General features: G+C 47.0%; 3 protein-coding genes across 4 annotated transcripts in view; 1 reads left to right on the forward strand and 2 right to left on the reverse strand.

Annotated features, from left to right (window-relative positions):
• The window catches only part of LOC143338809 (KAT8 regulatory NSL complex subunit 1-like), a 25,729-nt gene extending 23,032 nt beyond the window's left edge, over nt 1-2,697 (reverse strand). The window contains exons 1-2 of the mRNA XM_076759510.1: nt 2,660-2,697; nt 1,906-1,988 (exon numbers count right to left, since the gene is read on the reverse strand). The gene's annotated coding sequence lies outside the window, so the exon portion shown is untranslated. The remainder of the gene's footprint in view (nt 1-1,905; nt 1,989-2,659) is intronic.
• Nucleotides 2,698-11,687: 8,990 nt separating this feature from the next.
• On the reverse strand, nt 11,688-51,778 carry LOC143339185 (corticotropin-releasing factor receptor 1-like). Of its 2 annotated transcripts, none has more exons than XM_076760280.1 (14): nt 51,289-51,778; nt 47,859-47,946; nt 46,210-46,269; nt 45,722-45,847; nt 31,964-32,049; nt 26,976-27,082; nt 23,280-23,400; nt 21,756-21,909; nt 20,390-20,450; nt 18,935-19,007; nt 16,386-16,471; nt 14,781-14,916; nt 14,492-14,533; nt 11,688-11,981 (listed from the first exon to the last, which is right to left on the reverse strand). In XM_076760280.1, exons 1-14 carry the CDS (start codon nt 51,355-51,357, stop codon nt 11,841-11,843), a joined length of 1,350 nt encoding a protein of 449 aa, XP_076616395.1. In that variant the 5' UTR covers nt 51,358-51,778; the 3' UTR covers nt 11,688-11,840. The 2 variants fall into 2 exon arrangements, with proteins under 2 accessions (XP_076616395.1, XP_076616396.1); XM_076760281.1 differs by lacking the exon at nt 51,289-51,778 and adding an exon at nt 50,623-50,666.
• An 18,076-nt stretch (nt 51,779-69,854) lies between these two features.
• fam171a2b (family with sequence similarity 171 member A2b) overlaps nt 69,855-72,089 on the forward strand; it is a 10,545-nt gene continuing 8,310 nt past the window's right edge. Inside the window, exon 1 of the mRNA XM_076759772.1 lies at nt 69,855-70,103. Within this exon, the coding sequence (XP_076615887.1) occupies nt 70,004-70,103 (100 nt within the window). The 5' untranslated portion in view covers nt 69,855-70,003. The remainder of the gene's footprint in view (nt 70,104-72,089) is intronic.

Below are 72,089 nucleotides of genomic sequence, written 5' to 3' on the forward strand. Positions count from 1 at the left end.
CCAAACAGCTGCGACAACAACAAAACCCACCGCACCTGCACTGACCACTGGACTAGAGGGGCGACCACACAAGCAAACACACCAACATAATGCAGTTTAACACTCCGGCCTTCAACACTAGTTTTGTTGAGCCTGTGTCAGACATGTGAGGCCACAGCTGGCTGTGTTGTAGCGGATTAAGATCATATATAACACAATAACATTTCATAACACAGCACCAGACTGCGCCCTCAGTTACATAAAACATTCACCAGGCCTGGTGTTGTTTTACATGGTGGGTGCTTGTGTTTTTCGTTCTAAGAAACCCGTTTATAATTTAACAAAAGAGGATCAAAGCTCGTGTTAAAGGTCGTCCAGCGACCCCCTTGGCAGTGTGCTCCTGTGTGTTTGAGGCCTTGTATTAGCAGTTAGCTATTGTGCACACTTGTATGCATTGCCTGATAAGAAAACAAATTCCTTAATATTTAAAAGTGTGTAGCTCTGAATCAAGACTGAGAATTCAGTCGATTTAGTTTGAGAATATCAGTCTGTGGTGTTACAGCGTCCAGTTTTACCTGTGACACTGACTTCTGAGGAGCTTCCTCTGTTCTTTGATGTCTCTATGTGCTCATTGCTCATTAGCATGTTAATATAATACAGATGCTGGTGGGACATATGTTATATTACACTGAGTAATTTATAGATCTCTCATGTGTTCAAAGCATTACACTGTTCAGCGTTAAGCATTAGCGTGCCTGAACTCACGGGATGTTTTGTTTTGTCTTTAATCAAAACTATCCATGCAGATAAGTTATTGGTGCATTAAATGCTTTGTGCTTCTCTTCACAAAGATCACTTCAGTGTGTACAGTACTGATATCTCATCTGTTCTTTTTTTTGGTGAGTACATTTTCATTTCCATTTACCTATTTGTTGTTTTTCATGGCTGTTTATCACTTCCTGTTCACTGGAACATTTTCCCAGGAAATACTTATGTTTATAATGTCAGATCCTTTGATGAGTAATAACCACATAACTCTTTATGAAGTTATGCATCATTAATTTACGCCAAGTAAACAGCGGAAATGGGTTACATAATCAGTGTGAATGTCCAGGTTTCAGTGTCTCTGATCAGACAATGCTTGGATTTGTTGTATATCAGTTTTACTGTTAAGTGATGCAAATGAATGCATATCACTTATTTCCTACGTGTCCTGAATGGCCTCTGTGCATTATCAGACTACCAGAGTAGACATGCATAATAAAAAGTAATTATCAGTGTTTGTGTGTGTGTGTGACTGAGAAACGGTCTATCCGCCTGTTATGAAAATTAGATCAAATTTCTATCTAAATAAAAGTCTCAGGAGGCAGATTATAACAGTCAGGATGGAACAGCTGTTATCCAGTAAATCATCCAAGGCGCTGCATTTATCCTCGTCTGCTACACGGGGAGCTGGTGAAAACATCCATCCGTACAGCCGTCTTCTCAGCCTGCTCCGGGTCACGATAGCAACAGGCTACGCAAAGTTGCCAAAACTTCCAGCTCCAAAGCCACATCCTCGCGCTCCTCCCGGGCACTCCTCACAGGCGTTCCCACACTGTAATCCATCCGGCATGTTGTCTGTCTCCTCCCAGTCGGACACGCCTGTTGTCTGAAATACCTCCTCTGGGACGAGCGGGCATCCGAATAAGCTGCACCTCACCTGGCTCCTGCCCAGGTGAAGAGGGCAGCTACTCCTATTGGTTTGAGCCGAAAAAGACAGCTCATGTCTGCCTCAAGTATCCACAGCCTCATGTCTGTTTTACCCACCACTCAGAGCCTCTGACCGCAGGTGAGGACTGATGAAGAGCATCACCCCCAGACTCCGCCAGAAAACACTCAATAATAAAATCTAAAAAAAAAATAATAATTAATATTCAGGAATACCTTTAAATCCATTGTTGTCATACTCCATTCAGTAATCCAAGGGGCCATGATTCCAGTCACCACGGATGGAAATAACATGACTCCTAAAGACAAAAAGGCAGAACAGACAAACGTGAGACGAGTCCTCTTCGAACAGCTCGGCACTGAAGCACACTCACTGAGTAAAGTTGTCAGCTGTCTTCTGATGTCTTTCCTGGCAGCGGCGAGACTCTCAAGGATCTCTACGTTCAAGCTAGCGCTAGCTGGCTCCTGTTAACCACATGAACGTTATCATTGCAAATTTATAATGAAAAAGTTTCAGATGTTGGCTAATTTTAACAGTGAGCCTGGAAATTTAAAAGTAAGTTGTGAAGGGGGGTTTCTTTGTTGACCATCGTGTCAAGGAATGCACTGCCAGTGATTTTTATGGCACAATTAACAGTACTTTCTCTCAACGCTAGTTGAGAAGCTAATGTTAGCCCAGCTAATGTTTGAGACTGAGGTGCACCGACGTAGCGAGCTAACGCCGAGAGGCTGGCCAATAGCAGCCAACGTAGCTAGCAGGCTAAGCTAATGCTCGCTAGCTTGTTTGCTTCCCGATCCCACACTGACTTCTCAATGACTACCGTTTTTTGCACGTTTGGCAGAAAAGTGTGCTAAAAAAATCTAACCTTCTCAAATCGTACACCCGAACGTTAAACCAACTGAGTGATTTTTCCCGAGAAGCGTGCCGTTCTTTAATTTTGAGAGAATAACAAGACAAAATCTTACTTACCTGCTTGTCCTGTTACTAACCGTTTACGACTTGATAACAACCACCCCCCACGTTTCTATTGGTCGATACTTCCATTTGAGGCTTTCTATTGGCTCCCGCAGCCGTCAGTCTGAGCAAATGCCCGTACAGCGGAAATGTGGACGAAAGTTCATAGCACGAAACTTCATTATCCAAAAATATTGTTTTGTTTTGAAAATGTTTCCTTGAGTCTCACAACGTCCCGTTTATTTGTAAAAGGCCGCTTTCTCTGCGCCGTAACACCGCCGCTGTTCGCGCCGCACGCATGCTAGCTACTCACAGTCCAACCTGATGTATTTTCACTCAATGTAACTACAATGTGTGATATTTGTGATGCTCCGTCTTTGGCACTTTGCTCAGAAATGAACGCCTGGTTTTCACAGCACCGTACAAACCACGAGCACGTAGCGCCGACGGCTGCAAACGAGTCTGATCAACACATTTCATTTAATCTTTGTTCTTGCATCAAATGCTACCCAGACTTTGCTGGTGGAGTGAGACTGAAATGGTCTCCCAGTCTTTGTCCTAAAGTGGGCCAGCAGACACAGGAGAAGGTGTGGAGTTTAATGAGGAGCTGCTGGGGCAGGACACAGGTGTGTGCAGGTGACAGAGGATGGGTGGATGTATCAATGAATGAGGCTGGACTGGGCTGTTGCTGTGAACGTCCAGGATCTGAACCATCAGGCCTGCAGTCCCAGTCCTCCGAGGTTCACCTGGATTCAGAGAGTGCCCCTCCTCACAGTCAGAGGCGCTCAGGTCTGAGCCCTCAGTCACGTCCACTGTTAGACACTGAACAGAACGAGCTCATCCCACAACCATGGCGGCTGAGCACGAGGCCTGAGTGACGTTCAGAGCCACAGTCACTGAGAGTATGAAACAGCCTCCATTCACTGTGATGCTTTTAAAGCCTTCATTGTTGGCTTCAGCCGATCACCACTTCTTACCTGCTTCTGCTTCATCTTTAACTCTGTGTGTGTGTTCACCTGTGTGTGTATTCACCTGTGTGTACTGGAGGTGGAGGCTGGGAGAGAGTGATAATTATTGATGTCACTGTTGTAAAAGTAGCAACACGACCAGTGGTGGAATGTAACTAAGTACATTTACTCAAGTACTGTGCTGACTGTGGAGCTTTGGACTGTTGGTTGGACCAAACAAACATGGTGAAGGCGTCACTTTGGGCTCATTGTGACCACATTTCTGACTATTTTCACAATGTTTCCAAAGCAAACGATCGATCGATTGATGGAGGAAATGATCAGCTGATCGATCCAGAATGAAAAGAATCATTAGTTTGAGTTAAAATGAGCTCCACCTCAACCAACTCCAACAGGAACATCCTGCTGAGACATGAATGAGGAGACACACTGATCTAAAGACCAGAGACAAGAGGACAACAGACACAGAGACACAATGATCTAAAGACCAGAGACAAGAGGACAACAGACACAGAGACACAATGATCTAAAGACCAGAGACAAGAGGACAACGGACACAGAGACACAATGATCTAAAGACCAGAGACAAGAGGACAACAGACACAGAGACACAATGATCTAAAGACCAGAGACAAGAGGACAACGGACACAGAGACACAATGATCTAAAGACCAGAGACAAGAGGACAACAGACACAGAGACACAATGATCTAAAGACCAGAGACAAGAGGACAACAGACACAGAGACACAATGATCTAAAGACCAGAGACAAGAGGACAACGGACACAGAGACACAATGATCTAAAGAGACCAGAGACAAGAGGACAACAGACACAGAGACACAATGATCTAAAGACCAGAGACAAGAGGACAACGGACACAGAGACACAGTGATCTAAAGAGACCAGAGACAAGAGGACAACAGACACAGAGACACAATGATCTAAAGAGACCAGAGACAAGAGGACAACAGACACAGAGACACAATGATCTAAAGACCAGAGACAAGAGGACAACAGACACAGAGACACAATGATCTCCAGAGACAAGAGGACAACAGACACAGAGACACAATGATCTCCAGAGACAAGAGGACAACAGACACAGAGACACTTCACTGCACAGGGGACTTTTACTTTAATGCTTCAAGTACATTTTACTGATTATACTCACATGCTCTGATGAAGTAACACTTTCAAATCAGGGCTTTTACTTGGAACAGAGTATTTTAAATATTTCCTCCACTACAATGTAAAAGTACTGAAGTAAAAGTAAAGTCCAGCATTTCAGTTTTATTTATGTAAAGTACAGAAATATTACTATGAAAATGTGCCCGAGGTATCAAAAGTAACTGATTATGCAGGTAGGATACGTCCTCTGTCACTCTTATTGATTTATATATATAGAAAATGTCCCTCTCCCCCTCACGTGGGAGGAGGGGGGACATGTCTTCCTCCCCCTCAGGCCTGGGGTCTGGGGGTTCTGTGCAGTGTCTCAGCCGGTCTACTGCAGTCTTCTGGACAGAGACCTCAGCTGGAATGTACTGGAGTCTCCCACAGTACACGCTTCCACACCTCCTCTCCCCACTTTAAGTACTTCAGTAACTCAGCTACTGTGAAGTACTTTATTTGAATAACTGTACTTTGTTCTGCTCCACGACTGAAGATTCATCAAGTGACAGACTGATGTTTTATATTTGTGAATGTTTTCCAGAATCAGCTTCAGGTGGTTCCTCAGTAAATGGAAATGTTACTGCAGGTAACCACGCTGATAAATAGTTCAGATGAACCCACGGTGTGGACGTGAATCCACGGTGTGGACGTGAATCCACGGTGTGGACGTGAACCCGCGGTGTGGACGTGAACCTGCGGTGTGGACATCAACCCACGGTGTGGACGTGAACCCATGGTGTGGACGTGAACCCACGGTGTGGACGTCAACCCGCGGTGTGGACGTCAACCCACGGTGTGGACATCAACCCACGGTGTGGACGTGAATCCACGGTGTGGACGTGAATCCACGGTGTGGACGTGAACCCGCGGTGTGGACGTGAACCTGCGGTGTGGACATCAACCCACGGTGTGGACGTGAACCCATGGTGTGGACGTGAACCCACGGTGTGGACGTCAACCCGCGGTGTGGACGTCAACCCACGGTGTGGACGTGAACCCACGGTGTGGACGTCAACCCGCGGTGTGGACATCAACCCACGGTGTGGACGTGAACCCACGGTGTGGACGTCAACCCGCGGTGTGGACATCAACCCATGGTGTGGACGTGAATCCACGGTGTGGACGTGAACCCGTGATGTGGACGTGAACCCACGGTGTGGACGTGAACCCACGGTGTGGACGTGAACCCGTGATGTGGACGTGAATCCATGGTGTGGACGTGAATCCACGGTGTGGACGTGAACCCGTGATGTGGACGTGAACCCACGGTGTGGACGTGAACCCGCGGTGTGGACGTGAACCCGCGGTGTGGACGTGAACCCGCGGTGTGGACGTGAACCCACGGTGTGGACGTGAATCCATGGTGTGGACGTCAACCCGCGGTGTGTCTGATCGTTCCTTCTGTTGGACTTTGTGTCACTGAAGCTGAATTTCTTGTGTGATTTGTTGTTGCAGCTCGATGTTGTAGATGAATGTTTCACCTGTGATCATTTGTGAGTTTTCTTCTACAGTAAACAGCTGAGCTGACCACACACACACACACACACACACACACACACACACTGTGCTGCTGGCTGGACTTGTGCTCACTGCATTATTGATGGAGGCTGTGAGGACGTCCACGTCCAGCTGCACTTGGCTCTGTGTATTTAATAATAGCTCCGTCTGGCTTTTTATTCCAAAGCTGAAGCTTTTGCCCGATGACTTCCCTCCATCTTCCTCCTTCCTCTCTGTATCCTCGACTCATCCTTCTTCCTGAGACCCTCCACCTTCCACCTTTCAGCTTCACCCATGAACTTCCAAAGCTTCCTCAGTCAGTTACCATCTGGTTTAAGTACTTTGCAGAGTGAGTATTTGTATGAGAGTGCTGTCAGTATTTCACACCTGACCTGAGCACAGGTGAGCTTCCTCTTCCTCGAGCTCCTCCTCCTCATCACCTCCTCATGCTTGTAGATCTTCTGTTTCGCTCATTTGGTTTGAAAGGTGTGAACTCTCGTTGAAGGGATCAGAACATGGAGGACGTTTCTAAATGTAGTTTCCACAAAACAACACTAGATGGAGCTAAAACATCACGTCCAACAACACCATCAGGACACACGAGCCTCATAAACACAACTTTATTTATTTAATTAATTCAGTTATTGGTCACACACACTCTCAGTCCCTCCTGTTGAGCATTTCTAAGCGAAACACAAACATTTAATAAATGTTTAAGGTCATTTTCAGCCTTTAATGGACAGGATTTGTCAGCAGTTTTAAGTTCTCCTATTAGGACATATTTTACATGAAATATTAAATCTGCTCATAACTACATCATAATGTGATATGAACCCTTTGAGAGCGTCAGTGCTTGTGAATGCTACACTGTGGCTTTAAAGTAGACTCTCACTGTGTTTCCTTTAAATTCCCTTCAGGTGTCTTCAGAGAGGTAATCATGTTTGTCCTACTGGTGAACAACAACATTTGTCACACACTGTGTCAAATATTCCAGAGACACATTCATCACCGTCTGCAGCCGTCTCCATTAGAGCACGTTTTCAGACATTATTTTCCAGGAAAAAGGAGCTGAACATGTTGGGGTTTTTTTTTGTTTTTTTTTAAAGCTGTGTAACCCAAAAGTATTTCCGTCCCTGCTGATGTTAAAACATGTTCGGTCCTCTGTGTGTGTGGATCACAGCCTCCTCTTCATAAAGGCACTCGAACACTGGAGAGCGAGAAAACAAAAACTGCTCCCATCAGCATAACAGCATCGCCGCTCCATGAATGCTGCCTCTTCTCTTCTGCATGTCATCGCTGGTAGATTCAGAAACACTTCGATCTTCACAGGAGCTGAACACGAAGGTCTGTCTCTGAGTTTGTGGTGATGGACCCGTCAAAAAGTCTGGTTCTCTTTAATTGGATGCAGTTGTTAACATCAACTTCCCATTTTCACAAACACACCAGTTATTAATAATGCCTGACTGATTCCTGCCAAACAGACCTCTGCCAAAAATGTAGCTTATTAGCAGGCAAACAGAGACATTTGCATGCAGCAGAAAACCCTTGACTACGAGGCAGAGGCCGACAGGAGGAGCACGAGCCCCTCTGGGTTGTTCTAACACAGTTATATTGTTTGCATGTGGGCTGTTACTCCAGTAACCCCGTCATGAGCTGCACTCGCATGCATATAAATGCAGCACGGAGCGCCTGTTGGCATGACAGCTCCCTCATGGTACAAACCTGCAGAGCAGCAGGACGGCCTTTCATCGCTTAACCTCCTCACATGCAGCTCTGCCCTTTACCCCTTTAGCTTCACGGTTATTAAACTCATCTTATTCCACACTGTCTGACATCATTGACATTCTGGATCAGCGTGTCTTTGACGATGAGGAAAATATTCAGAGCGCTGACTTTGTGCTTTTTATGGCTGCAACACTCAACGGAAATGCTCTCAATGACTTGTGCTTCACCCTCGACATAAACCTCAGTCAGACACGCAGGACACGCCGTGTGTGTGTTTACGGTGGACGTGTCATGTGGTCACTGCTGCAGCCACCTGTCACAGCATCTGGAAGCTCTGGAGACCTCAGTGATGTTTGACTGCACGGCATGAGTCCATTAAATGATCAGCGACGTTCAGAAGGTCAAATCAACACACTGATTTTCCTCCTTTGCTGAATTACATCGCTGTGAAGGCGGAAGCAGTTCGTCATTTGTGCTCTTTACAAATCCAAACCACTGCTGCACCCAGCGAAGACTCTCTGACTGCTAAACTAAGGAGAACATGAAGGAAAGCATCCTGACTGAAGTGTGAACAGGAACTCTCCCACAGCTAAAAACACTGCCTCAGGATGGATGAGCAAGGAGGCAGGAACAGCTGAGCCCAGAGCTGCTCTGCAGGCAGGCTGCTGCTCTCTGCCAGCGTCCACACAGAGCTGCAGTTCAGGGTAAACGCTCTGCAGCTCTTTGCTGGGACATCACAGATTAACAGCGGGGCGGCCTCGTCTCTCCTGGTCCTGGTTTTCATGGAGAAATGGCGGATGTTCAGTTGGGCAGAAGGATCGTGTTTAAAAGCTGAAGCCGAGCTGCGCTCCCCTCTGAGACGCACACACAAAGCTTAAAAGGATCACACGATGCTCCAAATGTACTTCTTTCTAGCTTTTGTCTCGGGGGACGTGGAGACAAATGGCAGTGATATCCTGAGCACAGCCTCTGAAGCCGCCATCGCATTTCAGCCACTGAGTGTGTGTGTGTGTGTGTGTGTGTGTGTGTGTGTGTGTGTGTGTAAAACCACATCCTCTATAAATAAACTTCACATCTCAGCCGTTTGTTCAATTTTTCATTCAGTCAAATGCAACACAAAGTTTATTATCTCTTCACATCTTTTCAAGTATGAAAATAACAATATTGAAAATAAATAGTAATAAATAATGTTGTGAGTTACACTGTGACTTGGATTGACCACCGTATGCACCACACGACCATGAGGACGTCTTCTGTGTTTGACCAAACGCTTTTCACCGTGCTGGAATGAAAACAGGTCACAACATGGTTCAACCTTCGAGCTCTCTGCGCCTGCAGAAACCCACTCTGAGTTCCTCTACGCTGCACAATGCACGGCGGCCACGCGTCCGCTTAAGCTGAGCTGCAGTCTGCTGCTCTGTGGACCGAAAACCCGGTGAAGCAGCTGCACGGCGGCCTCGTGACGAGCCACGACCATCAGAAGAAAACACATCACAGAGGCGTGAAAGTCTTAAATAATCTGACGCTTCATCACGACATCACTGAAAGATTAAAAAAGATTTCAGGGCGACAGAAAGATGAGGTTCATACACAATTACACATCAACAGCAGTTCATAGAAATGCACAGGTGCTAGGCATACTGGTATCGTAGGAATGTGGGCTGTGAACTGTGGATCACATGGAGGATGTGCCCGAACCATTCACAGTGTGTGGTTTGTGTTTTTGGTTTCTATTTGTGACGACTCCACCGGATCGTTGACGCCCTCTCCTGGGTCTATATTTACAATGGATCAGTAAACTCGGTCACTGCGTCGCTCGCTCACGTGTCAGCTGGACACCACAGGAAGTCACCTGACGCCGCTGACTCCTCTCAGCTCCTCATTCTTCTTCTCTGGTAGAGAGGCGACAGGAGTAAGTCTCTTCATTCAGCTGAGGAGTTTTGTTCCAGGACTCGCCTCATTAACAGAAGTCAGATGAAATAATCTTCAATCAAGGTCCAATTAGCAGCGTTTTCTGCTGTAAGTCACGTGTCACACGCAGAGGCTGACAGGAGGAACCTGATTTAAAGCTGCACTGATCATGATCCCTTTTAGCATCTTTCAGCTCGTTGTTTTGCTTGTTGTTTCCAGGATAAACTGACGGCACATGGCTCAACAGTTAGCAGCTAGCTGCTAAACACTTAGCATTTAGCAGCTAAACACACAGATTTCTCTCCGGGGTTAAAAGCTGATAGCAGAGTGAAAACTGAGCGTACATTCATCAGGTGGACTCAGAAACGCTGCGAATGCTCGTGTGAACATCTGTCAGCTCAACATTCTTCATAAAAAACTACAGGATGATAAAATGTTCATGTTCACAGCTGCAAACAATCACTCGATGCAGGTTTAAGATTATTCTGCAAACATCCAGCTCAGATCACGTTTCCGAAAATGAAACATGGATTATGATGCGGACAGAAAATAAGGCTGACGAGGACAATCTGATGAGAAGACTGAGACTACTCTAACCTCTGTGCACGAAGCTGGAGCTGGGAGGCGATTAGCCTAGCTTAGCATAAAGGCTGGAAGAGGGAGTGACACAGACTGAAGGACTCACTGCAGAGTTCAGAGGTTTTAGGGAGAGTTTCGTACCATCATTGTTCCCCCTGCTTCCAGCCTTTATGCTAAGCTAGGCTAATCACCTCCCGCCTGCAGCTCATTTCTTATCACATGACAGCGAAATCAATGTTTTCTGATGCTTCACTACGCGGCACACACGTCTTCAGGGCAGACGTTCTGGAACAAAACTCTTCAGGTAAATTCTGGAATGTGTTAAACTTTGTGGAAAGTTGATGAAATCAGCACGAGAGCTGACGGAGGGCTGACGAGGGGCTGATGGAGAGCTGATGGAGGGTTGACGGAGAGCTGATGGAGGGCTGACGAGGGGCTGATGGAGACCTGATGGAGGGTTGACGGAGAGCTGATGGAGAGCTGACGAGGGGCTGATGGAGAGCTGACGGAGGGCTGACGAGGGGCTGACGGAGAGCTGACGGAGGGCTGACGAGGGACTGACGGAGAGCTGACGGAGACCTGACGGAGAGCTGATGGAGAGTTGATGGAGAGCTGACGGAGAGCTGACGAGGGGCTGATGGAGAGCTGACAGAGGGCTGACGAGGGGCTGATGGAGAGCTGACGGAGAGCTGACGAGGGGCTGATGGAGAGCTGACGGAGGGCTGACGAGGGGCTGATGGAGGGCTGACGGAGAGCTGACGGAGAGCTAAGGAAACAGCACAACACGAACGAAACGAACAGACGACTGACTGAGTGACAGCAACACAAAAAACGGAGCAGATCATGTGAGTTGAGTAACTCAGTCGCTGCCTCTGCAGGATCGGAGTCCAGTGTCCACTGGGTTGGTTCCAGTTCAGTGCAGTTCAGCAGCACCAGACCCTCCTTCGCTCCGATGCAAAAAAAAAAAAAAAGGAAATAACCGAGAGCTCTGTGGCAGGCCGACGTCAGAACATCCACGTCACAGATCCAGAATCAGCTTGGTCTCGTACATCTTTGATCCACTAACCTCTTGTCTCTTTTCCCCCCGTCCCGTCCCGTCCCGTCCCGTCCCGTCCCGTCCCGCCACGTCCCGCCACGTCCCGTCCCGTCCCGTCCCGTCCCGTCCCGTCCCGTCACGTCCCGTCCCGTCCCGTCCCGTCCCGTCCCGTCCGCGCTGTGTCCCTGCTGAGGTGCAGTCCTCCGGCTCTGTCGGCTGGCCTCAGCTCAGAAAGTGTTCTGTGTTTTCGGTGATGTGGCAGAAAACGATGAGGACGACGTTTCCGGGACGAAGCCGGTCTCCTGTCTCATAGCGACGTGGACTGCTTGATGCTGTGAAAGCTGACCCGTGAAGGCGACGTGGGGATGGACATGGCCTGGGTCATCCTGGCTCGGATGGAGTGCTGCTCCTGCCAGCGGTGGAAGCGCTTCCTCACAGCTGAGCGCACCTGTGGACGACAAACAGGAAGACTCAGCTGGTCGGTAACGACTGGTGCGTTCACTGACTCGTCTGTGCTGCTGTTAATAATAAATCATACTGTACATATTTTAATATGTGATGCACACGGACGCTAAGCAACGCACGAAGCTCCTCAGTTCACTTTAATGATGACAATGATTGACATCTGACTCTATGGAGGCCAAATCTTGCCCAGAAAAGAAAGAAATAAAACGAAAAGAATGAGAAAATAAAAATCCTTAAACTGAGATTCTGAGTCTGAAGTGAAAAACAGGAAGATGAAATCTAACTTGAGATTAATTGGAGATATTTTATGTGATGTACTGCGTCAGAATAAAATCACAGTTACGACTTTTAAATAAGAGCTTTAAATTCTCTGAATTCATTTTGTCACATTAGGTTAACGTTTGATTTTCTGCCTAAATCTGACTTTAATCTCATAATTTAACTTAAAATCTCAAAATTCAGACTCAAACTTCGGCTTCTATCTTCTTCATTCTTTAAACTGTCCGTTTAGCTCCTCTTCACTTGTTCCGTATCTTCTCTAAACAGTCTCCGTTAAACGTGCCGTCAATCATTTTAACGATGATTAAAAAAGGTTCGTCCTCTCTCGCTCCCTCTTCCAAAATCAATCGTCCCACGTGTCCCACTTGTGTCCATCCGTCCAGTAAACACGATACAGCCTCAACCTAAAAATGTGACCCACATGAAGCGTCCGATGACGTCTGCCAGCTCGTCTCATCGGGCTCTGTCCTCAGCATCGTTTCACAGCTAAATGTCTTCTCTGTGCTGAGTGTGACCTCGGCTGTCCTTCGTTCATCCGTCTCATTTCTGCCCTCCTGCTTTCCTGCTTCTCTCGGCCTGAAACCGAACGCTGAATCAATATCCTCTGTGAGGTGCTCATGCTGCTTCAGCCCCCCGCCGGAGCGGCGACACGGCTCACGAGCAGATATTCATCCATCATCCAGCCGGCCGACACAGCGAGGGACGGTTACCGGAGGGCGGCTGATATTACACGCTGCTCGAGGAATCACCTGTCAGGTAACGAGGATCCTCTGATTGGACGAGATGGAGCGGCTGAGACGTCCCCTTAATGATTCCCCTAAAGATCTACCTTCATCCCCACCATCACCGTTAAAGGTGACGGTCAGGTGATGTGACAGGTGCCTTTACGCCTTCTCTCCACCTCATCAGGGACTGTTCAGCACCGTCAGGTGGAGCTTGGCAGTCAAAGCCAAAAGGGTATCGATCCAAAGCGCGACGGCGCCTCCTTTAAACCTTTAAAGGCCATAAAATCTATCTCCTCAAACAGCTTCCTGTCTGACTGCGGAGGTCCCACATGAGCCAGCTGCTCGTGTTCATGTGAGAGGTTTTCTGATTTTTGTCTGCTTCTCTGCTCTGTCACATATTTCTGTGCACCAATCAGAAAGCAGAAAGCCATCAATCACAGCGTGACAGCTGCTGGCCCGCGCCGTCACTCAGACCAAACCACATTCACACTTCCTGGACTGTACCATGTGATTTAGTGTCAGCGCTCATTTTGTTTGCATTTGTGTGTGTTGCGTGTTTTCTGTTAGCCACGTTAGCAGTGGGCCGTCACCACCGTGGACGGCTGCTTCCCCCACGATGACTGTGGTGAGTCTCCGACCGCTCCTCTCGTGCAACCGTGAGGTTGACATTCGCGGCTTCGAGCGAAATATCTGGACACATTTTATATGGACGGCCATAAAATATGTCCGTCTCAGCTTGAACTGATTAACTAACTCATTTAGCTCCTCTTTCCCGTCAACCTCGGCTGTATTTCTTAGTGCTCGTTAGCTAATGTTAGCATGCTAACACAGTGAAGGCGGTAAACGTGTCCCTGCTGATCATCACCGCGCCTCTCTGCTCAGAGACGCGCTCTGCTTCACCTCAGCCATCGGTTTGAGCTGTCTGGATATGTAAAAATCTAAACTCTGAAACGACTGTTTGCATTAACACGCTGGTCAGCTGTGAGGAAACATTACAGATAAACTGCAGGAAAAGGAAAAAGATCATTTCTGCAGGAAAGAAGCAACACTTTGTCCGTGTGTGTATGTGAACGCATGTTTGTGTTTCCTTTTTCTAACCTGAGTATTTTTGTCACATTAACTGTGCTGCCGCTACAGTAATACAGTACTACTACTACAAGTATCATTAATAATAATACCATCATGCATTAATGATGAGTAGCATCTCTGCCTGCCTGCATATTAACATTTCTCCGTTCTCAGAGCGGGTTTCACCCCTGATTTCTCCATGGAAGCAAATTAGGGCTGACAGTGTCATAAAGCGTAGAGAGTGATGTCACTTATGTCAGCGGATGACAAGTCTTAATTGTGCCCTAAATATAAGAGCTTCGAGCTTTGTCACTCAATTCCCGCAGAAACACACAGCAGCAGCCCCCGAAGACATTAAACTGTTTGTCTGAAGCAGGAGGAACACAGTGTTTGACCAATGAGTGCACGTGGATCTGCTTACCTCACTGTTTAGGAAGCAGTAAAACACTGACACAAAGAAGCCCTGTGAGAGGGGGGGGGGGGGGGGGAGGAGGAGGAGGGGGGGGGGGGGGGGGGGGGAGACGAAGAGAGGAACAAAACATGGTCAGAAAGGAGGGCAGGCATTCAAAACATCAACGGCCGGATCCTGTTTTAATCGCATGTGCAGCAGCTTATCACACACGCTACATTCATTCAATCAGCTGTGCACTCATTACCATTATTGTCTCTGACAGGACGACAAAGCCTCGCCGTCCCCGTCAACATCATACCTGGAAGGACTCCAGAAACGAGTTGAAATATATGAAGACGATCTGAGAGATCTCGTCTTCCCCCGGGTTGACGAAGAACAGCATGTAGGTGATTCCCAGCAGAGGAAGAAGCACGAGCGTCGCCTTGACAGCTTTCCTGCAGAGGACACCAGTGATCAGACAACAGGACAGAGACAACAGGACAGAGACAACAGCACAGAGACAACCAGCAGAGACAACAGGACAGAGACAACAGGACAGAGACAACAGCACAGAGACAACCAGCAGAGACAACAGGACAGAGACAACAGGACAGAGACAACCGGCAGAGACAACAGGACAGAGACAACCAGCAGAGACAACAGGACAGAGACAACAGGACAGAGACAACCAGCAGAGACAACAGGACAGAGACAACAGGACAGAGACAACAGCACAGAGACAACTGGCAGAGACAACAGGACAGAGACAACAGGACAGAGACAACAGCACAGAGACAACAGGACAGACAAAACAGGACAGAGACAACAGGACAGAGACAACAGCACAGAGACAACAGCACAGAGACAACCGGCAGAGACAACAGGACGGAGACAACAGGACAGAGACAACCAGCAGAGACAACAGGACAGAGACAACAGCACAGAGACAACAGCACAGAGACAACAGGACAGAGAAAACCGGCAGAGACAACAGGACGGAGACAACAGCACGAAGACAACAGGACAGAGACAACAGCACAGAGACAACAGGACAGAGACAACCGGCAGAGACAACAGCACAGAGACAACAGGACAGACAAAACAGGACAGAGACAACAGCACAAAGACAACAGGACAGAGACAACAGGACAGAGACAACCAGCAGAGACAACAGGACAGAGACAACCAGCAGAGACAACAGCACAGAGACAACAGCACAAAGACAACAGGACAGAGACAACAGGACAGAGACAACCAGCAGAGACAACAGGACAGAGACAACAGCACAAAGACAACAGGACAGAGACAACAGCACAGAGACAACCGGCAGAGACAACAGGACGGAGACAACAGGACAGAGACAACCAGCAGAGACAACAGGACAGAGACAACAGCACAGAGACAACAGGACAGAGACAACAGCACAGAGACAACCGGCAGAGACAACAGGACGGAGACAACAGGACAGAGACAACAGGACAGAGACAACCAGCAGAGACAACAGGACAGAGACAACAGCACAGAGACAACAGGACAGAGACAACAGCACAGAGACAACAGGACAGAGACAACCAGCAGAGACAACAGGACAGAGACAACAGCACAGAGACAACCGGCAGAGACAACAGGACAGAGACAACAGCACAGAGACAACAGGACAGAGACAACAGCACAGAGACAACAGGACAGAGACAACCGGCAGAGACAACCGGCAGAGACAACAGGACAGAGACAACCGGCAGAGACAACTGGCAGAGACAACAGGACAGAGACAACCGGCAGAGACAACAACACAGAGACAACAGGACAGAGACAACTGGCAGAGACAACAGGACAGAGACAACAGGACAGAGACAACCGGCAGAGACAACAGCACAGAGACAGGCAGCTGTCTGTCTCGTCTGAACGCAGCAGGTGAACCTACCTGTACTGGATGGTCTCTGACGTGGTTGAAGCTCGCAGCTTGGTCATCAGGATCCTCACGATGTTGAAGAGGAAGATGAAGTTGATCTGCAGGAAAATCAAACGTGTCAGGTTTAACTCTTCATACGAGCATTAGAGTCCAAGTCAACCGCCTTTTCCAAACCCAACCACGTAGTTTTGGTGCTTAAACCCAACCAAACTGAGACCGCTTCACTTTAAGCATGTGAGGAAGGCTTCCTGGCAGAAGGCTTTAGCATCACACGCAGTTAGCTGTTAGCCAGCTAAAGCTAACAGACATGAATTTCAGAGAGAAGAGGCAGCTAGCAGCAGTGATGATGCTAACACAGGCTAATACAGGCTAACACAGGCTACATGAAGTGAGAAACAGAAAACATTTTGGGGAATACTGACGTTTGACTGACGGTAAAAATGAGGCTATCGCTGACAGCTAGCTTAGCTTAGCAGAAAGACTGGAAACAAAGGGGAAAGGCTAGCATGGATGTGTCCAAAGGTCACAGAATCTGCCTGCAAACACCTGAAAACCTCATCAATCAGCCCGAGTGTGAAAACATCAGTTCGTAGTTTTACGGGTTTACGTGCCAAAACACTTCCTGGTCTGGACCAGTTGCCAGGCAACCAGCGCGGGAAGTTCAGGCTAATATCACCCCCTGCTGTTTCCGAGCTCTTTTGGATAAGAAAACCCTTTTATTGATCCCCAGAGAGGAAATGCAGGTGTCACAGCAGCACAGAGACAGAAATAAACACAGAAAGAGAAACTTAATGAAAACACAAAATAAACAAGTGCATAAAATAAAAAGAGAGTAAGAAAGAAAATACAAGAACAACTGAAATCAGAGGCAAGAGCAGCACACACACAGTACCCACAGGTAGTGTTTGAACGGAACTATATATCAATGAACAACATGTACTGAGTATCTGGTGATTGTATGGAGTATTTGTACATGGTGGTACTGCTCTGTTTACTGTGTCATGTAACGTGTTAGCGGTTTAAGGACAACAGCGGAGCTCTGTGGCTCTAAAAGCTTTTGTACAGATAAAACCTGCCTATTAGGCTCAATTCACTGTTGGTCTTCGTCAGCCTTGTCCTGTAATAACGAAGCCCATAACCGTTATCTGAAGAGCTCCTCCAGATTAAGTTTCCACATTGTGACGAATGACAAAATCAATAGCTCATGGAATAGGTGTGAATGATGTAACATGGGGCAAAAATAGCTGTAGGAATACTTTCCAGGGCCGGCTGACCTGACCTTGGCCCGAACAGATGCATGGCAGTCTTTCAAGAACCGTCCATTACTGGTCCTCACTGACCACACGGACGGCTGCTTACGCTAACATTTTTAATAACATCCTGTATTTATTCGTTACAGCAGCACATCAGTTCATCGCTGACGTTAAAAGCCGCCGATGGCGAGGCATGGAAAGTTCACAACCACAGCAGCCTGACAGGAGGCGCCACAAATATTCCGCTGACCTGACGATGATCCTGCAGGATCAAGTGCTAAGCAAAGAGATAAAAGCATGAGAGGAGCTGCTATGGAAAGCAAGGCTGGAGAATTTCTGCAGAGAGACAGTGAAGGAGGCAGACGGGCGCTTCAGGGGAGTGAAGCAGCACAGACAGAAACATAAAGTGCCTCTTGGAGGGATGACTTTTACAGCTACACAGAGAAGATGAGGGAATGTGCTGTTTCTGACAAGGGAGGGAAGGTCAGTCCACCACTGGAGACCCAGCAGGGACAAAACAGTCCAAACTGAGCAGAAAAACGGTCCAATCGCCTCAGCGAGGGGGGTGCTAGCAGAGGCAGCGGCCGCAGCGCGAGGGCATGCATGTGGATAAAGATCGAGGACGGCATTTTGGGAGCCCAGCCGGACGAGAGATGACTAAAGCTTGTACGAGGAGCCGGGCCGAGTCCCCAGACAATCTCCAAAATCTGCTGGATCGTTCACAGGAGCTCCGCGAAGGGCCGAGTGCAGCGTCACACAGGCCGCTCGCTGAGGAAGAGGCAGGATAACACATCCGCGCTCTGAACGCCGGCCCTGCAGCTGGTGCACGTCCACCATGGGACGTTATACTGCCTCTGCTCTTCACTCTCATTTAAAAGCTTAGCTGCTGAACACGGAGCTGGAAGCAGATGAGGGAGCTTTTGGGCTTCAGTCATGATAATTTACACCTGATGAAATAATGAAATAAAGGCGTGAAAAGCTTCCCCTCAGGCTGTGGAAATAACCCAGTGTTCCAGATAATTCCTAATAGGTACAAACAAGACCGAACATATTCTTGGATTTGGTTCTTGTTTTTCAGCACAGAATCCAACTGATTCCCATATTTCTTTCAACGTGCCAAGCTGCACAGATTTAGAAGTTATACTTGGAGGCTTAAGTGTTGGAGCTTCCCATTTATCACGGCTAACATGAAGAATGCGGTTCCAGCGTTTCTAAACACATAATGGAGACTAATTGTATCAGGAAGTTATGTAGAACAGGCTCTGTGGTGAGCGCCGCCACTGGAGCACAAATCAGAAAGACTCTTACCACCAAGACGAGGATCATGGGACCCTGGTAGATGTAGTCTGTGTAGACGCCAGCTCGCTTCCCAAACCAGCACCTGAAAGGTGGAGGGCAGCATCAGTCCTGCTCGGCTCTGAACGGCTCTTCATGGAGAATTCATCTCCAACTTCACTCTGCGTCAGAATTCATTTCCTGATTTGTGCTCAAGGTTTACACACGTTTACTGTTGTCAGCAATTTACCAAATTATGAATTATAGAGTGTTGGAGGGAATTTTGTTCAGAATTAAGCCATAAAAACTTATTTTCTGGGCGCGTAATGAGGCTATTTCAAATAAAAATGATGTTTTTGTAATTTTCTGCAAATCAGCAACTGGAAACAAGGATGCTGCACTTTTAGATAATACAATGATATAAAAGTTGAAATAAGACGATAAGGCTGCCGTTATTCTACAGCTTTCATTTTGTTAATAAATTCGACGAAAAGACCCAAAGCATGTTACTCAATAAATGGTCCATTTCACGAGGACTGTTTTCATCTGTGCTTTAATGTTTGTCTACAAACAGACATCGAACATCTGACCTACAGCGTTTCGGTTGACTCTCACGGCTCTCATCAGCCCTGTTTCCAGCGGCTGCGTTCGGCTCTGATAAAGCTGATGTTTACGATCCGCTCGGCTCCACACGGGCGAGCTAGCCGGAACACAGTGGAGCATTTAGCAGCCAAGGAGCCAGGTGTTAGCCTCTGGAGCTGCTGAAGCTAAAATAAGAGCGAATGTTGGATTTACCTTCATCAGGTGGACAAAACAGGAAATGAATGAAACGCTGTGCAGCTCCGTGTCTGCTGAGAATATACAGCCTAGTCTGCTGCCCCCAAGTGGCCAAAAGGACCAATTAATATTGCTTTAAAGGGCCAGTGTGGAGGATTAGTGACATCTAGTGGTGACAGCTGAACAGCCCTCGTCTCACCGTCCTCAGTGGCCCTGAAAGTGTCCCTCTAGAGTCAACGTTTGGTTTGTCCCCTCTGGGCTCCTGTAGAAACATGGATCTCATTTCTGCCAGTTGGTCCCCCTGAATCCTCCAGACTGGTCCTTTAATTAGCAGATCCAGTATTAATTTAGCCCGTTACCTTTTTTTGAGTTTTTAACAAAGTGTAGAACATAAAGCAGCTTCCTCCTTTAAATTACAGACAAAAGCAGACTTTACTGTCAGGACGCTGACGCCACGTCCACCAGTCAAATCGGTGCAAACACCCCTGAACACTTCTATCAATCAGGCACTAAGCACTCCTAATCAAAGGGGAAATGGCTGCAGGGCAATGTGTAGTTAAGAACAGTGCACAATGCAAATGTGATTACAGCAGGTTATTAATAGACGCTCGTCTCTTTCATGTCATACAGTTTGACTTTGCCGCTGTCCTTTTGTTACAGGCCAAAGAATCAGAACATCTAAGAAGAACCTGACATCAACAAAGGCCTTACTTCTCATTGTCGTAGTACAACTTCCCAATGGCCCACGCCACAATTATAGGGAATGGTATACCTGTGGAGAAAAAAAAAGACAAATGACAGACTTCCTCCATCTTTCTGTCCTATTCAGATCACAAAACAGCACTGCAGGGTTGTCACGCTGCCGTATGAAATCCTCGTCTCCGTCTTCAGCACCAGCCTGCCAAGCTCTGTCAAAAGCGATTGTTGCTGGTGTGCTCTGACCCACAGATGCAAGCCAGGACCTGTCACCATCCCAATATTTCTTTGTGAATGAATGAAAAGCTGGACTCCGGCTGATGATAATGCAGAGCGATCGGCGGCTTTACCGACTTATAGCAGCGTAATAAGGCAGTCAAACAGCCGTTACTTACATCTAGATGACACTAACGGCGCCATGAAGGCCCTGCCAGCTGCCGCGTCACACGTGTAAGTGTCACGTCTCTGGAAATGCTCCACTTCATTAGCAATACGCTGCCATCAGTGTAATGTTAAACCTCAGGAAATCCAGTGTGGCAGCCCCGGATTAGCTGAAAAACGTCATTTGTCTCGTTGTTCTCGTCTCTTGTCCAAACCGCTCTGCCTTCACATCTCTGCTCTTCAAGCCCGACCCGAAGCTAAGCGAGGCAAGTAAAATTTGATCTTATTTATTTTTTCACAGCCCTCCTTCACACGGAGGCTTCACGCTGCCCTGAGGGAAATGTAATCCAGCTGGCACAATACACCTAATCTCAGCAGCACATAGTTTAGTTTGACAGTGTGAAACGGGGCGTTCGAAAACTCCTCACCAATACGTTTCCCAGCTGCCACGAGAAATCCTGCTATCTCCATCAAGACCGCCGCTCCCATTGTTGGCTGAATTTGTATCTGACCTTCAGTTTGTTCTGCTGGAATGAAACTTACCCAAACTGACAAGACTTAAACCCACAGTTCAGCATCATGGGGAGCAATTTCCCGCTTTCTCACTGACAGTTTAATAAAAAAAGAAATGATACTACTCTCATGTCTGCGCGACAATCACTCAGCTAGAGCCAGGAGGTGATTAGCTTAGCTTAGCATAAAGACTGGAAGCAGAGGGAAACAGTTAGCGTGGTGCATAACTCCATAAAACCACATTTTGTCCCATTTACTCTTCTGATTGTGTACAGATTAAACAGACACACAGAATATTAATACCTAAGCTTCAGAGATGATGGCTGATGTATTTTACCTTTAGGCACAATCAGGCTAACAGTCTTTATGCTAAGCTACGCACCTAACACACAGACACAGGAGTGGTATCAATCTTCAACCAAAGCGTGTGAGGCTTTCATGAAGGTGAACAGTGCAGGTGGTTCACAGAGACAGGAGGCGTACGCACACCAGCCGATGCAGATGAACATCCACTTGCGCAGCTTGTCGGTGGAGTAGGTGAGGACGATGGCGGTGTGGAGGTAGCAGCCTTCGCCAAACATCCAGAAGAAGTTGGTGGAGTGGAAATAGTTGAAGGAGGCGGTGACAAGACGGCACCAAACCTACAAAATCAAACATTTCAGTTTCTCAGAAATACAATGTTCGATCTTACTGCAGAGCTGTTTAACAGGTTACCACAAATTATTCAAGTAAGACTCGACAGCCGGCTGAGAACAGCTTCTCCCGCTGAGCTGCTGAGTATCCTGTAACTCAAGAGGTCTGACAGAAACTAGACGTCTGCAGCTCCTCGAGGCTCTGCTGTCAGCCTTCAGAAACCCAGCCCGGCAGTGCAGACTGTGGCCAATCACAGGCCATTTCAGGGAGAGGGCGGCGCTCCTATTGGCTGCTCTACAAATGCATGCATGCGTGCAGCGTTGGACACTCGTGATGCATCCTCTGCCTACAGCTGTGTGTGTGTGTGTGTGTGTGTGTGTGTGTGTGTGTGTGTGTGTGTGTGTGTGTGTGTGCGTGCGTCACAGCTGCCTCGCCGGCCCCAGTGGCGCTCTGTTTCGGGGGGGCCTCTCTGAGACGATGGGTCTTGGGGGGACACGGGTCGTGTCAAGGCTCAAGCTGGCCCTACGAGGACGAGGTCTCGCAGGGCGACGCCTCTTTCTGCTGCTGTTGGGACTCGTGGGTTTGGTGGGAGGGGCTTCGCGGAGGGATACGCGGCGGCAGGTCGTTCAGCTGTTGTCCACTGCAGCTTTAACGGCAGAAACATGCTAACTTTCCCGCTTCCATGTTCGTCAGTCTTTTGTCTTACAAGCTTGTTGATCTGGTGACTCAGCGTGACGCTCAATCACACGACGGCTCTCTGTTGGCTTTAATTCAGCACCTGTTATCTGCAGCTCGTGAGAGCAGAGGCTGAATGTGAAACGTCCTTGAAGGCACCACAGAGGAAGAACTTTTCAACAAACCTTCAACAGACAGGAAGGAAAATGTTTATATCGTGTCGTGCTTCAACGTCAGAAAACAGTTTTTGACAGCTGATTTAGGATTTGGGTCATTTTTAGTGAACACAAACAGGTTTGAGCACAAAAACAAGGGTTGACTTCACAAACCGTTTAACTGATGACGCTATTTTAGATTATTCTTGACGATATGTTGATCTGCCTTTTGGTTTCTGATGTCCCTTCCTGTCTGTGACCCCATCGGCTTCTACTGAAGAGGTAAACCTTTAAAAAGCCTCACAAATACACAGTTTCATTTCTGAAAGAGGCGAAACAATTTCCTAAACCCGTCGGACTGTTTGGGACTATTTTCAGCAGCGGATGAATCCACGTTTGGTGCTGTAGTGGGTGTTTGAGGCAGCAGGATGGTGTGCGTGTATGTGTGTGTGTGTGTGTGTGTGTGTGTGTGTGTGTGTGTGAGGCTGTGATACACTGAACTGTTAGCCGTTAGCATTCACTGCTGGCTCGGTGCTTCGGGTTCGTACCACGTTACTCTCGTGCACCTCAGGACTCATGGTCAGCTGGACGATGAACCAGGTGGCGTTCCTCAGGATGAAGGCGGTGATGAGGTTCCAGTGGATGATGTTTCTCAGGCAGCGGATGCTCCTGCGAGACGAAGCGAGGGGAAAAAACTCAGCGTCAAAAACAACAGGATCCCACAGTGAGCAGAGAGGTGAACGACAAGCGACGCTCGCTGCTCCTCTCTTCAAACAAAGACACCAAACTGTCAGGACTCAACTGTCCGTCCACTCCGAGCTCAGGAAAGGAAGACGTGAACATGAACGATGAGAAATATACTGAAAGGATTTTGCATGTTCCTCCCTGATAAAAAATAACATTTCAAAGAAAAAGAACATGAACAATGAAGAGGTTCAGCCTCAAAGTGGCGTTTCGCCCCTGATCTAACGTGAAGTAACATTTCATTCCCGCTGTTTGCTCTCTTGTTTGTGTCATGTCCTGAAAGCCTGATGTTTTTTTAATGCTGTAAATAAATCGACCTTAGGATACAATTAAAATCTGCTGAAGTGCCTCAGAGCGAGCGAGCGTCGAAAATAGAAGCTCACGAATGAGCGGACGCAGCACAGCGGCCGCGGTCACTGTAGTGACGGCCTCACCAGCTGACGGCGTCATCGGCGAGCGGCGGCTGCGTCTGCTCCGCCAGCCGTGAATGACGGGATTTATTTTTTAGCGTGCATCAGTTCTTAATAGGCGTCACTTGCGCCGCTTTGTGCTGACTGAGCAGACGAGACATTGAATTATTGCAGCTTTTCATGTTTTTATCAAGCGTGCGGCTCTTATAGAAAATACAGGCTAATTAACAGCAACAGCTGCACAGAAAGACTAATTACAACATTACACAGAAGCAAAGAAAGCCGCCTGCAGGGGACAGAACATGCACATTTCTGATTTATAACGCAGGTTGTCCCACAAACAAGTGGCTAATGTCCCCGCTGTGTCACACTGTTTCTGGAGCTTCCATTAGCATCACAGAGGCCGGCGCAGCGGGGGGGGGCTCTCAGTCCCGTTCATTACTCTGAGTGACCTCACTTCCCCCGGCGTCCTGCCTCTGGGGTCGGCACGGCCGGACGAGGGTTCATCAAGCAGAGACGTGAGCGCTCCTGGAGACACGTCTTTGTTAAAGACGCAGAGAAAGACATGAAAAAGGATGCGTCCCCGCTGTCCTGAGAGCTGAAACCACCTCCACTACGTCCACAACAAGTACCAAAAGTACCAACGTACAAGTACTTCAACACATTCACCACCACAGTATTTCATCCTGTCATATCATTTTACTTACATCACTGTGTTTTACTTTGATGATACATATTTCATGATTCTGTATTACAACGTGTTACTGTATCGTATGTACACAGAACGTCACTCACACGTGTAGAACTTCATCATATTATTACATATATGTTGGATTTATTATGAGACTTTATTGATCCCTGAGGGCAAATTCATTCATACTGCAATACAGCAGATAACATGAAGCCCAGTTATTCAGTCATCAGGAATCTGAAAAGTTTCCTTCAGACGGCCCTTCGTCGTCTCTGCTGTCTCTCAGTCTCAGTCTGTCTCTCTGTCTCTGTCTCTCAGTCTCAGTCTGTCTCTGTCTCTCAGTCTCTCAGTCTCAGTCTGTCTCTGTCTCTCTGTCTCAGTCTGTCTCTGTCTCTCAGTCTCAGTCTGTCTCTCTGTCTCTCTGTCTCTCTGTCTCTCAGTCTCAGTCTGTCTCTGTCTCTCAGTCTCAGTCTGTCTCTCTGTCTCTCAGTCTCAGTCTGTCTCTGTCTCTGTCTCTGTCTCTCAGTCTCAGTCTGTCTCTGTCTCTCAGTCTCAGTCTGTCTCTCTGTCTCTCAGTCTGTCTCTCAGTCTCTCAGTCTCAGTCTGTCTCTCTGTCTCTCAGTCTGTCTCTCAGTCTCAGTGTGTCTCTGTCTCTGTCTCTCAGTCTCAGTCTGTCTCTGTCTCTCAGTCTCTCAGTCTCAGTCTGTCTCTGTCTCTCTGTCTCTCTGTCTCTCAGTCTGTCTCTCTGTCTCTCAGTCTCTCAGTCTCAGTCTGTCTCCGCTGTCTCTCAGTCTCAGTCTGTCTCTCTGTCTGTCTCTCAGTCTCAGTGTGTCTCTGTGCTGCTGTAATATGAGCTTGTCCCTCAGGGATCAATACAGTCTCATTTTTCATAAACTCTGTGTTTAAAAAAAGCTTTTTTTCTGTGAAAAATGCCTCCGATGACTCGTTCAAACATTAACGCATGTGATCACACGGACGTCCGTCCTCTCAGACTGAGACGGGTCAGAGGACGTGTTTGGACCTGCCGGCTGAAGCCTGGTGTGCACTTTAATAAGAGGGTGACCGAGGTCTGATTTATTAATGTCTTCCTCTCCTGATCTAACAAAGGGGGAGGCGGCCGTGGGTGAAGGTGAACAGTCGTCTTCGGCCGGTTGCCCCTCGAGCTCGCTGGATCACGACCACCTGACTGCAGACAGGACTCACAGTGAAAAACAAGCAAAGAGATCTTTGTGCTCTTCAGGTGTGAGACTGTTTGACTGACGTCTGGAAAACGTCTCCAGACAAAAACACACCAGCAGCTGCATTAAGGTTCATTTGATTGGCTGGATCCAATCAGTGTCAATCAAGAGTCCCAGTTACAGTTTCTCACATCGCAGTGAAAACAGGAAGTGGCACACCGTAAGCGAGCGTCCAGCTGACGACTGAGAGCGCCTCCCATGATGCATTTCATTGAGAAACATCCGCACACGGCTCAGACACCATCTGAAGATAAAGCGGAGGAAACACTCAGCAGTTCACAGATTCTGGGTCAGTTTCAGATGAGTGAACCTCTCAACCAAACTGTCAATACACTGACAGCTAATGGCCGACAGATAACGACACAGTCCCGCCGGATGACGGCGGAGCGCCCGGCGCTCGCGTGCCGAGGACGCCGTCAAAGGGAAACCTTAAAGCTCGAACTCACAGTGTGATTTCTGTTCTGCTTCGCTCAGAAACGTCACCTCACAGAAGGCGCTTCAGTGATTTTTGGATGAACTTTTCTGTCTCGGCTCTGATCCTCTTCTCTCCTTTCAGTTCCACAGCACTGAACACCAGCGTCAACCTGTCCCTCCACCCCGGCAGCGGCGGCGGCGGCCTCACCTTAAACGGCCCTCGCTCTCATTAAACAGTGAAGAAGGTGAGTAATAAATGTCAAACTCCTTCGCTCTCGTGTCATTTCCAGCCCCCCCGTCCGAGCCCACACACTGTTCATAAACTCTCAAACGTCTGTCCTTTCACGCTTTTCTCACCCCTCCGGAGTGTCTCGGGGATCGATCGCGGCGCCGGTCGTTGAGGGTGCTAAGACCTTTCTCTCTCTGTTTACTTCAGTGTCGGGGAAACTCATCGCACCTCCGCCGCTCGTCCCAGCAGGCCTTTGCTTTTCTCCGCTCTCAGACGGGTATATTATTCCCATTTGTGGGGAAATGTGCCCTAGTTTTTGCGGGCGCCTAAACCCCTTTACATCTGCGGGATGGAGATAGGGAACGCTTCATCCCATGACCAAACGGTTTGTGAATAAGAACGAGAGGCGCTTTGAACGAGGGATCTTAGCAGCACGGACGCTTCTGTCACATCAAGGATGTCTTTAGGATTATCGGCGGCCCGGCGGCGGCGGCGGCGGCGGCAGAGCCAACACTTACCTCAAACACAAGAAGAGGAAGAAGGCGACGAGCAGAGCCACCATGGAGATGCAGTGACCCAGGAAGTTTATGATGACGGCGATCTGGTAGTGCATCTTCCCTTTTTTCTGCAGTGAGGACAGAAACACAGGATGAGAGCAGAGACCGACGGTGTGCATTTTGCCTTTCAGCAGAGCCGACTCCTGCTGGGGGTCTTAACGGGACGAGTTGGGGGGGGGCACAGTTTTAAAGAAGCAGGAGTGAGCTGCACATGACTGATGGCTGCACTGTTTATTCAGCTCAACCAGAACAAACTTCAAACATTCTGACATGATATCAGGAAACAGCAGCTATTTAGTCCACAGACATGGACGGATTATGAGACAATGAGCCCACTGACACAGACAGAGACCCCCCAGACCCCCCACAGCAGAGCAAGACGTCCACTCTGAACGAGTCACAGCTCTGGAGTTATATCCTGTCTGTGGTTGTGTTTTGTCTCTGTGGTCACTTTGGTCTCTTTGTTGCTGTGTTTTGTCTCTTTGTGGTCATTTTTTCTGTCTCTGTGGTTGTCTCTCATCTCCCTGTCGTCTTGTTGTCTCATTGGTCACTTTGGGTCTGTTTGTGGTCATAGTTGTGTTTCATCTCTTTGTGTCACTGTAGTGGTGACGGGGTTCTGGTCTTGGTCTGGACCTCTTCATTGATCCATCCAGGACATTAAAAGCCACCCATCACCCTGCAGGTCTCAGGGGCCGTGGCGCCCCTCCGGTCCTGGTTTTGAGACATGAACAGTGGGAGGCTGATGGACGTGGACGACCTCACACATGCAGCGCCCGTCCACACGAGGCCTTCTGGGAGCTCGGGCGCGGCTGCGGCTTTCCGAGCATCTCCCTGTGAATCTGTGCCTGTAAGTCCACTGTCTGACTCAGAAATCCATTGTGATCGGATTTTCCCCGCACTACCAACAGTAATCTGTGCTGTAAGTGGATTTATGTAACCTGCTGGTGTCTACGCCGAGATTAAATGTGGGCATGTTTAATCCCTGCACCGCCCGCCCTCGAACGCGTCATGTTTCCCATTCACTTTATTTTGGTGCAGCAGCTCCAGTCTTTAACTCGCTCTCAGTCTACGGCGGACCGATGACGACGTGAACGTGCATCGACTCGTCTGACGGTTACAAATCGAGTCACGTGAGCGTTTCCTGAGCTGCCAGCTCCGTGGCTGAGCTTTGATTTACTGTAGACGGCTGCTCTGTGGGGGCAGCGCTGGATTCTTTCAAGTCTCCTTAAACAGAATATCTACTGTAAAGAGCCACGATCACAATCACGCCTGCTTCAAACCCGCTTTCAAGCATCACTCACACTTCACGAAGCGAGACGCTGAGACGACGGCAGGATCCGAACTCGTCTCTGAAGTCGTAAAACTGAGCACAGCAGCACAAACGCCTTCGGGACAGGCGGGAAACGTGCACGCCATTATCCCCGAAGACGCAGAGCTCATGGAGGGAGCTCGGGGAGGCAGGAGGAGGTCATGACGGCGGCGTTCAGAAAAGGTGGAAACACTTTCTCCAAAAGGACGTCGTCTCCGGCTCGTGGCTCCACATCAGACCTCTCCCATCTTTTATTTAAACAATATCAGCTTTCGCCATTAGAAGCTTTGGAGCCTCACAGGTTAGAGAGGACAGATTACAGGTAACAGCTGCTCCCAGGTCTGTCAAACTGTTCAATCAGAGTTTGGGTCTCATTAGGACGAGAGGACGGTGGCCCGGAAAGGTCAACTTAAGGTACACGAAGCAGGAGTTTCCTAAAAAATGAACAGAGCAGAAAACGAGGGGAGTTTCCAGGGGACAGTAAAGAGTGACGAACACACCTGGAACAGGTTATTTGCTGCCGTGGTCATTAAGTTACTGAATGATCTATCAGTGATTTTGGAAAATTGATCATTTTCTTCCTGTTTAACATTCTGACTCTCACGATCCGGACATTATTTTGGATATTTGCTGTTAGCATTAGCCTTTTGCTAATTACTAGACTGATCTGAATCATACAATCACAAAGTTTAACATAAAACACTTACATCCGTTTTTTTCTGTGAAGTGAATTACGAGTTGGTTTTTTCACTAATTTCTGTGCTGAACACGTTTTCTTCACTTCTTCTTCAGCTGCAGTGTGTTGAGCTCTCCAGGCCACCGTACAGGAGTCCGGACCCTGGTTTCTGGTGCACCTGCAGCCTCAACACTGAATCAGAGAGGAAGCCTTGAAACTGAATAAGGCCAGTTAAACTGAGCGTGTGAAACCGTGCGCAGCAGAAACCTAATGGAACAAACCAGTTTCACACACGCTGAACCACAGTCCACATTCTGCTCCAGAAACACGTCGTAAAGTTCAGCCGGAGCTAATTTGAGGCTTCAGCAGTCTGTTACCACGTGAGCGCCGCCGTCCTGGGACTCGTATCCGTGTGGTCTGACTCGCGTCCCTCCGCTGCAGTAAAACACATTTTTTCACCAAACAAGGACTGTAGGTTTCGTCCCTCGTCTTTCACAGCAGAGCGATGCTAAAAAGGGACCGTTTGAAGGGCGGTTTGACAGCAGGAGGGATTAGAACGATTACAGATTGAGTGACTGCTCCATCACTGTGCATGTGAGCAGACCTGACAGAGATGTGAATCAGTCACTGCACACACAGCGGCTGACACATCAGGACCTAAATCAAGGAAACAGGAGGTTTTAAGGTGGACGGCAGCGCTGAGCCTGGGGGGGGGGGGGTGGACGACCCGCCCACCGCTGCCCGCCGGTGCTGCAGGAAGTGACTCCCACAGGAGCCCAAAGCAAACCTGACTCACTCTCCATCTGTGAGAAACAACAAAGACTCTTATCGGATTTTTGAGAAAATAACCTCGAGAGCGTCCCGAAACCAAAAGAGGATTTTTCCCCTCAAGCAAACTTCCCAATAAGCCTTTGATCCACATAGTTTCTCTTCCCAGTGGGACCACTGAATATCTGGTTCAATACGGGCTGAACTTTAAAGAGAAGCTCCTTCCACCCGCCTCCTTTTCCCACGCGTCAATCACGCCGCCGCTGCCACCTGCTGATTTATTTCATGGCTACAAAAGGAACAAAATCAAAGCCACGTTTTTAAAAGGTCAGACAGTCTCTATCCATCTTCTGCGCGGATCGATGGGACATCAGACTCGGGGAAAACACTAAATGAAAGGTCTCAGTCCGCAGCGCTGCTTCCTGGCGCTCACGGATCTATAGCGTATAAATGAAGTGCGCCTGGTGAGCTGAGGGACAGGCCGACACGCCTCCACACGTGAGGCAAAGACGCTTCACGTTTTCTTTTTGTCCAGAAATCTCATGAAGAGACCTGAACGGACAACGAGCTGACGCCTCGAACAAACAGAGTGTGTGTCGTCCGAAGGCCGATAAAACTCTGAAAACATGAAAAACACGTCCTTCATGTTCCTTCATCACCACAAAAACACACACACACCGGTTTGTGTTCGCTGGGACGAAGAATCCGGTCGTCGGCTTTAGGGTGAGATGAGAAGATCAGCGCTACTCTCATGTCTGGAGGCAGTTAGCTTAGCCTAGCATGAAGAAACGAACCGAAACCACAACACGCTGATTTTACCCTGCCGGTTGTGTATTTGTCGCTGTGGGCAGGCTAGCTTCCAGTCTCTATGCTAAGCTAAGCTAAGCATCGTAGCTTCAGATGTAGCATACAGACATGAGACGTGCTGTCAATCATCTCACGATGTCGCTGGACAGACGTGAGACTCGTTACAGATGATGGCTGAATAAACATGAACACAGGGGAACATGCCTGCTCTAAATACTCACCAGAGCACCGAATGTGTATTAATCCGCAGCTGAAAATAGTCCCCAACATTGACATTACGTGTTTAAGACTTCAGTATGAAGACATGGGCTGAGGGCGCAGACTCAGAGTCCTGAACCGACACTGCTGCTTTACCGAGCAGAAGAACAATACAGAATTAAGAAATCTTTAACCCCTAAAGCTGCACGAGGATATCGACTGATGTGAGACAGGAAACCCTGCTGCAGCAGCACAGGGACGGTGAATACTCAGCTCCAGCAGATGGTCGGTCAGACAGACACCGTGTCGTGTGTTTCCATCATGTCATCTCCAATTTTACATACAATAAGTGTCTCCCTGATTTAGGTCAGCCTGTTCTGTCTGAATGCTTTGTCCTTCGCTCCATCCTAATTAAAATAAGCGCTCGCCATCATCACATCTGCACATCACAATACAGCGTCCAGGTGGATGCAAAAAAAAAAAAAAAAACAGGCCTGCGACATGTGAATGGATGAAAATGTGGAGCACAGCAGGAGCGTCACGGCGGCGCTGCTGCTTTCAGCCAAACATGAGCGACTGCGTTTTGCTCTCGCGTCGCTGCAGGACAGCGGCGTTTCCAAACCTCTGCTGCGTCTCTGGAGGATTTTACAAAATGAAGCACTTTGAGTGCGTTCGAAGGAGGAAGAGCTGCGGGTGGATGTGCAGCCTCACCGTGAAGCTGCAGCCTTCAAGCGACGCCGTCGGACGGTTTGTTGTACATTTGTGGTATTTTTAGGGTTTTTTATGGCTGCAGGCTCTGAGCAACAAACCCTGAATCAATATTTACTCTAAATAAGCCTCCAGTCGACCTGCTGCACCATCCTCCACCTCTAACCTCGCTTTGGTTTCTGATTACTGAGTGTTTCATGCTTAGAGGCTGTTTGTGAAAAGCCTCACTAATCAGGACGCACACACGCACACACACACACACACACACGCGCGCGCACACACACACACACACACACACACACACACACGCACACACGCACACACGCCCACACACACACACACACACACACATGCACGCACACGCGCACACACGCACATACACACACACACACACGTGCGCACACACACACGCACACACACACACATGCACACACACACACACGCACGCACGCACACACACACACACACACACGGACGTGTTACCTCCTCGTGAAGTATGGCCTTACACATGGAGTAGTTCCCCTTCAGTGCCCACGTCCCGTTTGCCAGACATTTCCTGTAAACATTATCTGCAGAGAGGAAGAGGAGGAGAAGAAGACAGAGCGCTGTTATCAGCAGCTTTCAGGCTTTTCACTTTCTCTGCTTTCAGGATGCGAACGCTCATTTTTCTGCCTCCTGCTTTTTGGCCTCGCGTCTGTGAAAATGTGCAAAATGTGAATTCCTGCTGGATTCATAGTGGCACTGTGACCTTTACCTTTTTTGAGACTAATCTGGAGAGATATCATTAGAGGAAGTCGTACAAGCTGAGACTTTTCACACGTTTGCTGTCAGGACAGTTTACCGCCGTCTGCCCGCGTCCGGCGTCGGCGTCCTGCGTGAGCTGACCCACGCTGCACCTCCAGTCCAGCCGGTCGACCGCGTGGGAAGAGCAGGGCGGCGAGTTCTTCGCATCAACGTGAGCCGAGACGCAACTAAAAGACACGTTTTTAACATTTCGCCCTTTGAATCAAAGGAGAGGCGCGGTCACCAGTGTGAGGGCGTTCGCCGGCTCTCATTTCTGCACACTGCTGGATAATATCGAGCCAGAGAGTCGGGGGTCGCCATGAAGGCTCTGACAAGTGATGAGTGAAATTACATTTTCCATGCAGGGCTGCAGAGTCACAGCACACACAGGACAGAAGGGACATAATCTCCAACAAATTTCACATTTGTCATTTCACATTTATTATCTCTTAAGATGAAGGAAATGAAATCGTCAAATAGGACACTGTGGAGCTGAAATACTGCAAATGAGGCAATTTCAAGTTGAAAGCAGAGACGTCAGACGTTTTTTACTGATGATTTCTCCTCAGCAGCCGTCTGCAGAGCAGCAGGTGAGGCTGGATGACGCGTTCAAGAGCGAAGCTCCAGGTTGAGTTAGTTATCTCACCGTCAACGAAGGTTTCCTGTCAGCGGAGGATTCTGACGCTCAGCAGCGAGAGCACGCACGACGTGTCGCCCTTTAATCGCTCGTCCCGTCCCCAAACGTCCCGCTCTGAGCTTTATGGACAGCTCTGACCCGGCGCCGCCGGCGGGTCGACTCGGGTCGTTACACTGAAGTCTGCCGCCGACACACTTGAAGCCGCGTTGTTTTTCTGTGCGACAGGAAACGCTTGAAATCTGTCAGCCAGCAGAAATAAAGACACATGAGTGAAACGGAGGCTTTGTTTGCGTCCGTTTGACAGGTTCCATCGGACAGACGTTCAGCCTCTGAGCAGCTCGCTCATCATCAGGTCACTCTTCATCCTCGCTGAACCTTCAAAGCAGCATAAAAACACATAAATCTCTAACGAGCCAGCTGGAAACACACACACTTCTGTCTGATGCACTGGTTTGAATCAGACATTCAATTTGTCCCATTTCGTCCAAGACGTTGATTTATGACCAAACACCCTCAGCTGGACTTTATATTCAGTGCTAATTAGCAGACATTAGCATGCTAACAGGCTGAACCTGCTCACAGTAATAATGTTAGCATGTAGGTGTTAGCATGTGGCTCAGCACATCCTCACGAGCCTCTCAGTGCTGCTGACGTTGTTGAAGGATTTAAGTCTTTCAGGACAAACCCGACATCACGACTGTACGTCCATTCAGAAATGTTCTGATGTATCACCTGTATCCTCACCAGTGTCCACGTGGCCTGAGACGGAGGCTGATGAGCCCAAACGCATGTTTTAATAATGAGGGATTTTGAGGAGGGTAAGAGATGAGATGGGATTGGACTGCCTGAGGGCAATAATGTGCAATGAGCTGAGTAAAAATAGCATGTTGACGGTGTAAGAGGACTGTCAGCCCCAATCAAGATTACCTCGCATGTGATATTCCCTAAACCCCAAACGCAATATCCTGCAGAGCCTTAAAATCTGTCTGTGGAGAATCGAGTCAACGTCAAAAGTTAGCAGCGATGAAGTTCTGTGAAGGACTGAGCGCACGACGTGCACACGCTTCGTGCTTCTGCGTCCAGACGCGACGGCGAGCGACGAGCGTTTGTCATCATCAGACCTGAAGCTGCTTTATTTCTCTGGAGGAAAAACACTTGGACAATCAGAGCTGTGACAAACTGGATTCTGGCCGAATCTCCTCATTAAAAACAAACACTTTGTCCCATAATTCCCTTCTGTTATTCAAGTCGAATTCGCATGATTCTGCATGATGGGACAGCTTTCCTCTGGGTTCATGGTCGCAAACCATTAGCATGAATTACAGTCGAAGCACTGAAGTGACCTCATGAAGAAAACACACATTTAAAAAGCAAAGTGTGTTTTCTTCAAAGAAGGTTTACACACCCACGGTTAGCCAATCAGAGGCGTCGCAGCAGACGTCTTCAAAGCTTTCATTTAGAGACGCTGGAGCCTTCAAATCAAGCAGAAGGACCTTGAAATGACGTCTCTCTGGCACTGACCACAGGCTGATTCATGGCTGTTAAAGCTCTTTACAAAAACACACGATATCTGTGCTGATGTTTCAGAACGAGGAGCTGATGTCTGAAGTCCTGATGATGGCGTCCTCTGTGTTTTTAAGCTTCTCTTTTTCTGTCAGTTTGCCTGAGAAGAGGTGAAGGAAGTTTTCCAGCTGAAGCACATGAAGGTGGATTTAATACGCAGCAGCTACAGGATGCAAAGAGCTGAAACATGTGAGAGGAAAAGTGAGAAGAAGGGACGAAGAGCCAGAGCTCAGCCGTTCACACGCTCAGCTCGTTTGTTTCATCCACACATAGAGTGAAACGCAGAAAGCAGAGTTCATGTTTCGGGCAGGTCTGTGCTGGAACCAGAAGAACTGCAGTAAAGGATCTCCACACAGCAGCATGCTAAGCTAGGCTAACCGCCTCATCGCCTCGTCTTTGTGGGACAGACAGTGAGCGACTGCGTGTCCCTGAACGTGGACTCCGTCCTGTAATGAGCTGCCGTAAAAGTGAGTGAATTCTGCAGTAAGTGGACAGAAAGCACTGGGGGGGGGGGGGGTTTACGGCGGGACGGGAGCCAGGTCCTGAAGCTTCTTGGAAGAATCCATCGTCCTCTCACCTCATTAAATCCACAGGCTGCACGCTGAGCAGCAGAGCGCCGTGAACATTCACGCAGCACAAGCACGAGGTGGGATCCCCCCCCGTCCACTTCCTGCTGCAGGAACGAGCCTCTGAAAGCATCGTAAAACAGCGTTTGAAGGGTCACGAGCTCAGCGTCCTTAAAATAGCCTCTGATTTCATTCAGACGGCTGCCAAACTGGTGACGTGCCAGAAGTTCTATTAACGGCACGCAGGTTCGTATCTGGAGCGTCAGAGGCTCAGTGAGGCCTTCACTGTTTGAAGACATGTAGTACACAGCACTTTAATCTTTGCTTAGCGACCACCATTGTTGTTTCTGAACGGGGTAAGGCCGCGCCCGGGCCGCGCCAGGCGCTAAGTCCCGGCTGTGGAAACAGGAGCTGCAGGTACGTGTGGATGGAACACAGGCAGCGCTCCAAGGCCGCGGCTCAACCATCTCCCAACGCTGCAGCCTGCGCACACTGCTCAGCAGCACCGAGCGCTCTTCAGAGGGTCCCGCGAACACAACACGGCTGTACGCTGACCCAAATTTAGTCACGCTGGCTCAGCAGTTCAACACATCGGATCAATGGCTGCAGCGAAGAAGCGTCTTCCTCCTCTGAGAGCGCCGTCCAATTAGAAAGCAGCAGCAGCAGAAGGAGGCGAAATAACTGAATATTTACACTAAATGAGACGTTTTTTTATGCTCTTCTGCAGAACAAATGTGAGCTGCAACACGATGCGTTTACTGTCAGCCGCCGTGTGTGAAGCTCTCAGCTGTAACACTGTAGTGTTTGTTTTGACCATTTGATCCATCAGGGAGCAGCTTTCAGAGCACATTCAGACCGTGTGACTGCAGCTGAAGCTCTCTGCATTAGGACAGTTCTCTGCTCTAACATGATGTTCTGCCTATTGTCCTGCAGTGTCTTCTGAAACGTCCACGAGGACATCAGGGTGCATGTGCAGGACGTCACTCTGGAACAAAACAGTGATGTTTGCACTAAAAACAAACAAAAATATCACCAAAATAAACCCTGAAAGAAGTCGTGATGACTGAGATGTTCACGCTCCACTGGATGACTTTTATCACTCTTTATAAAAAAAAAAGCTTTAAAGGTCGAGTGTGGACGATTTGTGAGGCTCTACAGGCAGAATGGAACAAAATACTCATCAGTGTGTTTTCATCAGTTAAAGTCACCTGAAAATAAGAATCAGGTTTTCACGACCTTAACGAGCTCTTTTATCAGCTCACCATCCGCCATGTTGCACTGCCATGTTTCTACAGAAGCCCAGAGAGGACAAACCAAACGGACTCTAGAGAGGACGCCGCTAAATCCAACAAACTGGAGCTTTAAGGACTCGACGAACTTTGTCGGAGTATTTGTACAGTGTGGTATTTGTACTTCAGTGAAGGATCTGAAAGCTTCCTCCTTCGCTGTAAACGGGGAGTGAATCATGGCGTACGTCTCTTCTCTCTCCTCCACAAACACATCTCTTCACTAACGACTCATAAATCCCAAAGTCAGACGGCAGCTGCTGTTTCCACGTCTCCCGACACCTCGGCGCTCAAATAATCAGGAGCATTCAGGTGAGCAGCCGTACCTGCGCTCCCTGCTGCTCATGGAAACGTCCGCCGCCACCTCGTTTTCATTAGAAGAGAAACTTGTTAAACTCGTCCAGGCTGGAAACTGGAGCAGCTCCTGAGGAGGTGCGGGCGGTCTGCAGCGAGGGGGAGACGTGCCAGCTTTCAGGGGGAGTGGATTCTGGCTCGCTCCTGTTTGGTTCTGCAGAATGAGACACCTCCAGGGTTTGAGGAGGACTGCGCAGTCTGTCCTGAAACCAGGCGAGTAATCCACTTTCCATCTGACGGTGGAACGTGTGAAGAACTGGAAACCTCTGAAACCAGTCAGGCTCCAGTTTACACCCCCGTCTGTCCACACTCACAGGACAGATTCCAGGTAGAGACATGCTGTCTTCACTGTCCAGAGGAGTCCAGAGGACTGACGGAGAGACACCAATCGGCTGAAGATGCGATGTTTCAAATACGGACGCTGCTGCAGAGAAGCTGCAGACTGTGAAGCATGGGACGTGCCTCGTGAGGTCACAGTGACCTCTGACCTTTGACCTTTGACCACCAAAATCAAATCAGTTCATCTTTGAGTCCAAGTGAACGTCTGAGCCACATTTGGAGAGATTCCCTCTCAGCGTTCCGGAGATAACGAGACTGACAGGACGGACAGGCGCGCTTCTTTTCCACACCTGCTCACCTGATCAGGTGTGATGTGACCCGTCTGAGCGCACATTCATGTATTAATCTTCAACAGACGCTGTGTCGATGCGCTGCCTTCCCTGTGAGTGAGCAGGAGGGTGAGCTGGGGTGAGGGGTCGTGCCACCCAACCGACCTCCGGCACATCTCTAAATAAAACTACCCCCCACCCCCACTCCTCCTCCTCCTCTTTGACTGGTGCAAGACCCGACAACTCGCAGCGAGTCAGAGAAATGGGCATCCACGCACACGCTCAGTCACACACGTGCACAGACATACATATGAGATCCACAGGCCCCCCTCTGGGGACCATTAAGGGAAAGTCAAGCTTGGCAGCAAATGGTGGAGGCCTTTCCGGGCGGGGCAGCAACACAGACAGCTACGCCAGGCTGAGTCACGGGCCCGGGGGAGGGCGCGCGGCGCCGCGGGCGGCCATCACGATCCAGCGGCTGAGCGGTCTGGACGACGCCCCCCGGACGTCCCCTCCTTGCATATGTTTGACAACACGCCGTAAATCATCTGAGAGAGCATCAAATGCATCGAGGAGCCGCCATGATCAGCTCCATCAGCGCCATCAGCGTCCGTCGCCCAATTAGGCTCGTGGATCGGTCCTCCGCTCTGATCTTCAGACCTGAACTCGCTCCACACGTCAGACTCTGTTTGTGTCTTCTTCTCTCGTGAGGAGACGAGGCAGAATCTCTCTGCCGGCTCGCAGAGTGAGACGTTCTGAGAGGTTACGGTGGTGTTAATGATGGCCGCCATCGCCGGCTTTGACCACCTGATGACCTCACAGGCCGACAAACTGCTTTAGAATTTGGTTCTTGTTCCTCTTCTTCAAATATTTCATTCATCATTATATTTATTCCGTACAGACAGACTTAGATGAGGACATCAGAGAGGGAAAATGTCACATGTCTGTGTACTTTTACTCTGAAGGCTTTAAGTACAGTTTCCTGATTATACTTTTACTGAGGTAACACCTTCAGTGCAGAGTATTTTTACATGTAACAGTGTAGTATTGGTACTTTTACTGCAGTACAGCTGAGTACTTGGTCTGCTGTGGTAAGCCGCCCGCTGTGAACGCTCTGTTGTCAATAAAGTTTTGTGTTTTTGCCGTCAGGTTGATGTAGTGTTTGAGTGCAGCTCACGGCCGTCATGTGATCAGAGACAGGGACTGTGATGTCTGATGATGAGACTGAATGTCTCTTCGCTCGTTGTAAATCTCGTCCTCGACGCGTCTTCGGCTTCGGAGCCGAGCTGCAGCTGACACGCGTTCAGATCTTGGTCTTGTTTCTGCACCGGCGGCTCGGACGAGCAGGACGCCGCCTCTCGCTCTGAACTCTGCAGTGACCTCCCTCTGGACCTGAGGGCAGCAGCTACAGGCGCAGGCTTTTAAGAGCCCACTCCAGACTGAGCACTCTGCCTCCACCCAGAGACACTTATTCCTGTCCCACGTCCCCCACTACCAATACTACCAATACTACCAATACTACCACCACTACCAATACTACCAATACTACCAATACTACCACCACTACCAATACTACCAATACTACCAATACTACCACCACTACCAATACTACCACCACTACCAATACTACCAATACTACCAATACTACCACCACTACCAATACTACCAATACTACCAATACTACCACCACTACCAATACTACCAATACTACCAATACTACCACCACTACCAATACTACCAATACTACCAATACTACCAATACTACCACCACTACCAATACTACCAATACTACCAATACTACCACCACTACCAATACTACCAATACTACCACCACGTCCTCTGGCTTCCTGTATTACTGTATTTCCATCTTTCCTACACCGCTCGCTGTCCTCGACCCGCATCATCTGTGACCATGAGCAGTTTTAATTACTTAATTACTTACTTACTTACTTGGGGGGGTGGGGGGGGGGTGGGGGGGCTGAAATCAGGGCAAAAACAGACCATAAATCACTGCACACAAACACTGAATGACGTGTTTGTGGGTTTGAAGCAGCCCTCGTGTTTCTCATTGAGAAAACACAGGACACAAATAAACAGATTAAATTGGACGATGAAATGAGTCTTTGTGCCATCGAGCGGCTGCTTTCCTGCACCTTCAGCGTTTCACACGTCATTCCAGGACAGAAGAGTCCAGCCGAGGCGCTCGGACTCAGTCTGATTGATCATTTTCAGCTGCACTGAAGCGAATCGCAGAGCGACGGCCGAGCGAGCTGCTTTAACGCCCCGACACACACGCTGACCGGCCGGTACCACATTCTGCGGCCGCTGTTTGGGCTCCGGAGGCCAGTACTTCATCGAGTACTATAAATTTAAAGGCAGGACTTTTCAACGCCTCCACCAAACATGGATTCTCTCACAGGACGGACAGAGTCTCACATCCAAACGAGGGTTAGGCTGCAAACCATAATGACCAACATGTGCGAGGACTTAGAACGAGGCGCTTCAGCCAGCCGCTGGAAGGACTACTGATGGTACTACTGCAGAGTACTACTGCAGTAATCTGAAATACTCTGAGGATACACTACTGCAGTAATCTGAAATACTCTGAGGATACACTACTGCAGTAATCAGAAATACTCTGAGGATACACTACTGCATGACTGAGTACTACTGCAGTAATCTGGAAGTGAAGAAAACCAGATGCTCCTAATCTACGAACTGGCCCTTTGACCTTTCGCAGTAGAAGTACTCGGTGCAGCCTCACATGTGGGAGGCTGACAGGAGCTTTGCTCACTTCCTGTCAGTCGAGGAGCAGCTGGTGACCGAAGCTGTGGAATGAACGTTCAAACGTGTGGTAGTCCAGTTATTAGACGGGTCCATCAGGATGAGGAACGGGGAACTTTCCTCTCCGCAGCCTCGGCTGTCATCAGATTTCTCCCAGTCAGAGAACACAGAGCGGAGAACAGCAGCACCTCCGGCAGCTCCGGCAGAACGCCGCTTACACGTCGATGCATCGGCGCTAATCATCTAATAATAGAAGCAACCAGCCCGGCCACATTCCCACCACGTCACGCCTCTCCTTCAGACGCCACAGGGAACTTCTGTATGAGCCGTGACATGATGCTCCGAGGACAAAAACACGCTGAATGTGCATCCTGTAAACCAGCCATTCTACAGTACTTTTACTTTTAATACTTCAAGAACGTTTAGCTGATAACAAGTCAAAAACTCAGTAGAACAGGGGAACTATTGCTCCAACAGAACAGGAACGTTCCGCAGACATCTGGTTCAGAACATCATCACATCTTTGTCAAAGAACCACAGTTATCAGAGTGAAGACCAGAACATCTGTCTGCAAACAAACAAACAAACAAACAAACTGACGGACGTTTGGTTCATGTCAGCGTCCATCAAACAGCTTTAAAATGAAAAATAATGCAGTATTCTTACTTTGTTTTATTATTACTTTGACTGAAATAAACGGTTTGTGTTCCTCCAGAAGAACGATGCTGAACCGGATCGAACCGGACCAAACCCAACTGAACCAAACTGAACTGAACCGAACCGAACTGAACCAAACTGAACCAAACTGAACTGAACCAAACTGAACTGAACCAAACTGAACCAAACTGAACTGAACCGAACCGAACTGAACAAAACTGAACCAAACTGAACTGAACCAAACCGAACTGAACCAAACTGAACCAAACTGAACTGAACTGAACTGAACCGGATCGAACCGAACTGAACCAAACCGGATCAAACTGAACTGAACCAAACCGAACCGAACCAAACCGAACTGAACTGAACTGGACTGAACCGAACTGAACCAAACCGAACTGAACTGAACTGGACTGAACCGAACTGAACCAAACCGAACTGAACTGAACTGAACTGAACCAAACCGAACTGAACCGAGCTGAACTGAACCGAACTGAACCAAACTGAACTGAACTGAACTGGACTGAACCGAAATGAACCGAAATGAACTGAACCGAAATGAACCAAACCAAACTGAACTGAACTGAACTGAACTGAACTGAACTGAACTGAACTGAACCGAAATGAACCAAACCAAACTGAACTGAACTGAACTGAACTGAACTGAACTGAACCGAAATGAACCAAACCAAACTGAACTGAACTGAACTGAACTGAACTGAACCGAAATGAACCAAACCAAACTGAACTGAACTGGACTGAAGCAAACTGACTGCTCACACTAACAGCTGAGATCTGCAGACGTGAAGTTTGTCCGAAGTCAATTTCAAAAAGATGCTAAAATGTATCAATAAGATAAAAGAAAAAAATCTGAAATTTAAATGAATGTAAAAGTTAAAGGACTGATGAAGAGGAAGCTAAACGTGCAGCTCACAGCTCGTCGAACGGCTCACTGTCTGTCATTTATTATTCCTCCAGTCTGTCAACACGTTCACGTTTCTGCTCGTATCAAACAGCATCAGAAAGCTCAGATCGACGTGAATCGATCGACTGAAACCAGGTGAAGGTCCAATCAGAGCAGGAGGCTCAACGAGCAGCAGCAGCAGACAAACAGCGGCTTTAAAACAGACTCACCGCTGACGTCTCTCAGCGATCCGCAGACGAAAACACTCGGACAAAAACGGTGTGAAACGTCCACAAAGGTCTAGAAGATCCGCTGCAGTGAAAAGATTTAGTCCAGAACATGAACAGAATCCACAGAAACATGTTTTCTCCTTCACATCAGCAGGAGACGAGCTCGTCTTCAGCTCCTCTTCTCTGCTTTCCACCATTACAGCTTCCACAAGCTAACAGGCGGCCATCTTGTCTCCAGTTCCTCTTCCTGTCTCAGGGTTCAAATGAAACTTCTCTGACCAATCACGAGCTGCCATCCGAAGCCTAGCAACCAGAGCGGCCAATGACAGGCTGAGTGGAACAGAAGGTCCTCCTTCTCTTCTTCTGTTTGAAAATGGAGCCAATCGCAGCCGAGTTTGCGGATGACTGACGCTTTAAACAGCCAATGAGATTGTGAACACGCCGATGAGCCACTGAGTGAATATTTACAGGCCGACGCCTCAAAGCAAAGAGTTCAGAGTTCATCTGGATGTTAGAAAAGGTGAATATGATCAATGACCTCAATGTAAAGATATGTAGACAAAATACAGACACGGACACTTTTATATGAAATTTAGATTTCATCAATATAAGTATTGAGTATTTTAAGTATTAAAAGTATTTTAAGTATTTTATGTAGGTATAAATACAGTAAACTGGTGTTTTTTGGAGGAAGTCGTGATCTACCATCAGAGAAAACATGAAAATATTCAGTTTCTGTTTATCAGCTATTATTAAAGATGTAGAACGCTCCAAAAACACCTGTTTGGAACAATCCACAGGTAAACAGGCTCACTGGTAACAGGTGAGACGATCATGACTGGGTGTGACATCCCGGAATCCTAGTTCACTTTGTGAACACATGACTGGATGAAGGAGATGAACACATGGACTCAGTCAGACTTCTGTTATTATTAATATACCATTAAGATGAACGTTAACAGTATTTCCCTCTGAAATGCAGTGTAGTAGGAGTATGAAGTATCTTCCACTCAGCGTTGAGTAAATGCACTTGAAGCTCTGAATCGGGGCCGTTTTGACTGTTTGTTCTGTTTCCTGAGAAACTTGATTGTGAAACTTTAGCAGCCTTGTGTTGTCATTAAGTGCCATTCAGGTAACAGGATCCTAACAAACCCAAACGATGAATGTGCAACCTTGAAGAGAACGAGTTCTGAGTCGATGAAGAGTCCGAAGGTCACGCTGTTTTTCTACCTCTGAAACACAAAAAACGCTTTTGACTGAACCATTCAGCCCATGAAACAACAGCTCAGGTGTCAGAGCTTCATTAACCCTTCTCACATCATCTGTTAAAAACATCCAGCGTTTCATAAATTCATGCTAAAATTCACCGTCAGGCTTCATGTGAGCTCCAGATTCAGTCATGATATCATGGAGGATTTGAACGTTCAGCGAAATCCCCACTAAATTCTCCCAAAGTAAACATGTCATCATCCCGATCCTCAGCCCGTCTCTCCGCGCTGACCTTCGCTGCTGATGTCAGCTGATGGCCGGTCTCTTTTAGGCTTTTAGGCTATGCTTGAATAGAGATTATGTTAATCCTGAAGGTGAAATGAACCTCGCAGTGTCAAATTACTGGTGAGCTGCAGCTGAATTACAGCCCGGCTCTCTCGCTCTCTCTCTGGTGGCTCCTCGCGGTCTTGTGGGGGTTTTGGAGTTTGAATTACCACGAACACATTCGCTTTCATCTCCTAAACTTACTTAATTGTGTTTACTGTATTTCCCTCGGTTTGCTCTACCTGCACAGTGCCGCAGTGCTCCATCACAGACCTGAGATCTGTGTTGAAACGCTGATTTTACTGCTGATTTCTGGTGGATTTCAGACCTGACTTTGAATAAATAATGACAGTTATTATACATCATGCACATGAAAACATGAATGAGACATGAATCTGGTGAACTAAAGGACCACCGCACTGAATTTAAATCCCGCGCTTGAATTCTGCTTTTTGATCATCAAAGCTGAGGTTTTGAAGTCACATTAGCCGCCTCATCAAGTCATTATTTGATCATATCAGGTGATTTTCATGTTGTTCGACAGCCCTTGGGTTGTTTTCAGTTGTTTTGTGTCCTGATAACGAGATGAGGAAGAGCTGAAGGTCCTCCTCAGTCACACAGGATGACGCCGACTCACTGGATTTGCTTTTATTTCCTCACTGATGCTGTGGAGGATATTATCATTAGTGTGTCAACATGGTGCTTTTAAAGCCGTGTGACGTCGCTCTGTTGGTTCAGGAGCAGCTGAAACAGTTCAGACTCTTCATGGACACAAAGTCACACGTCGCACGGCGTCGCTATGACAAAGAAGTGGCTGACAAAGAGTTATAAAAACGTTTAGTGGTAATATGGCTGAAATTATGACTGTGGACGCTCACAGTGACGCTGACACGCTGATGGTTTACCATTTATCTCGTTCACCGTCTGAGATTAGCATGTTAGCATGCTAACATTTGCTAATCATCAGTAAATGCAAAGCACAGCTGAGAGCGACGGGAATGTAAGTTATTATAGCTCCTCCTGACCAATCTCATGACAATCCATCAAATATTTGTTCGGCTTTTTCATGAAATATTACACACAAATATTCAGCAGCTGGTGGATCAAGAGGAAGAGTGATCAGCGGAGTCATCAGCAGCTCTGTGGCTAACGAGCACTCAGATCATTTTTACATTGTAACGAGTAACAAAATGCATTTTTGCAATTCAAGTAATTTATTTATTTAGACTTTGAAATAATCTGTTACTGTTAACTCCATTTCAACATTTTACTGTTTTATATTTAACGGTTCACTGGATTTCCTGCTCACTCTGGCGGCGGCAGCGTCTCCGACTGGTGGACGGTTTGTTCATTTGTAGGTGAAATGAAGGAGGCCGTGACGGTGAACTCTGCTGGGGGATAAGTGTCTGTCAGCTGTGAGGAGCTCCACTTCAGATCTGAAGAAGCAGCTGCAAGTTAAGCACAGCGGCACAACACTCAGGTAGCCTCGTTGAAACGCAGAAGAAGGAACAACATGTTGTACGTCCTTGTTCGGTGGTTTGCGCTCAGCCCTGGTTGCCTCTTGAGTTCCTGTTTACTTATAAACAAACTCAGTAATGAGGAGCTGTGGAGGGGACGAGAGAGTCGGCACATGCGCAGGCTGACGGACGGAAGGCTAAACCGCCTCTGGACACCAGGACCAACATGAACGAGGAAGCACACACAGCCGTCACCTGTGGCGAAGCAGCAGGTAACACTGAACAGGTCACTTTTTAACGGCGGTAAAGTGACAGTCGTGTTGTCAGGGTTCATCCTCCGAGGAGCACGAACGTCTGCACAGAGCGTCGATCCGACAGATACTTCAGGACGAGGTGTTGAAGCGATCGACTGTCAGGCCGACGAGAGCCGGAGAGGAGATCCGCGGAGCAGATGTTCAAGACCAGTTCGGCTCAACGAGACAAAAAACTTTCCAGGAGACCTGCAGAGACGCTGCGTGTCGAAACAGCTGACCATGTTTCGACATGTGCGTTTGACTGACAGTTGATTAATGAAACGCCGCGGCGGACATCTGTCTCCGGCTCTCCGGCTGGTTTGACGGGCGGTTGAAGCGTCTTCTCTTGTCTTCTCTCCATCGCGCTCCTCCTCCTTCACGCTGTATTATCTGCAGTCCCACTTCGTGTCCACGTCCTGAGCTTTCGTGTGTCTCTCGCTAATTTGTATGCTCATGCTAATTTCTGTATACACAATTACGTAAACAGGATTTGTCCTGGGGGAAGACGAGTTGGGTGGGGGGAATCAAATTAAATCTTGTTATGAATCTATTGTTTGTGTCTTTGCTGGCAGCAGCGTGGACTTACTGGTGGTGTTGTATCTGACGCCGTAGAACATCTCTGGACAGGGTCGCGACACCATCTGGCCGGCGCTGCTCCTGGGCCAGCAGGTGCCGATGCCATCGATGGAGGTGTCACAGTAGAGTCCCGGGCCTGCAGCGTGAGGACAGACACGTCAGACACAGACACACATTCCCGGCATGGCTCAGGACTACATATAGCCATGGTGAAATTCTGACAGTGCTCCAATGATGTTGGCAATAAAGCGGCGAGCTGAATAAGCTGTTTGTGTACACCAGCTTTAATGATGGCTCCTGCGCCGCGCCGAGCGACGTCTCCTGTGGCACGTCGCCAAGTCTATTTCCAGCATTGTTCTCGTCTTTGATGTTAGTCCTTAATATCTGAGCTCAGATCAGACTTGTCCCCCTTGTGGGGTATTCCACAACAAATCTGCTTTGTAGGAACTGTGGAGGGAATCAGTTTCACACATCTGAGGAGCAACGTGTCCGACTCACCGCTCCACTGACCCGTGGCGTTGCTCAGGGTTTGGTTCCAGGTGGAGGCCAGAGACTGCACTGCAACCCAGAGGGAGACTGTCATCAATAACCTCAATCCTTGTTTGCACGCTTTAGAAGAGGCTATGAAAATCTCATTATATTCAGCTTAACAGCTACAAAGGGTGAGCATTAAAGGGCAACGGTAAACACTGGTGACAGACCTTTCCCCGAGCAATAACAGCACAGTAGCAGCAAATATGAATGTAGACGTGCCCCGAGGGTCAGGCTATTATTTCTGTAATAACTTAAGAAGATTTACATCAAAAGATCCGGAAATAAGGATGTTCTGCAGGGCCAAGTTGACACTTTGCTTTAATGCTTTCAGATGCTTTTTAACCAATGTTTTCACACCTGTTTGTGGTGAGAAGATGAATGAACCTCAGCCAAATGTGAAAGAAGCTCAGAGGACTGCTCGTCTCCTCAGACGCCAGTGAAGCGCGACTCCGTCACTCTTCTTTCTTTAAACCACAGAAACGATCTCTCACTTTACTTCTTCCTTCATCTGACCTTTAAAGAAACACTCCACCAGCCTCACACACAGACGTCAGTTCAGCAGCAGCGATGTGACTGAACGTCAGTGATTTCGCTTCGTTGCTTTAACGATGTCTGAGTTTGTGTCGGGCTTTATATGTTTAACTGGCTGATGAAGAAAATCCATTTAACTTCTATGAAAACTATTCAGATAATCCATTAATTTAAATTGCTTAATCAAGCTGTTTCTCCACTGTGAGAATTTGCTGCTTTTCTCTGTTTTAAATCACTGCAAACTGAATATTTTGAATAGTTTTGAACTGAAATCAAGACATTTAAAGACATCAGCTTGACCCTGAGGACACGTCATGGACACTTTTTCTAGTTTCAAACACCAAATATATTAAACGAGAAAATAATCTGCAGAATAATCCAAATGAAATGACTCTGTGACGAATAAAACCAAACGATGCTGGAAAACAGCAGCAAAAGGTTTTACACGTGGCATCAAACTGAAGGCATCGGCTTGACTTCTGGACTCCAAAACTGTGATTTGTCTCTTGATTTGACATTTCAAAGACTCAATGATTAACCCATTAGTCAAAGCATGATAACTATAATGGAAGCGCTCGTTAGCTGCAGCGCTGCTCTGCACAGACGAGTTCAACCCCAGCCGAGTCATCAGAGAGCAGTGTGACAGCATAATAACACAGCACACTGAGAGCATTGTTATTAGTCTGTTATGAGCTACCTGGAACATCTTTATGAGAATCCCCCGAGGCAAATAACAAGAGGATCATTCCTGTGACTTTCTGCATGTTTGTGTGTGTGCTGACTGGGTGTGTGCTGCTGCTTCAAGTGCTTAATAACCGGCTATTACTGTACTGCTGAATTCTGCACAGAAAGGGAATAATTAGAAAAGACGTGGTGCCAATATCCACAGAGAAAGTTGTGATTGAGGACGAGGGTTTGGCGTTTAGTGATCGCAGCCAAGAAAAGACTGAAAATCAATTCGAGCTCAGCAGCGCAGCAACAGAGAAACACTCAGGTTGGATTGTGTCGGGCTTAAAGTGCCTTTTAAAAGCTTGTAACAGTGTTTGCAGTGAGCATCCGGCTGATGTTTGTCCTCAACTTACATGAGACGTTCCCTGACAGCATGAGCAGGGCTTCACATGTCAGGTCTGCCAACGAGCCGGAGGGCAGAAGGCTTACGACGGCACACACCTGCAAACACAGAGATCAGGTCCAATCAATGGATCAAACATGTGACAGGACGTCAAACGCAACTCCGTCCGGCCGCCTGAATCGCGCATGTTCCTTTAATCCCCTCGTGTGCAGATCTGCCGAATCCAACTAAAGACTCTGGGTGCCCTTGAGCAGACGATGCATGAATTAACAACCTCTGCTCGTTTAATGCACTTTGTAGTCTGTTATCATTTTCCTCCGTCAACACTCCTTTATGTTTACAGAGCGAAGGATTGAATCAGACATGAAGGCGCAGACGCTGCTTCCTGCCTTCTTGGAGGCTTTAACGTTGACGTGAACGTGTTTGTGTTTGTGCATCGTGTGCGTGGTTGCAGTCAGCCTACTTTACATGAGCGCAGAGGGGAAAACATTAAATAATGCACATAATTATGAAAGTACAGTAGGCCTCTCAGGAAGGCTGCCTGTGTGTGCTGGGTCTCATGTGACAGCAGTACCAGCATGTTTCTGCTTGTTTCTACCACAATAACAATGTCAGATTGCATCTGCTCCATTTACTCAGCAGCGTGTGCGAACTGCTGGCTGAACTTTGCCAAATGACACCTTATTAATACTAATATTTATGAACGCATGTCAATTAGCACTTCGAACACACACTTTGATCTCAGCTCTTCTGGACGGGTGAGTGCTGGAAACCGTCCCAAGCAGGAGGATGAATGTGTATTTTGTACTGGTGACATCTGGAAACCAGTGATGCACCGGCGGCGTTCCAGCATCTGTCAGCTCTGTTTTACAAGACGCAGAAAAGACCTCAGAAGACGTTAAATATCTTTTTTCCTGTTTGGACTGAAGCAGCCTCTCTAATTGACCCAAACTAGGTTACATGTCTGTGGTCAGCTGACCTGGAGCGTAGACTGTGGACACGGGAGGACGGATACGATTACCATGAAGCCGATGTTTCGCTTCCTCCCTAAATAAAACATCCCTTTCAATAATGCATCGTCTGAAATGGTAAGAATCTGCTGTAAATCCTGGTTAATTTGTCATTCTTGTGTTTGAAAAGCACGTTCGTACCTGACGGTTACAGCAGCGTGACACACCAGCAGTGTGTGTAGTCCCATCATATAAAATGACAGAGTGGCCCAGATTTCAGCGGCGGGCTCCTGATGGCTCGCCGTTCACGCTCAGCGAGTCCCGGGCAGGTATCAGAGCACGCTCGCCTCCTGTCCGCCGCCTTCCACGTAATTAAAGCCCAATGAGTGACGGCCGCGATGTAAACGACGGGATAAAAACAGCCCGTAATGCTGCTAATGTGATCTGACCCTTGATCCTTCACTTCAGTAAAAATAGTAATACAGCAGTGAAAACACGCTGAGAGGAGAAGCCCTGCCTTCACACGACCCGCAGGAAAAGCACTGACAACACGCACTGAACGAAGCCTTTGCTGATGATCTATGAAGGACAGGTTTACTGACGCTGATGCACTGACGTGTGAGCCGTTGTTTCTCTCTATAATGAGTCCTGGACGCCTCATTTGCAGAGCAGCAGGAACCTTCAACGGATTCTTCTTTCGTTTAAATCAGCTGGTTTGTCTGATGTGTCTCTGCAGAGCTGCTGCTGCTGAACGTTTCTCTGCAGCCACATATTTCAGTTTTACGTTCAGCCTCACTTATCCTGGTCTGAATCTCTCAGGGTGTGACAGAACTTGACCTGGTTATCAAAGATGATCAGGTGACTGATCACCTGTGCAGGGTGACTGTTCAGGCTCTGCACTGAGCTGCACTTTCATCAACATGACACTTTCCTTTTTATTTCAGCCTGTTCTGGAGGATTTTTCCTCCATTATACAACGTATTTGAGTATCGTCTCCTGTGATATTTTGTGCCTGGTGTGCTGCAGGAAGGTCTCGACAGGGTTCAGAAAAGGTTCCAGCCAGCAGCAGCCGCAGAGCTTCGCTTCACCTGCAAAATGTCACTGAAATGAAGCAAAGGGAGCTGTGCTCATTGTTCACAGCCGCTCGCTGAAGAGTCGCTCCTGTCGCAGCACAACTTGAAACGAGCTGATTTGCATTGAAAGCAGGTTGAAATATTCACACTAGACTGATTTTTCTCCACTTCTTTAAAGAGAAGCAGAACTTTCAGGACTCGGTTTCAGACTGAAACGACTGGATGAGAGCAGATTTTTCATCACATCACACGTCTGCATGAAAAACAACAGCAGCACATGCAGTGAAGTGCAGCTGATTACTGTTATGGAGTACATGTGTAACGGAGCGTCAAACAGCCGTGAAGGACAGAAGCTCAAGTACTGCGCTTACACACAGATATGAGGTACTTCACTTGAGTATTTAGACTTCATGTTACTTCACACTTCACTTTAAAAAGAGCAGCGGATCCATAATCAGAATCCAGTCACATTATTCTGAAACGAGCCTTCTGAGTACTTTGGTGTTTTAGTACTGCAGTAAACATTTGACAGGAGTAAAAGATGAGCTGGGCTTTAGTAAATGTACTCAGTTACTCTGTGAGCTTGGCTGACATGTGACACGTGAGCGTGGGGCCTCGCGCGCTCTTAAATCACAACAATGGGGCCGCGAATAGAAAGCAGGGCTTTCAGAGGAGGTTCAGAGGATTCTTGGTTATTCTTAGTGCAGCAGCTCGCGCACACAATGGGGAGGAGGTGGATGAAGTAATTCACCTCAGGCATCTGTAACAACACCAGCATGTCCCCCTCAGTCCCGCGGACACGCGGCACGGATCCCATCGGATGACTCATCTCACGGAAGCTTTTTGACACTCGCGCGCCCTCGTGTCACTTTCTTCACTTTTCTTTGGTGATTCAAACGAGCACGAGAGCAGGAAGCGAAAGCTCTCCGCATTAACACTTTTTAATCTCCAGTGTCCCAAATCCGGGTTTCTCAGCCTCAGCCGTCACTGGGTGTCGGTTTCTCATCTCCAGCCAAAGTCCCGCTCCATGTTTCAGGGTCTCCTGCAGCCGCAGCGCTCATTTCAACTGACATGATGCAGACTGTTGTCATACGGAGGGAAGGTGGACACAAAGTCTCCGTCAGGATTACTGTCCTGACACAAAGCCTTCACTGAAACGCTTCTCTTGTTTTAATGGATGTGTTTTTGTTTTTTTGTTTTTTTTTAAATAGCTGTGAGACAATATCTAAAACTGACATCTGGATGGATGATACTGTTAAATCCCCGCGCATCGAGATTATACTCAGTGAAATCCGCCAGAATAAGACAGAATAAGACAGATCTGCTCGCTTTTATTAAGCTATTTTAATTAAATGCTTCATGTTCTGAGGCGACGGCTCGGAACATGAAGCCAGAGCGCAGAGGGCGCAGAACTTACCTCCAGCACATAGAAGCAGTGGCGACGCATTTCCAGACCTGTCCTGTTCACATCATTTCCATGTGGCATTCGAGGTCTTCTTCTGAAGGATGAGCTCCTCTCAGACGAACCTCTCACTTCACCGCGTGAGGAAAAGTGGCATCAGCTCAGTTTGTAGATGGAGGCCAGAAAATGTTGCTGTTGTTGTTGGAAATGTCACTTGTGTCACCAGCAGCCTGCTCTCCAAGAGAGGAGGTGATCCGCGGAGTGAGTCCGCTGGTCTGCAGGTGATGAACTGTCCTCTCCGCTCGGGTCGGTTTCTCGTGAGGACTCAGATGAAGTCGCTCCGTCAGTTTGTGTTACCGGACTGGAAACCGAATCCACCTTGGAGAGACGCGCACCATCGACGGACACTGCCGTACCCTTCAGGGCTGGCCCCGGACCAAAACTGCTTTTCCACGGCCGGTTTCGTCCGCAGGTCACCCGGAGCTCTGCCGGCACGTCCCGCCGCTTCGTGTCCAGCCTGTGAGTCCTGCGCGGAGCCGCGCTGCTGGTGCAGACCGTCTCCTCGACGCGCCGCCCACGTTGTGCCACTTCGTCGGGAGTGCGCGACGCAGCCGAGGAATAACTCAATTCTTCGCCGTGGAGTTAATTATGCAACGTCTCTGCGCTGCTCCAGATCCTAATCTGTAATCCCTCCTCAATCTAGACGTCAGTCCTCAGAGAAAGTTTAAGGACGGGCCCCCGGGGGACTGCGCGCTGGAGACCCTCTGTGAGAATCCAGGAGAGGGAACCCGTTAAACACGTGCCCCCGTTTTCTGCCGAATTAGTGCCAAGCCGTCGGTTATCTGGCTGTGGGTCAGATGGACAGATGGTCCCACTGTGTCTCTAAAGTCAAGCGTCCCCGCGGATCTTTTCAATTAAAACCCGATGAAACAGACTCTAAACCGTCCTGTGGTCAGTCCGAGGTGACAAAACACTTCACTTCCTCAGACACGAGAAATTAATCATCAGCAGTTCTTGTAATCAATTTAGTGGTGTCCAACCTGGGGGTGCGGATCCTCAGTGGGGTCCCTGATTAAACATGTTGGGTCATAAGAAGATTAAAGGGACCAAAGACAACAAAACAAAATGTTTTAAATATTAAAGTGTGTATTATTAGCAACTTTTCTCTAAGTTTAGCTCATACTGGACCCTTTAAACCCACAATAACTGATGTTTTCAGCGGCTAGGGGGCAGCAGAAACAAAAACAGTTTCCTGTTTACACAGTAAGCGACATTAGCATTAATTAATGAGTTTATTGGAACAAAACAGCAGCCAAAGTGTCAAAGCTGAATGTCATCAATCCAAAACAATGAGCTGAAACATGCTAACGTGCTAACACGCTAACATGCTACTGCAGAGCTCGGTTATATTTCTCTCCTGGTTCGTTGCTACGAGGGACACCTTTCACATAAATCTGAGAAATATTGATCATGGCAGCTTTAACCTCCAAAGCTCTGAATGAAAAAGAAATTGTTTGGTTGAAGTCAAATTGTTTCATTTTAAGGGGTCACAAGCCAAAAAGATGATGAAACACAGGTTTAAGTCTTTTAGTGGGAAAATGTCAAATGTTCTCTGGTTCCAGCTTCTCAAATATGATTATTTTCAGATTTCCTGTTTCATATCTTTGTAAACAGAATATCTTTGAGTTTTGTTTGCTGGTCAGACTGAACAAGACCTCTGAAGATGCCACCTTGGACTCTGGGAAACTGCATTTCTCTCGTTATTGTTTGACATTTTATAGGCTGAAAAATCAATCAACAGATGAATTGTTAAGGAGAATAATCTCTAGCTGCCATCCTAGTTCTAAGTTTGCAGGAGCTCCATCCCTCTGGAGCTCTGCCTCTGTGTGTTTAAACCCAAATTAATATTTTACACATCACATCATCAGACAGTATATTTTGCTGACATACGGGGGGGGGGGGGCTCCTAATATCCATACCACTGAGGCTTTGAGTGCACAAAATGCTTCTTGCACACTGCGCTAAAGCTTTCTTTAGACCCAGTGACGTGCAAAGAGGCATTATTCAAAAGATGCTTTAATCCAAGGTGACAGTGCCCTCCCCTGAGTGTGCCATCCCGCCAAGTGTCAGTAGTGGCAACAAGACGACCATGGCAAACTGGGTTATGTGGTTAGGATACTGTTTCCACTTATCAGCATGAGCCTGCTCCTCGTAGGACACAGTATACCTGCAGACAGTGCGCACACCTGTCTGTGAGACTAGCATCCAGGTGCTGGAAAATATCTGAATCAACCTGACAGGTGCCACGCATGCTGTGGTGGATTTGTTTTGGCCTTGTTGTGGATTTTCTGAGAGGCCACACGGGTCCGTTCAGGGAGGTTGTGTAAGACGGTCTTTCTAATCCCTTTTCCTGCAGCTGGAGGAGTTCACCATCAAGCACGCTGTAGTCCTCCTCCCCCTCCGGCTCTTCCTCCTGCTCCTCGTCGTCTAATCTGAAACATAATTTATTTTCAATCTAGAGATGTGACCGCGTCGGTGACTCCGTGTGCTCTCTGTGGCGTCACGGCGGTGTGTGCTGAGGGTCGTTCCAGATGCACGACGGCAAAGCAGGCGTCTCATGATCGGGTGCTGCATGTGTCCGTTTGTGATGAACACGCAGCGTGAGGGTCCAGATCACATCAGGACTGCATCCATCCAGAGATGAGAGCATGTCACGAACAGAGCGGCCGGGTGATTGGTTCAAAATCAATGAATCGATCAATCAGCTGACAGAAAATTAATCTTCAGCTCTGTCATTTAATCTTTTGAAGCTCTTACAAAGCAGAAGAACCAAAGGTTCTCTGTTCATGTTTCTCAGGCGGGAGGATTTGCTGATTTTCTCGTCTTCTGTGATAATAAATTGAACATCTTTGGGTTTTCGGGCTGCTGCTTGAACAAAAGAAGCCATTTGAAGATGTGACTTTAAAGACGAATGAATGAATCAGGAGAATCATCAGCAGATTAACGGACAAGAAAAGTAATACTGAAAACATTTGAAAACATAAAGATCACTCTTGACCTTGTAAACTGCTGCAACCCACTTACTCGCTCATTCAGTCAAAGGCGCTTTCGTCATGAGTTGGTGTTGGAGGAAAAGCTCACAGCATCAGAGCAGCAGCGCTGTCAGAGCGAGTCCTTTAAAACGACTCGTACGTGAACAGAAATCATAGCTTCAATCATTAACGAGCGAACAGCTCGACTGCCAACGACTCCTGAAACGTTTAGGCAAGAAAACGACCTGCTCAGGTTTAGGAAAACATCACGTTCCGGTTAAAACTACTCTTACATACGTTACGTGAGTTAAAATAAGTCAATGATGACTTTCAGTTTGAGGTGAAGCCGTCCACTTCACCATCCATCCACCCCACCTCCCTCCACATGTGGACTTTCTTGCTCTTTATACGTCACCTGACTCCCTCCTTTACTCCTGTAGTGTTTATCACAGCCACTAGAGGTCGCAGTCTAACCATAAAGGTAAATGTGGGTTGCAATAACGTATACTTGCGCAGACCTTTACGGCCATTTTTCTGGTGATGGGGGGCTGAGAATATGAGACATAAGGAGGCGGTCGGGTGGTGTCGATGGCTGCAGCAGGGCAACACAAAGACGTGTGGGGTCATAACGCCTGTGCTGTCCATCTGCATGATTATGATTGTACGCACTCGTCAGCTGGTCACAGTTGATGAACGAGCGAGTGATTGTGAAGCGTGAATGAAACAGCTGACGCCAATCAGCTAATGCAAGTGTGCCTTCAGCGCTCTGCTTGACCTGACAGTATGCTCCATCTCTGCAGCGTCTGACCGCATCACAAAGTCTTCATCAGCAGATTGAATCTGCTCAGTGGAGTTTTCAACTGAGGCAGAAAGGTGGAAGCATCAGCAGCACATTTCCACACTTTGATTTTTCACACGAGTGTTATTAACCGTCTTCGTTTGACCTGAAATGATCTGTTCATGCGTGCGGCTGCGATGGCGCTCGCTCCGTCATGACGACCCTTTCAGTTTGATTGCAGCTGCGAAAGAGACAGCAGCCAATATTTCTGATGGCGTCAGAGTTGTTGGAGAGGAAATACTGAAGCACTACGGCCAATCGGGGCTGGATTAACAACGAGGCGAAGCAAGCAGCCGCCCCACGAAGTCGACGTCTGCTTCTATAACCTTATTATCTAGATTATATCGAACATATACATGGAGAATATTTGTGTTTATTCAAATTACCACTGGCTAATTGTTAATTGTTAGCTAATGGCTGACAGTGCACAAAGACTCTTTTGCCAACTTCTGTTTTCAAGAATGAGCTTTCATGGTCGACGTTTAAGCCGGAGGAGCTTTCAGGTGCTCAGATTAATGGAAAGTTTGAACGTCCTCATTTCCATGCCGAGTCCGGCGAGGAAGACCGCGCGATAAGGTCAAAAGCTCGAGAGCGAGCGAGCGATAGCGAGATTTGGAGTTGAGATTGTTTTGTGGAAATTTTAAAGGAGTTTTAAATACATCAATTGTCAGCAGGGAAAGTCACATAATCACAAACTCATTCATCCGATGACTGAAGCAAACTTCAAACACTTTCTCCAGATAGGAAAACTTGTCAAGTCACTCAGCGAGATGGTGACCTAGAAAAATGCATCGGCTTCATACTTAGGCAGTCAGCGGGTGTGTGTGTGTGTGTGTGTGTGTGTGTGTGTGTGTGTGTGTGTGTGTGTGCTGATTCTTGTTTGGAGTTTTTGCCACATCTGTGCACTGTGTCTTACCGGCACATTCAGAGCTGCACTTCAAGAGCTCGCCCAACAATAACAAACACGACGCAGCCTCACACACACTCTGCAGGCGCAGGCGGGACGGGTGTGTGAGGAGGAAACAAAGACAGCATGCTGCAGAGAACAAGGGACGCTGGTCCTGCCCGTGTCCTGAGGGAGGACGACACACTGTATATTTATGATGAGCGTGTTTCCGACCGTTACATCTCCTCTCCACAGATATTTCACGTGGTAAACAATTTCAAGAGTCGGTCCTTGAACCGGGTTTGTGACAAAGCCGATATGAGTTACTGGTGAAGCCTTCAGAAGATGGCGTATTGATTTTATGACAAGGCAGGATGTAGTAGCACCTTCAGAACATGACACGACTCTGTGCATGCTAATAAGGTCTCCTGACAAAGACGGGCTTTGTGCTCGCGTGCACCGCTAACCTTCGCGAGATACAAGTGGGCTCATTTAGAAGCCATACTGCTTGTTTTCACCTCGATAACTACCTTCATTAGCATTTCTCATCCACATGCAAAGCAGCCGTGACATTTATATCTGTACTGTAAGGCCAGTGTGGAGAGGAGCAGCGACAGAGCGCAGGATTACTGTGCAGTGGTCGTCAGCAGAGGATGAAACAAACAGCCTTTCATTTCCGCCGCTCTTTAGGGGATTACTTCCTGACAATCATATTTAGGAAAAAGACCTTTGGTTTGTGCCGTTTTAGTGACATCATCATTTTACACTCCTGACATTTTTGGGGATGGAGGTGGTGGTTGTGTAAGATGATAACAGCACAAATGAAATTGCAATCTGTGCGCTGGAAGAGCTGCCATTGTGCTGTAAGTGTCCAGTGTCGTCCACGTAACAGTGAAATGAGGATCAGGAGCAGCGTGACACACAGGAAGCGTCCAAAAAACACTCAAGAGACAGAAACACACACAGATGACAGTCAGAAACACACAGAGAAGGACTGAGTTCAGTTTGATTCAAAGCACAAACACAGATACCAATAAAAATGAAGAAAAATAAACTAAATTCCATTTAAAAAATGAAAATACAAAAGTACCAATTAAGAAATAAACAAAGAATAAAGGTCAGATGAAGCCGTGGACTTTGATTCAACGTTGTAAAACAACACAACATGAACGTTGACAAAGGCTGACAGACACTTTTTCCTATAAAACCAAAGGAAAACGACGCTCACAGGAAGAGGAAGGCTTCAGTCCTCAGGGAAATGAAGGCCTTCATTCACCCGGACCCCCACAGTGTGCTCCTGTCCTGAATTCATCCATTACAGTAATGAAGCCACCAACAAATGGACGTGATGCGCAGGTGAGTCTCCTTGAACCTTTTCTGACACGTCTGCTTCATTTTTTCATCCATCTACCATCTGTCAATTACTCTTTCTATCTGTGTGGATCAATACTTCTGTGCAGCCATCCATCTTCTCTCTGATCGTCAGCATGTCCACATTTCATGTCTCTTCTTGCTTTTCTTCTGAGAAACGAGGCTAAAGCTGTGATTGAAATCACGATATAACACGAGCAGAAAATTAAGATTTCAGACACACTTGATGAACACGAGCAGCTGTGCAGTGACTGGATGTGTCATTTCCTCATATATAAAATGTGGAATTGTTAGCAGAAAGCCGCGTACATGCTACAGATGCTACTTTGTTGTGGAAGTTTTGAGGGCTGGACAACTTTACACGTTTGGACATTTAGATTTAAGAGTCTAAAGCTATGCTAGCAGATCTGTGAGACTCTGTGCTTTCAGCTAAATGCTAACACTAGCATGACAACATGCTCACAGTGACCATGCTAACATGCTAATGTTTAGCAGGTAGCCTATGATGTTAACCATGTTCACCACATTAGCATGGCAACATTTGCTAATGATCACTGACCAACAAGTGCAGCTGAGGATGATGGGAATGCCGTTAGCTTTGCAGATATTTGGGAAAAATGACATTTTGGGTCGATGATGGTGGCTGAGATACATCCTCTGGAGACCATGAATACTACAAAACATGTACCAATCCATCACTGGATGTCATGTCCTGTTTCAGAGGAAGTGAAACCTTTGACCTGCTGCTGTTAGAAGAAAAGTCAAGGGATCATGAAACTCATTAACCTTTGTCCTCTGGGGGCCACAAATGAAAATCTCAGTGCAAACCATCCGGTAAGATAAGATAAGATAAGATAAGATAAGATAAGTGTTGAGATATTTCAGTCTGGACCACTGGCAGTCACAGAGCCACGCTGTGCCTCACAAACTGACGTGTAATGGAAACCTGTTTGCAGAGCAGGGTGGATGCCTTCCTCCAGCAGCACCGCAGAGACCAGGTCCAGTTTGTGGAGAATTGATTGTGTCTTGTCAGCGGTTCTGGTGGCAGGCCTTTATTTATCAAGTGGTTGTGTTCCCATGGACCTGGCAGAGCTGCAGCAGGTGTGAAGGTCAACAAGAGAGTCATATTTTAATCAAAGACCAAGGAGCTAAAAATAAAACTCCCCCAGCGGGCACCACACTGAGACTCAAGGAGATGTGAGAGGCTCTGTAGTGTACACGTATTAATTATCACGCATATACACTCAGGTTGTTGTTATGCATAAATGTCATTTGGACAGAGTTTCTGCTCAGGAAGCTGTTAGTGGTGAAGAATGTGCCGCAATGCACCTGAAGTCTGAGCCCGGGCCAAGACTGACAGCAGGACTCAACCAAGGCCACGACCAAGCGACGGTCCTGAAAACACAACCCAGACAGGAAGTACTGATGGTGTGTGTGTGTGTGTGTGTGTGTGTGTGTGTGTGTGTGTGTGTGTGTGTGCCAAGCTTGGGAAGGCATCTAATGTGATTGTTTGTGTGTGTGTGTGTGTGTGTGTGTGTGTGTGTGTGTGTGTGTGTGTGTGTGTGTGTGCACATTGTACACACCTTTATGATTACAGTTAGAATAATAATAATAATAATAATAATAAGCAGGTCAAAGTGCTTTATGTAAAAAAAAAAAATCTAATTAAATGGCAGGAAAAACCCTAATAATTGACTATTTGCCAGCATTTCGTTTCCAGCGGAGCTACAACAAGTGGAAGCCACGCAGGCTGTTAATTCATGTCCCTGCTGTTAATTAAAACGGGCTGGAAAAATGAAGACCAGGGACTGTGAGACGGACAGAGGACGGCCACAGAGGAACGTGAGAGCAGCCTTTGTTCCAGAACTCCTTATTGTGTTTGTCTTTCCAGAAAGTGAAATTCCTGCTGACATACGAGCCAAAGTGGTTTCACCTTACATGTCCACACAGTGTGTGTGTGTGTGTGTGTGTGTGTGTGTGTGTGTGTGAGAGAGAGAGAGAGAGAGAGATAAAGAACTTGGTGTGTACTACCTGCAGACTTAAGAATACTGTAAATGCTGAATACTGGCATTTATTGACCTAAAGTCAATGGACTGGTATAAAACAAGTTCTCAGTATTTGGCTACAAGCTTTAACTGGCAGCTAACTGGTGATTTACTAAGTGGGGCTGCCCCATTAAAAGTTAATAAATGCAAATAACTGGTAAAGATTTCAGTCGTGTAAATTCCTGGTCAGGTTTAGCGTTTCGGGTCACAGCGTCTTACGAAAAGTAGTTCATCATAAACAGAAAGTCACTGTAGCATCACAAGCTGCGTAACTACCAAATGTTCAGTTTGGGCTCAATAATATTTTATACTTAACTACAAACCTTTGTTCACGTGTGTCGTTCTTCTGTTTAAATGCATGCACACACACAGGAGTGTGTGTGTTTCAGACATTCAAGCGAGTGGAAGTCAATTCATACTGGAATTGATGATATTTGATAGCTAGGCTAATGCTATTAGCTCAATGTTCTGTAATTTGAGGTAAACTGTTATCTTTGTAAGATATAATTCAAACCTTAAAGTTCACATAATCGTTAAAGAGCATTTTGTTCATGTTCAACCATTTTCAGTAGCTCTTTAAATAGAAACTTAAGACCATTAGCATGCTAATGTTAGCTCTGTCTGTTACTTCAGTTAGCTGTGCAGCAGCTAGCAACACCAGGCAGCTAACTGAGTTTATATATGAAGTGACAAATAATTTCTTCCCCAGGCACAACGTCACAGAGCGCCAAAACACAGTTTGTGTATCTTTAATTTGTAGCAGGCTGGATTAATGAGGCCCAACAGAAATGTGTCCTCATGAGTGAATATAATTTGTTCCATAATCCTCAGGTTCTGCTCTGAGCTCTTTAATTCAAAGTCTCCCAGTATTTGCAGTGGTGCCATTATTGTGTGCATGCATGCGTTCCCGTAGAGCCGACATGACGTGACTGTCAAGTTAGCATAAGCAGTGAGGGCTGCTGTATTGGGAGAAATCTTGGACACGTTACATGAACACATCAGAGACATATCACACATTTGAACCTTTTTGATGGTGACTTGCTTTTTTTTGGTTTATGCTGCTTCACCTGTGACCATTTTTAGACCCAGCTATTATTTCAGTGCAGGCTTTTATTCATGATTTAAGTGATTTTTTTTTTCTTTAAAACAGGTTAAGGGAGCGCTGGCTGTTTTCTGACCTCTGTTTTAATTTGCTGTTTAAGCAAACTCATCATCCCTCCACAGAGGTGAAACACCTCGATGTGTTTCTGGCCCGAAGCAAACGTATAATTCAGAAGAGGACAGTTTGATAGCTCACCTCAGCGGCTGCAGCTGCTGCGTTCCTGCTATCTCCATTACACCACTTGTTTTTGTACTCGCAGCGGTGCAGAGGACAAGAAGAAATGGACCTGGCATCGATTTTGTTGTCTATGCATTTTCTCTCTCTCCTGTTATCATTTGGAGGCTGCACCTGATTCATTTCATGTGTTAATTAATGCAGGAAGTTCACACTAATAACAGTACTTGAAAATCAAAGCAGGCCTCAGGGGAAGAAAGGTTTTTAAAGAATGAACAATGGGCAGAGGTAGATTTAGTCCATGTGTCTTATTAACGGTTCCTCTCTGAGCTCACGTGTGATCAGGTCATGTGATCACCTGAGACCTGCTCTGAAGGTTACCTCGCTTCCTGCGGGTCGCTTGATGAATGTGTCTTCATTTTTAGCAGAAAACCTTTTTTACCCGTCAGCTCGTCCCCGTCCCCTCCTCCTCCAGAGGAATTCTCTTCAGTTTTAATAAATCCTGATTTTAAATAGGGAATAAGTAACAGGGACAAGGAAATTACTACTACTGCTACTGCTGGTAGACGAGACCCGAGCGCTGATATGATGAGGAGAGTTTAAGGAGAGTTTAACCAAATTAAAAGCATGAGTCAAAAGACACATGCAGTAGTGGAATGTAACTAAGTATATTTACTCAAGTACTGTACTCTGTACTCTGGGCTCTGACTGGTTTTACAAACCAATCAATCAGTTGATTAATGGAGAAAATAATCTGGATTCATCCAGGATGAAATTGGTTGCAGCCTCATTTAACAGTTAAAAATGAGCCCAGCTGAAACTGTAAAATCCTGCTTTGAGTCAGAATAATCCAATGACTTCATATCTAATAGCAGTCAGTCTTTTACCGTCAATACTTGAAGTAAAATAACACTTCAAATGGAGGACCTGTATTTGTAATGGAGTATTTTTACTGTGTTGTAGTACTGAAAATTGTTCCATCTCTTGAAAAATGACACATGACTTTTATTCTTAAGTTTGCCAGTAGGTCCATTTATCTGTCACTTAGTCCAAAATGTCCCTTTTTGCCATCTGATGAATAAAGACCATCGAAACCAAAGTGAGTTACCCACTGAGCTGCTCTGTGTGACGGGTGTTTTGTTCAGTAACGGATCGTTTTCCATCCTAAAGAGCATCGTAAGCCTTCATGTGGCTCACAGCAGAGTCGCCATCAGCAGTAATTTAACAGCAAGTCAGTTTTATTCAAAGCCAAATCATAACAGAAGCTATCGAGGGAAGTTTTCAGATAGCGTCTAGAAATTATGTTTATATACTAATAATACTAATTTGCATTATAATATGTTGTGCTGACAAATGTAATCGCTTCCTGGATCATGTTTACTGTCAACATTTCATGAAACTCTGCATTTTGTGAGCTGAAGTCGCAGGGAGGCGGTCGGGCCGGATGGTGGGTGGACACGGTGAGTTCAGGGTTCAGGTCCAGACTCAGGTTCAGACAATAAAGGCACCGTGGTGAAGATGAGGGAACGATTCTGACTGCTGCTGACCTTTTCTGTCTGAAGGCAGACCCTGGTCTTTCCTCAACATTCACCAGGTGCAGTCAGTGCCTGAACAGAAGCAGAAAAGCTGAATAGAGCTGCAGTCACTGTGAGAGGATGGAGAGGATGCTAATGAACCCAATATAAATAAAGATCATTTCTCCATATAGAGCAGGTCTAGACTGTGCAACAATTCACGACAGCGTCGAGGAAAAAGTCCCGTTTAAGGGGCAGAAACCTCGAGCAGAACCAGACTCCGAACCAGAGCGACCATCTGCCTCAACCGGCTGGGCTCGAAGAGACAGAGACGAGGACAGAGGACACGGAGCAGCACAGTGGTCCACAGAGACAAAGTAATGATAATGACAGTAATGAGAAGAGGAAGCACAATAACCACAATGATGATGATGATGATGATAGGTGAGCAGATGAATTTCAACATGTGCATTCCCCCCCCCCCCCCCCCCCCCCCCCCCCCCACACACACACACACACACACAGCAGGGGTGTGGAATTCAAAGCCTGGCGTGGATCATGTCTGCCTGCATAGCTTGGAGCTCACAGTGAGGCCACACTGTGATAACCACAGCTCACATCAAGATTAGAGGTGATGATGGTGGAGAGGTGGAGCTCCTGTCAGATGATGACACGTTCCATCTCTCAGGGCAGCGCAGCCCACTGTCACCGTGACGAGTGCACTGTGACAAAGGTCACCTGTCAGCAGGAAGCGGCTCTCCAGCTCTCCTCTGCCCCCTGCTGCTGGGTCGCTGCCCGTGCAGGCAGGCTGACTGCGTGAAGCTCCTGGAGGCTTCAGTCCTCATCCTCACCTCCTCAGATCTTCAACACCTGTGGAAAAGACAAAAATAAAGAGAGCTTCAGCTCCGTCCTGCCCCAGTCTGCCCCAGTCTGCCCCACCATCTGGAAGTCAGGGACATGTTTGACATGCAGCAGAGTTTCCAGTCCCAGAAATCGATCTCCCCCAATGATCTCATTACTTTCTGTTGACACCTGAAGATGCTCCAGAAAAGTAGGAGACAGTTAAGTGTTTCTCAGAAAAATCCATTAAAAAGACATTAAAGCCACTTTCAGCCGTTTGGCTGTGGGTCAGATGGTTTGAAATGAGTTCTGTGGCACACTGAAGACTCAACGTGTCAATCAGCTGCTGGAAACATCTGGAGCACATTCAGCACCACACACCGTAAACACACACAATAATCCATCCAGTAATCTTAATCCAATAATCCAGTAGATCTCCAAATTATTCTGAACATTCTGCAGAATAAGTACTTTTAAATGCACATAAACTAACAAAACATTTGTGACAGTTTTGAGGTAAAAATGATCTTGATGGATGAAGTTAAACGAGTGCTGTTCTCACTTTGTTTTTTATTGATCACTGAATCAAATTACTTGACTGGTTACTGGACTAGTGCCACATGGCAGCTGCCTGCTCTGCCCAGGCAGTAGACTGATCCGGTCCTCAAAGCGTCCTCGGTGAAGACGCTGAATCCCAAACTGCTCCCGATGGTCACACCAGCACCTTGAATGAAGCCTGCTTCCATAAAATTTTAACATAACTCATAAAATCTTAATTCACTGTTTATAGGCACAGATGACAAAGACCTATTCATGTTGCACTAAAAGCTGGAACATGGTGACTTATTGTTGTTTCTTGTTTATGTGTTGATAGAGATTATGTGAAACGCAGTCTTGGAGTGGTATGTGAAATGGAATCAGGCCGCAGCCTTTAGCGTCATTGACCTGAGGGCGTTCACTGTGTGGCCGGGCAGATGTTCAAACACATCCTGATGTGCAGAGAGCTGCTCCTGGAAAACCTGCTGTATGACTGCTGAGGTGAGGAAGCACGAGCCCTGCCAGCAGCCGCCGTCCTGAAGACCTCTCACAGCCTGTTCTTCATCCTCAGCAGACACAGCGATGGAGAACACACAAGCAGCTGCTCAGCGCCTGATGTACACATCCAAAACCAACACAGGCTGTAACTGAGTACATGTACTCAAGTACTGCACTTAGATACAAACTTGAGGTACACGTCTTACTTTTACTGCGGAAGGAAACGTACGGAGAGTTTCTGAAAAGGTCAACCTGATAATCAATCAGACGAAGCATCTGTTCAACTCCAGCAGATCACATCTGATCTTTTCTGAATTTGAATTAAACACAAGCTCAGTTCTGACGCTCTTTATCTTTTAATTCTGCCATTTTTCCATCATTTTCTGAAATATTGCTTGTTTATCCAAAGCGACATATGAATGAATAACTCACACTACAACAACAAATTGCTTTTATTTTATACTGAAAATCTTTTCTGCCAACACAGACGCCAGGAATGATGACATTTCTGGCGTCTGTGTTGTGTTTCCATCTTTTGCTGTATGGCTGCTTAAATTTCCCATCTTCTGCGTGGCGTCTGGTGTATCTGCTCACACGGATCATTTCAGCTCACCCTCTCATGATGTTTCCAGAGTTGATCCCGTGCACTCAGCCTCATGATTCATGTGCTGCAGACAGCCGTTTGGCCTCCGCTTGGCCTTCATTCTTCACACGTTTGATTCGCTCTGAAAGCAGACTGTTGTGTTGTGGGCTTGCCAGAGAGCCTGACCCTGCAGACAACTGTCATGAAATCCACTCAGTCTGAAAGGAACTTTGTTATGATGCGAGGTAATGATGTTTGACTCTGAGCTGAGGTCCAAACCTTGACCCTGTGAACTCCATTTAGCCACAGATAACTGAGAAAATGAATAATTTTTCAGTTTACGACAAATTAGTTTACATTTATGGCTGCTGGTGCACATTCTTAGCAATGGGCAGAGCTCTGTGCAGAGGACATATGGACTATATGGAAGCAGAGAAATGCCATAATAATTACATTCTTATGACTTTTAACCACAACTTAAAGATGCACGTCACTTTATTACACCAGCTATTGATCCTGGTCCTGTTTGATTATATTTATTGTGACTGAACTTATTCTTAATCATTCTGTCCACTCTGTCCAAGAATCTGTGAGTTCAAGTGTTTGAATTTGCTTCAAGAAGCTTTGAGCGGATTCAGACCACATGAATTCACATGGATGGTTTTCACAGTAGAAAGAGTTTGATGCTCTAAACTCAGTGGATTAAATGTTCCCATGAAGCATTCAGGCACAGTCACATGACCCAGCTCGACATTCAGTGCTCGTCTAAATTCTCTTTGGGCATTTTTTGGCTTCCATAGATCTCCTTGGATAAACTTGTCATTTCTGAACACTTTACCACAACAACCATCTGCTTCAAAGCTGAAAGTGGAGAACAGGCTTTCCTCACAGGACTTCTCCTCCGTTCATTTTCATCCACAACATGTTTGCAATCTTCTCTCATTCTTTAATGCGAGCCACGTTTCTGCTGCTTGTTGCTCAACATGCAGAGTTTTCTGGAACGTCACATGAATATGTTTGAAAGTGAAGCAATAACAGTTGCGTGAAGGTTCCTGCAGGAGAACAACAGTTGATTGTCTGAGGAGGGAGTTTCCAAAATCTCCATCCTCCCCTGCCGATGTGAGGGTGCTTCCTGATCTGAGCTGAGGAATGTCAAGCACAGGCATCGCTTTGATTACGGCTTCAGGTTTCAAAGCCTCTGCGTTTATCCCTGTATCTATGTAAATATGCCACAGGCAGTTTTAACCTGATTTAATATGTTCAAGCAGCATCTGGCTAATTTCCAAAAACCCATCTTTGTTATGAGGCCATTAAAAAGACATTAACGAGATAAGAATGTGATAGAACAAATTAGTTTTCGTCAGAATGACCTGAAGGTAATGAGAGGCTGCGTCTCAGCCTTTGACCTTGATCTGGTTTTCAGCTGTCACACTGAAGCTGATGGTTCACTTCATGACGGTGTTTCTTCTAAACCCAGTGATGACAGAGTGAGGGATACCTCATTTTGGTTGCATCTTTGTGCTCACCTGTCCACCACCACAGCAGACTGTCTGTCAGTCCAAAGCTCTCTGCATGATTGATTGTTTTAACCCCAGAAGATGAATTATAATGACGTCGATGGATTTTGTCATTTTGTCACTTTCTGACTTTTCCGGTGTCCTCATCAGGTCAAAATGTTAATCTGTCCAGTTCTTTGGTTTGATACCTGCTGATGCTTTTCCCATAATCCTCAGCCGTACTTTGTGTTTAGTGCTAATTAGCAAATGTCAGCATGCTAACCTGCGAAACAAAGATGGTGAACATGTTAAACATTATACCAAGATGTTGACATGTTACAGTAGCATTGTCATTGTGAGCATGTTAGCATGTAGAGGTTAGCATTTAGCTCCAAGTACAGCTGTGTGCAGCCGCACAGAGCTGTTAGCACGGCTGTAGACTCGTAGTCTTAAGTTTAAAAAACATTTAACATTAGCATGTGTGCTAACAGCTAAATGCTGCATGCATGCTAACTTTCTCTCCATGCTGATGTTGTGCTTTCACAAAGTTTACCACATTCACCATCTTAGTGTAGCATGTTAGCACACTAGCATTTGTTCATTAGCACTAAACATGATGTTGGGCTGAGGCTGATGGGAACGTTTTGCAGGTATTTGGTGACAAACTAAATTATTTGACTGAAACTCAGAGGATCTGAGGTCATCACCAGCGTCATCAGGGTTTATTCTCCAGGAAAACAAATGTTTGTACGAGATTTCATGTCAGTGCATCCAGACGTTGTTGAGACGTTTGTTGAGTGGTGGACTCACAGCTCTGCTGTTAGCATAGCTTACGTATGTCTGCCAATAAACACATCATTTATTCTGTTAAAAACCATTTAAATGATGAAGAGTTTAACTCCAGCTAAATGCTAAATAGGTGCATTGAAATTGTTGACAGATTTCTGTTTCTGCTGAGTTTCTGTTCATCTTTCAGCTGCTTTGAGTTTGAGTTCAGTAAGATGTTTTCAGCCTTTGGAGGAAGTCAACGTGAAACGCTCTGAGAGCCTCACAGGCGGCAGCTTGGATTTCAGTAATGAATATGAAATACCAGAAAGCAAAATGGACAACTTTCTAACTATAAATCTGCAAACACCTCGCCAGGAATGAAATGCTTGTGCAGTACGAGTTTTAATTAAATAATAAAAATGATAAATTGGACCAGCAGCTGCTGCTGTGAGCGCTGAAAGGAGGCAGAGAGAAACCTGGATCGATGGGAAACCCAGTCTGGAGTCTGGAGTCCAGGACTTGGTCCTCCTCTGAGCCTCGGCTCTGATGTGAGAAGCAGACCTCAGCGGGAGGTTTGACCCACGGCGAACTTCACTCCATCAGACAGCAGGGACATGTTCTGCCTCCACAAACAAGCAAACAAACAAACAAACAAACAAACAAACAATCAGTTCAACGCTTTTACATTCAGTTTTACAAAGCTCACATTATCAATATATGAGCAGGGAAAAGTAGTAATAATACAATTATACTCCACAAGTACAAGACCTGCATACACGTCAGTGAGGCCAAAATACAGACATATTAGCAAATACGTGTACTTAAAGTATTTGAAGTAAAGTTACTCCTTATGTAGGCAGTATTATATGATAGTAAGTGGTGGAAAGTGGCAAGTACATTTACTCAAGTGCTAAGTACCATTTGGAAGTATTTGCCTTTTATGCTGTTCTTTACTTTTACTTCACTGCATTTCAGGAAAATATTGTACTTTTTAGTACTGCATTTATGTGATTAAGATTTTACACACAGAACATGAAATCAGCATCTAAAGTATGATTAATATCAAACTGGCTGACAGTATATGAAGTAATTCAAAGTACTGAACAAACTTTTCAAAAGGCAGCTGATGACCGTCACTTGTGATGAAGTATTTTTACACTGTGGTATTTCTACTTTTACTGAAGTAAAGGATCTGAGTATTTCTTCCTGGAATATGTTACAATCTTGGATTATTGTTCCTGATATTCTGATCATTTTAAAGTATCTTTATTTGTGTATTTGTCAGGTAAACGTGATGGAGTGAAAAGTACAATATCTCCCACTGAGATCAAAATGAAAACGAGTAAAATTCAGACAAACACTGAGTCGAGATGAACCAGTGAAAGTTTGTCAGACGTGATTTCTTCAGCGAGCCTCTCACACACGAAGGTTTCCATTAAAGCTCCACACACAGGAAAAACCTGAATTCACTTACTTTGGTTTGTTTTCTGACCTCACACTAGTCAAACTGAAATATTAAGAGTATAAAAATACTGCGACAAGCCTGTAAATATGAGCTGCAGCGTTTTTTCTTTCATATGGATCTGAAACCCAAATTCAGAGGAAACTATGTTCCTCACGACTCGTCGCTGACATCAGGAATGAAAACAGACACATCTGTATATGATATATATCATATCAGAGTACTTTTATTCATGGAAGAAATATATATATACCTGTCGTACATTCACTCAAAACATTTGAATTTTCCATCACTCATCAAATGTTTTTATTTTCATATCATGATGATATGGAATAGTATCATGTAGTATCATGTAGTACTGTCTGATGTCTTGTAGTATTGTGTAGTACTGTGTGATATTGTGTAGTATCATGTAGTACTGTCTGATGTCTTGTAGTATTGTGTAGTACTGTGTGATATTGTGTAGTATCATGTAGTACTGTGTAGTGTTGTCCAGTACTGTGTGGTGTCTTGTAGTATTGTGTACTATTGTGTGATATCATGTAGTACTTTGTAGTATCATGCAGTACTGTGTGATGTCTTGTAGTATCGTGCAGTACTGTGTGATGCCTTGTAGTATTGTGTGATATCATGTAGTATCGTGTAGTATCGTGCAGTACTGTGCGGTGTCTCGTAGTATCGTGCAGTACTGTGCGGTGTCTCGGAGTATCGTGCAGTACTGTGCGGTGTCTCGTAGTATCATGCAGTACTGTGCGGTGTCTCGTAGTATCGTGCAGTACTGTGCGGTGTCTCGTAGTATCGTGCAGTACTGTGTGATGTCTTGTAGTATTGTGTGATATCATGTAGTATCGTGCAGTACTGTGCGGTGTCTCGTAGTATCGTGCAGTACTGTGCGGTGTCTCGTAGTATCGTGCAGTACTGTGTGATGTCTTGTAGTATTGTGTGATATCATGTAGTATCGTGCAGTACTGTGCGGTGTCTCGTAGTATCGTGCAGTACTGTGCGGTGTCTCGGAGTATCGTGCAGTACTGTGTGATGTCTTGTAGTATTGTGTGATATCATGTAGTATCATGCAGTACTGTGCGGTGTCTCGTAGTATCATGCAGTACTGTGCGGTGTCTCGGAGTATCGTGCAGTACTGTGTGATGTCTTGTAGTATTGTGTGATATCATGTAGTATCGTGTAGTATCGTGCAGTACTGTGCGGTGTCTCGTAGTATCGTGCAGTACTGTGCGGTGTCTCGTAGTATCGTGCAGTACTGTGTGATGTCTTGTAGTATTGTGTGATATCATGTAGTATCATGCAGTACTGTGCGGTGTCTCGCCGTGTCTCCGCAGACGCGTCCTGTCCTCCGCAGACGCGTCCTGTCCTCCGCAGACGCAGTTCCTCCTCACGCCAGCAGAGGGAAACGTTGGACTCTTCTCTCCGCCTCAGACAATAAAAACAAGGCGAAGCCGCGCAGACGGCAGCATCTCCATTCAAAGCCCGGCATCCGAGCCATGTCTGCGGAGTGAAGCGCGCCGAGGCCCGGCACAGAAATGGACTCACGGCCGCCGAGCTGGGACTAGACATGTAGCGTCCAGGATGGCCGCAGCCAGCTCCATCGCTCGTTTGCTCCTGTGCGCGTCGGTCTGGGCGGTTTGGGAGGCGCTGGCCAGATCTCTTCCAGATCAAGGAGCATTTGGTAAGCTCGCCATACGGGGATGCAGCACAATGAGCAGATGGGAGTGGTTGCTTTTTATGGCTTTTGTCGACAAACGGTCGAGCTGCGCGGCGCTGCGCTCTGATCCGAGGCCGGCGGAGAGGAGGTGGATGTCAGGGGAGGCTTTCTTCCCGAGCCCGCTGAGAAACGTTAGTTTGGTGGTGTAGATGTGTGAATATGACGGAGGGCCACGCTGTGTTTTTGGTGTGTGATCACACTGGACCAGGCCTCATGCTCGGTGCTGGACTGTCAGGCCTAGCTGGAGCAGGCCCTCATGTGTGTGTGTGTGTGAGACCAGGTCCAGGTCCTGAGGTCCAGCACGGTCCAGTCCCTGAACATCAGTGAGTCCCGGAGGCCTGAAAAGCATCTGCAGTGTTGAGAGATGATGCGGACGAGGCTGTTTGTGCTGTGAGGTCCTTTGGAGGGACATGATGTAATTACTTTGCATTATGAATGCTTCAGGCTGTGCTGGGTTGTAACTGAGTACATTTACTCGAGTACATCTCACAGGGAATACCGTGTTTTACTGCGTTTATCGGACAGCTGGAGTTTTACACATAAAAACGTTGAATCAGCCAATAAAAGACTGAAGTTTGCTCTAATATTTAAATACAGCGTCACTGTTAATAAAAATCAGCCAATCATTGGACATCATTCTGCTGCGGGTGTTTGTCTGCTGGCCTTCAGTTTTGATTGCAGGCTTTTTACTTGTAATGGAGTATTTTTACACGGTGGTATTTCTGCTTTCACTCCTGTAAAAGCTGCTCGTTCATTGGACGGTAACAGTCACACACGTTCATTTGATGGTCTTTGTAACTTTGAGCCACACAAACAGGGAACGCACCAACATGTTCCACATTCACACATCAACAGTAACATAATAACATGAAAATATGACAATAATATGAAAGTACACCCCTGACAGAGTCCACTTTCCATCATGAATACTTTTACTTTTACTGGTGTACTTGTCATATTTAAGAAGTACCAGACTTTTATTGTGTTGTAGGTTTGTTCTTTTACTTCAGCGATGATCTTAATCCTTCTTCCCCCTCAGACTTTTGAAACCTCTCTCTGATTTCTCGGTTCTGTTTTGCCTTTTAGAAGCTCATTTAGATTAAATTGTAATTGACTTTGCTCCCCAGCTGCTGCTCGACTCCTCAGATTGGCAGTTAATTGGTGCCTCAGGTGTGTTTGGGACCAGCTCGGCTGCTCCTGACCTGCAGGGATTAGCAGGATGTAGAGAAGCAGTTACCATGTGAAGACACCTGCACGGCGGCAGGATGTGGAGGATGTTGTGTTTTATAGCTGAGTAATTGATTAATCAGTTGACAGGTAATCAATCAGCAGCTGTTCTGGTAATCAGTTCATCACTGAAGTCATTTTCTGGACGAATAAGGTCAAACATTCAGGCGTTTCCTCGTTTTTCTCTGACAGAAAAGTGAATTTTGAGGAGTCACTTTTAGTTTTTTAAAATCCAATGATGATTCAATTAATCAATCAATCAGTAGATCAATGGATGAGGAACATGTCAGAGTGCTTTTAGAAAGTCGACCAGTGATGCTGCTTTAACAGCTGATCATAGTGAAAGAAACCAAACTTTAGAACTGAGGTGAAGCTCTGCTGAAGTCAGCGTCCTGCCTCTGACAGCCTGAGGTGAAGCAGCTCTGATTGGCTCGTGAAGTGGATCCACAGAGTTTCAGGAGCGTTCACGCTCGGCTGAGTCTCGGCTGAACTCGCTCTGAAGCCTCGGAGCGAGCGAACGCCATCGGACCCTCGATGTGACGCCGTGGAGCCGATTCAAGCTGCAGCCTCCACAGATGGAGGAGATCCTGTCCACACACAAGGGAGCCTTTATTGAACCAATTATGGTAATGGCTGACAGCATTTACACGCACACACACACACTCACACACACACACACACGCACTCACACACACACACACACACACACACACATGCATACGT

This window comes from Chaetodon auriga, chromosome 20 (genome assembly GCF_051107435.1).
Source record: "Chaetodon auriga isolate fChaAug3 chromosome 20, fChaAug3.hap1, whole genome shotgun sequence".
Lineage (NCBI taxonomy): Eukaryota > Metazoa > Chordata > Actinopteri > Chaetodontiformes > Chaetodontidae > Chaetodon > Chaetodon auriga.

Bases quoted from the DNA above. Each gene is read 5' to 3' on its own strand.
- LOC143339185 (XM_076760280.1), bottom strand. From the start codon at position 51,357: ATGCCACATGGAAATGATGTGAACAGGACAGGTCTGGAAATGCGTCGC. The intron at 23,401-26,975 runs GTAAGTGTTGGC...TTCGTCTCGCAG, and splicing joins TTCCTCTTCTTGTGTTTGAG to GAGCATCCGCTGCCTGAGAA. The intron at 21,910-23,279 runs GTACGAACCCGA...TTGATTTTGTAG, and splicing joins AGGTGCACGAGAGTAACGTG to GTTTGGTGCCGTCTTGTCAC.